Genomic DNA, 72,089 nt, shown 5'->3' with positions numbered 1-72,089 from the left:
TTTTGGGACTAACTTATTAATTCAGTGCCAAGTGCTAGTTCCTGTTTTTTTCCGTGTTTTTGACTCTTTTCAGATCTGATTTTGGAACGGAGTCCACACGGAAGAAAAACCCCGAAATGATTTTTTCCCAAACGGAAGAAGTCCACGAGGCTTTTGGGCCGAGCCAGGTGGGCTCCAGGGAGCCCACAGCCCCCACTCCCCACCAGGGGGAGGCGGCGGTGGGTAGGCTTGTGGCCTCCCTGGCCGCCCCCTGACCTAGGTCTTTGGCCTATAAATTCCCAAATATTCGGCAAAAAATCACGGGAGCCTCGAAAATACTTTTCCGCCGCCGCAAGCTTCCGTTTCCGCAAGATCTCATCTGGAGACCCTTCCCGGCACCCTGCGGAAGGGGACTTTGGAGTTGGAGGGCTTCTTCATCATCATCATCGCCCCTCCAATGACTCGTGAGTAGTTCACTTCACACCTACGGGTCCGTAGTTAGTAGCTAGATGGCTTCTTCTCTCTCTTGGATCTTCAATACAAAGTTCTCCATGATCTTCATGGAGATCTATCCGATGTAATCTTCTTTGGCGGTGTGTTTGTCGAGATCCGATGAATTGTGGACTTGTGATCAGATTATCTATGATATATATTTGAGTCTTTGCTGATTTCTTATATGCATGATTTGATATCCTTGTAAGTCTCTCCGAGTCTTGGGTTTTGTTTGGCCAACTAGATCTATGATTCTTGTAATGGGAGAAGTGCTTGGTTTTGGGTTCTTCCATGTGGTGACCTTTCCCAGTGACAGTAGGGGAAGCAAGGCACACATCAAGCAGTTACCATCAAGGGTAAAAAGATGGGGTTTTTATCATTGGTTTGAGATTATCCCTCTACATCATGTCATCTTGCTTAAGGCGTTACTCTGTTCTTATGGACTTAATACACTAGATGCATGCTCGATAGCGGTCGACGTGTGGAGTAATAGTAGTAGATGAAGAAAGTATCGGTCTACTTGTTTCGGACGGGATACACAGCAAACATCATGCATCAAGGACATAATTCTTTTTCCCAGCTTGTAGGATAAGCCTCAGATTACGATCCCAGTCTACAAAGTTGCTACCATTATCTTTCAGCTTAGCTTTCTCTAGGAACGTATTGAAATTCAGGGTTGCTACTGTGTGAGCCATTGATTTACAACATAAAATATTGCAAAGTTTACTTAGACTATGTTCAAGACAATTAGAGTTCAGCTAATCATATTACTAATAAACTCCCACTCAAATAGACATCCCTCTAGTTATTTGAGTATCGCATGATCCAAATTCACTAACTCAAGTCTGATCATCACGTGAGTTGTGTGTAGTTTTAGTGGTAAACATCTCTATGTTAATCATATCAACCATACGATTCATGCTCGACCTTTCGGTCTCTTGTGTTCCGAGGCCATGTCTGTACATGCTAGGCTCATCAAGTTTAACCCGAGTGTTCCGCGTGTGCAACTGTTTTGCACCCATTGTATGTGAACGTTGAGTCTATCACACCCGATCATCACGTGGTGTCTCGAAACGACGAACTGTCGCAACGGTGCACAGTCGGGGAGAACACAATTTTATCTTAAAATTTTAGTGAGGGATCACCTTATAATGCTACCGTCGTTCTAAGAAAGATAAGGTGCATAAAAGGATTAACATCACATGCAATTCATAGGTGACATGATATGGTCATGATCTTGTGCTTCTTGACCACCATCACCAAAGCACCGGCATGATATTCATCGTCACCGGCGCCACACCATGATCTCCATCATCGTGCCACCATCGAGGTTGTCGTGCTATCTATGCTATTACTACTAAAGCTACAACCTAGCAATATAGTAAACGCATCTGCAAGCACAAACGTTAGTTTAAAGACAACCCTATCGCTCCTACCGGTTGCCGTAGCATCGACGTGCAAGTCGATATTTAACTATTACAACATGATCATCTCATACATCCAATATATCACATCATGTCTTTGGCCATATCACATCACATGCATACCCTGCAAAAACAAGTTAGACGTCCTCTAATTTGCTGTTGCATGTTTTACATGGCTGCTATGGGTATCTAGTATGATCGCATCTTACTTACGCAAAGCCACAACAGTGATATGCAAATAGATATTTAACCTTTCTCCAAGGACCGCCTCGGTCAAATCCGATTCAACTAAGGTTGAAGAAACAGACACCCGCCAGTCATCTTTATGCAACAAGTTGCATGTTAGTCGATGAAACCGGTCTCTCATAAGCGTACGAGTAAGGTTTCTCCAGGCCGCTTCAATCCAACAATACCACTGAATCGAGAAAAGACTAAGGAGGGAAGCAAATCGAACATCAACGCCCACAAAAACTTTTGTGTTCTACTCAAGATTACATCTACGCATGAACCTAGCTCATGATGCCACTGTTGGGGAACGTTGCATGGGAAACAAAAAAATTCCTACGCACACGAAGACCTATCATGGTGATGTTCATCTACGAGAGGGAGATCAGATCCACATACCCTTGTAGATCGCTAAGCGGGAAGCGTTAAGAAACGCGGTTGATGTAGTGGAACAGCTTCGTGATTCAAATCACCGTCGTCCCACGATCTGTCCCGATCTAGCACCGAACGGACGGCACCTCCGCTTCAGCACACATACAGCTCAATGACGATCTCTGCCTTCTTGATCCAGCAAGAGAGACGGGGAAGTAGATGAGTTCTCCGGCAGTGTGACGGCGTGCCGGTGATGGTGATGAGCTATTCCTGCATGGCTCCGCCCGAGCTCCGCAGAAATCCGATCTAGAGGAAGAACTACGAAGTAGAGGTTTAGGGTTGCACGTGGCAAAGTTGTGTCTGAAAAACCCTAAAAAACCTAGTATATATAGGAGGAGGGGAGGGGCTAGCCTTGAGGCCGAAGGGAGGAGGAGGTACTCCTACTCCAATTCGGTTTGGAAGGAGGAGTCCCTTCCTTCCTTCCCACCTCCTCTTTTTTTCTTTCTCATTTGATTTTTTCCCTTGGCCGAAATAGTCCTATTGGGCTGGCCTCACCAGCACACCAAGGTCTGGTGCACCACCCATGGGCCTATTAGGTTCTCTCCCGGGTGGGTGGCCCCTCCCGGTAAAAACCCGAAACCCATTCGTCACTCCCGGTACACTACCGGTAATGCCCGAAATCTTTCCGGAAGCCAAATGAAACAATCCTATATATCAATCTTCATTTCTGGACCATTCTGGAAACCCTCGTGCCGTCCGTGATCTCATCCGGGACTCCGAACAAAACTTCAATCACCAACACCTATAACTCAACTATACCGAAACGTCACCGAACCTTAAGTGTGCAGACCCTGCGGGTTCGAGAACTATGCACACATGACCTGGGACACTCCCCGGTCAATATCAAATAGCTGTACCTGGATGTCCATATTGGATCCTACATATTCTACGAAGATATTATCAATTGAACCTCTATGCCAAGGATTCATATAATCCCATATACCATTCCCTTTGTCCTTCGGTATGTTACTTGCCCGACATTTAATCGTCGGTATCCCTATACCTATTTCAATCTCGTTACTGGCAAGTCTCTTTACTCGTTCCGTAATACAAGATCCCGTGACTAACACTTTAGTCACATTGCTTGCAAGGCTTATATGTGATGTTGTCTTACCGAGTGGGCCCCGAGATACCTCTCCGTCACACGGAGTGACAAATCCCAGTCTTGATCCATGCTAACTCAACGAACACCTTCGGAGATACCTATAGAGCACCTTTATAGTCACCCAGTAACATTGCGACGTTTGATACACACAAGGTATTCCTCCGGTGTAAGTGAGTTACATGATCTCATGGTCATAGGAATGAATACTTGACACGCAGAAAACAATAGCAACAAAATGACACGATCACATGCTACGTTTATTGTTTGGGTCTTGTCCATCCCATCATTCTCCCAATGATGTGATCCCGTCATCAAGTGACAATGCTTGCATATGGTCAGAAAACCTTAACCATCCTTGATCAACTGGCTAGTCAACTAGAGGCTTACTTGGGACATAGTTTTGTCTATATATCCACACATGCATTTATGTTTTCATTCAATACAATTATAGCATGGATAATAAACGATTATCTTGAAACAGGAAATATAATAATAACTATTTTATCATTGCCTCTAGGGCATATTTCCTACAGTAGCAGCATCAATAGGATGACATAGATATTTGTAAAGCACACACGGATCTGAAAGGTTAAGACCCGTTGACTAAAAACCTATCTCACAAGCAAGACATGATCGAACCCCACAACTGTATGGGTGTTAGATTCATTACAATCTCATAGTGATGTGAACTAGATTATTGGCTCTAGTGCAAGTGGGAGACTGTTGGAAATATGCCCTAGAAGCAATAATAAATTGGTTATTATTATATTTCCTTGTCATGATAATCGTTTATTATCCATGCTAGAATTGTATTGATTGGAAACTCAAATACATGTGTGGATACATAGACAACACACTGTCCCTAGTGAGCCTCTAGTTGACTAGCTCGTTGATCAAAGATGGTCAAGGTTTCCTAGCCATAGACAAGTGTTGTAACTTGATAACGGGATCACATCATTAGGAGAATGATGTGATGGACAATATCCAAACTATGAACGTAGCATATGATCGTGTCAGTTTATTGCTATTGTTTTCTGCAAGTCAATGTATATATTCCTATGACCATGAGATCATGCAACTCCCGGACATTGGAGGAATACCTTGTGTGTATCAAACGTTGCATCGTAACTGGGTGACTATAAAGGTTCTCTACAGGTATATCCGAAGGTGTCTGTTGGGTTGGCATGAATCGAGACTGGGATTTGTCACTCCGTATGACGGAGAGGTATCTCGGGGCCCACTCGGTAATACAACATCACAATAAGCCTTGCAAGCAATGTGATTAAGGAGTTAGTCACGGGATCTTGTATTACGGAACGAGTAAAGAGACTTTCCGGTAACGATATCAAACTAGGTATGGAGATAGCGACGATCGAATCTCGGGCAAGTAACATACTGAAGGACAAAGGGAACAGCATACGGGATTAACTGAATCCTTGACATAGAGGTTCAACCGATAAAGATATTTGTAGAATATGTAGGAGCCAATGTGGGCATCCAGGTCCCGCTATTGGTTATTAACCGTAGAGTGTGTCACGTCATGTCTGCATAGTTCTCGAACCCGCAGGGTCTGCACACTTAAGGTTCGGTGACGTTTCGGTATTATCGAGTTATGTGTGTTTGGTAACCAAAAGTTGTTCGGAGTCCCGGATGATATCTCGGACATCACAAGGAGCTTCGGAATGGTCCGGAGATAAATATTGATATATAGGAAAGTTGCATTTGGCTTCCGGAAAGTTTTCAGGCATTACCGGTAAAGTATCGGGAGTGACGAATGGGTTCCCGGGTTTTACCTGGAGGGGCCACCCACCCGAGAGAGAACCTAATAGACCTAAAGGTGGTGCACCAACCCTTAGTGGGCTGGTGCGGCCAGCCCAATAAGGCTATTTCGGCCAAGGAGCAAAAGAAGGGAAAAGAGGGGAAAAGGGAAGGAGGAGATAAGATGGAATCTTACTAGGAATAGGATTGGAGGTGGCCTCCTCCACCTCCTCTCCACTTCGGCCGAACCCTTAGGGGGTTTGTGGCTGCCTCCTCCCCTCCCTCCCTCCTATATATACTAGAGGATTTTGAGGGCAGCCCCAACCCTAATACGCCACGGCTTCCCTCTCTTTCTCTAGATCGTTTTCTCCTCTAGATTAGTTCCGCGGAGCTTGGCGAAGCCTTGCTGGATTAGTTCACCATCACCGCCACCACGCCGTCGTGCTGGAGAACTCATCTACCTCTCCAACACTCTTGCTGTATCAAGAAGGCGGTGATCGTTATCGAGTTGTGCGTGTGCTGAACGTGGAGGTGCCGTCTATTCGACACTAGATCGGGAAGGATCGTGATGATATCGCGGGATGGATCATGATGAGATCGCGGGACGAATCGTGATGAGATCGCGGGACGAATCGTGATGAGATCGCGGGACGGATCGTTATTGGATCGCGAAGGCGTACGACTACATCAACCGCGTTATATACGCTTCCGCTTAGCAATCTACAAGGGTATGTAGATGCACTCTCCCCTTTCGTAGATGGTCATAACCATGGATAGATCTTGTGTGCGTGTAGGAAAATTTTTGTTTCCCATGCGACGTTTCCCAACACGGCATGTACGACCACGGTGGGATATGGCAATGAGATGCTCTTCTGAGAGGATAGATGTCTTGGCAGCTATCGAGTGGAGGAAGTTGCCCCCCTGAACTATGCAAAGATTCCCAAAAGGTTCATATCTACATGCATGGTCTTTGAAAGCTCTATCGAACAACTTCTGGGATGCAGGGATCAGGCCCGATCTCACACTCACTATGCTTGCGCAGTTCCTTGATCTGTGGCAGCGTGTTCGCGAGGTCCACACAACGGATAATGCACGCGACCGTTTTTTGTGGGCTTGGGAGAGGAATGACATGTTCTCTCCCAGATCAGTTTATGCAGCCAAGTTCACGAGATTTGAGGTGGCACCTACGGCGACCTTCACCTGGAAGTCGAGGCCCCCCTGAAGCTTCGCTTCTTTGCATGGCTGGCCATCAAGAATAGATGCTGGACCTCCGATGTGTTGGTGCAGAGGGGGCTTCCTCACTAGGCTGTGTGCCCCTTCTGCGTCCAACATGATGAAACCATGAATCATCTAATGATCGGATGCATGTTTGCAAGGGAGATCTCAAGATGGTTTGCAGGGCTTTGGGGGCAGCCGAGACGCGCACCCATGGTGGACGAGTCCTTCCCGATTGGTGCACAAGATAGGAGGCCTTCAGACAACACCGGAAGATGGCTAGGGCGATGTGCATCCTTGTCATGTGGGAGTTGTGGACTCACCGCAATGTGATCGTCTTCCATGGTGCAACACCTTCTACACGACACGTGCTAGAACGCATACGAAGCGAGACCCGAGATTCGAAGCATGTCGGACCCTTGAGAGGAGATGTCGATGAGTTTGTAGCCGGGTTGATAGTGTGGGGTAGTAGCGAGTAGTCGTAGATGCTTGCTTTGGTGGTGTGGCAATAAAACGCATGTAAATAACTCTGTACCAAACAATGTGAAGGGAGTCTTTCATATCCTTCTTTAATATATGATACGCACACTCGTGTGTATTTGAGAGAGAAAAAATAGATGCTTAGTACGTATGCGAAGATATAATGAACAGGTGCGTCATGTCAATAAATATATTTCTATATAAATATACAAAAAATGATTTGGAAGATGAAGATACCACTCAAAAATAAAATCTTTGTGTGGTACTTCGCTGAGGAGTCATTTTTATTAAAGATAACCTTACTTAGAGGAATTGGCATGGAAGTGTGTAATGTATTTTTTGTCATCATGATGAGACCATAAGAAGCTTGTTCTTCCTATGCAGATTGGCTCCTTCTGTATGGCCAGTCATTCAATTAGCTTATGGCTTATGTTCAAGGACGAATTTAGGGGGGGGGGGGGGGTCTAGTCCTCCCCCTAACAAATTAATTCTTCTTCTATGATATCGGTTGTTGCAGCCAAAAAAATCACTCCATGTGAGCTTTGGCCCCTCCATGAATAAACTTCCCCCGCATGAATGAATGTTGGCTTCGTCCCTGCTTGTGTTCTCCACGTAATGTTGCTAATATTTTTGTCAACTGGTTACATGAGATCAATAACAAGTTTAGAATTCTTCTCAAGGTGACAACGCTTGTCGTGATTTGGTCATTTTGGCTACGTAGGAATGATAAGATTTTTAACGATAAAGTTCTTCTCTCTTCAAGTTATCTACAGGTGCACCGGTATGCTATGTTTATGGTCGTTTCTACAACGTATGAATAATCAAAACCTGTTTACCAACATGTGTACATGCTTGGAGGCTACAACGATGGATAGTTTTACCCGATATAAACAGTAGCAAGATCTTCGAATTGGCCCTACTACGTCTTAGGCGTTATACAGTCTCTTCATGATTACTTGTATTTTGATATTTTTGATTTTTTTAGAACTTGAATTGGATTATGGTTGTGTGCATCTCAGTTATGTAGAAACCGTATGTAATGCTTAAATTTTTAAATGATAAAATGTTCTTTATCGGCAAAAGTATAGAAGTGAAGAGGTGCGTTATGTGGATAAATATGTATGTGCACGTAAGCGAAGATGTACAGAATATATACAAGGTCAATACATTCCAACAGACTCTACCTTGCACTGTGCGAGATAGGAGATAAAGAGTAGATTTTGTATGCGAGTTAAAGGAATACGGTGTCGTTATTTGGCTAAAAAAGGGAATACGGTGTCATTTAGGCTTAACGAGATTTATAATATGATTTGATATCCCACTTGCTTCAACCCGAGGCAAGACAGGATGACAGGATGCATATAAGGACTACGAGGTAAGGCTGGCTGTAATAGAAAACACTATTCTTTGCTGTGTGCGAAGCGGGGGATCACACAGAGTGGGAGAGGGATCGATTACAAATGGCTGGCCTATTTAGTGAGGGTGCAGCGTTCCGGTTTTAGGATTTTCTAGAGGTTCCTAGTTGGGTTTTTCGGTTTTGGGAAACTTCTAGAAAGTTTCTGAACCGGCTTTTTCCTTTTCCATTTTTTTTGTTTCTTTTTTCTCTTTTCTATATCTGTTTCAAAAAATATTTTTGGATTGTCTAAAAATGTTATCGATTTTAAAAAATTGTTATGTATTTTCCAAAAGATGATATTGGTTTTAAAATTTGTTCTAAAGATTCAAATTTGTTCTCTGTTTTAAAATATGTTCTTAACATTCAAAAAAGGTTCGTGCTTTAAAAGTTGTTCCGCTTTCAAATTTGTTCGGGTTTTATTTCAAAATTGGTCTCCGTTTCAAAATTTCGTTCTCAAGACTAAAAAAATATTCGTGCTTGAATAAATTATTCGTGCTTCCAAATTTGCTCAGGATTTTCAAACTTGTTCTCGGTTTCAAACTTTATTCTCAAGATTCAAAAAGTGCTCGTGTTTTAAAAATTTGTTCACGCTTCCAAATTTGGTTGGGGTTTTTAAAAATTGTTCTCCGTTTCAAAATTTTGTTCTTAAGATTCAAAAAATGTGCACGCTTTAAAAAAATGTTTGCGCTTCCAAATTTGTTCAGGATTTTTAAAAAATTGTTCTCAAAATACAAAAAATATTCGTGCTTTTAAAATTTGTTCGTACTTCCAAATTTGTTTAGGGTTTTTCAAAAATTTGTTCTCAAGATTCAAAAAATGTTTGTGTTCAAAAAACAATCGCGCTTCCAAATTTGTCCATGATTTTTCAAAATTATTCTCGGTTTCACAATTTGTTCTCAAATTTTAAAAAATGTTTGTGCTTTAGAAATTTGCTCGCACTTTCAAATTTGTTCGGGGTTTTTCAAAATTGTTCTCCTTTTCCAAATTTTGTTCTAAAGAGTCAAAAAATGTTTGTGCTTTTAAAAATTGGTCGTGCTTCCAAATTTGTTCATGATTCAAAATTGCTCTCGGTTCTAAAATTTGTTCTCAAAATTCAAAAAAAGTTCGTGATTTAAAAATTTGTTCGCACTTTCAAATTTGTTTGGGGCTTTTCAAAATTTTATTCTCAAGATTCAAAAAATGTCCGTTCTTTAAAAAAATGTTCACACTTCCAAATTTGTTCACGATTTTTCAAAATAGTTCTTCAAATTTGAAAAATGATTTTGCTTCAAATACAAAAAAAGTAAAAAACGAAAGAAAAAACAAACCAAAAAAAGAAATAAATAGAAAATGAAAAAAGTAACAAAAAAGAAACAAAACTAGGCTGGCCCAGTGGGGGCGCCTGCCTTGTGCGGCGGAGGAGTCCGTGCCGCAATGAGCGGCAAGTAGGAGCTCCTGGCTGTAATGGGGTATCACGGGAGAGGTGTTTTGGCCTGAAAAATAATAGTAATATTTTCAAAAAATTCTAAAAACGATTATAGATATTTGTGTTAGTGTCTCAAGCATGTTTGACAATTTTCATGCGAAAATGGAGTAGTGATGTTTCGTTGGTGAAAAAAAACAAATTTGGATGTGACATTTTGGGGTATATCTCGCCTTGGGCCGGGCCCTAAAAATCCCACAGCAGAAAACTAAGGCCCGGGCACTACCATCGGGCCTCCTTTGAAGCCTAAGCCCGGCCCATCTGTCGAAAAGCTCGTCGGGCTTGGGGCCATGGGCTGGGCCTCTTCCTTAAAATCCTAATATGTCAAGCCCAAGTCCAGCCCGGGCCTGCTGGTGGGCTCTAAACTTAGGTCCAAGCCCGGCCCACGGGCAAGCCCATAGGGCCTAGGCCCTATATTTTGGGGTCGGTCGGGCCGGAGATGCCTAGGTATATTTTGGGGTAACAATCCATGTTTAATTTGCTTTTTTGTATAGGCAAAATGCTTTACCTTTTTAGCCTAACAATTTTGAGGTAGCATTTGGATGTGACAAAGAACACATAATATTTTTGTTAGAATTGTTTTGACATATTAAAATTCATTTTTCATGGACAGGAGCACGCGCTTCCGGGAGCCGAATTGCATTTTGATGTATCATATATTAATATCATGCATATGATACTAGTGTATGATACTACATTCATAGTGCATAATACATTCATAATGCATAGTATTATACTAGAAGGATTGGACGCGCTTTGCTGCGTTATTGAATTTGTATGGATTTTCAAATTTCGTTAATCATTCTACTTCAAAATATATGGTGTATTACTTTTTTGAAAGTCAAACCTCTTTGAATCTGATTAAATTCGTAGAGAAATATATCAGAGTTCATAATATTAAAACAGTGTTATTATTAGATTCATCAGAAAATGAATTTTCATTTTTTTTTAATATTGTGGAAGTCAACATTTTTGGCTCTCAACTTGGTCAAAAGTATAGAAATTTGAATTTTCAAAAATACTAATAATCCTTATATTTTGTGTGATTTTGATATGAGGTTCACGTTTGTTGTTTCCGGATGGTCCGGATCTGTTCATGACACACGTGTATGGAGCGATGCCATAGTTCGTTACGATCACTTTCCACAACCCCCAAAAGGTAATCTCTCTCATGTGTCCATATAGTAATATTCAACATGGTATGCTATAAATTTTTAATGTCTTATGTTGATGTCCTATTGTAGATAAATATTATCTTGTCGACTCCGGATATCCAAACAGGGTTGGTTATCTAGCACCATACAAAGGGCAACGATACCATGTATCATATTTTCAACAACACCCGCCAGTTGGGAGATATGAGACGTTCAACCATCGACATTCTTCTTTGCGAAATGTCATCGAAAGAACATTTGGTGTTCTGAAGATGAAATGGCGAATTCTCAAAGACATACCTCGGTACAAACCGGAGACCCAATAAATGATTGTCACTACATGCATGTGTCTCCACAATTGGATCCGTGATAGCAAGTTACGTGATGAGCATTTCGACAAGTTTGACAATGATGCATACGTCAAACCTCCATTGCCGTTTACACGTGCCAACGCTCTACCACCAAAAGATGATGGTACCATAAACGCAACACGTGAGTCGATTGCTGCTAGTCTTGTACCTTGAGAGTATTCTTTTTTTTAGTTTATGCACTTGCCGTCATGAACAAAACTTTAAACCCATTGTAATATTTAGCATTTTTTATGACATCCGTAAAATACACTTTTGTTAAGTATTCGATAGTTATAGTAAATTAATACACAACCTGTACAAGAAGAAATTGATTCTTAATCGTAAAATGCTTGCACAAGTAGCTGTATCAAAAAAAAAGGAATTTAACTCTTTCATGCTTACTTTAACTAGTTATTTCGGTTTTCTACTGGCTGCTTTAACTATAACCCCAGCTCTATTTATTGGCTTGAACAAGATAAGAGTGTTAACAATTCATCAAACAACTTTCGTCTAAGGACAGTACAGACATTTCAATACAACAACACTTTTCAAAATCTAAAAGTACAATCTCTGAAAAGAACTCGACGACAGATTCTGGAAGAAGCTGATTCTGGAAGAATTTTTCATAATCCTGATTCTCTAGAATACAGGGTGAAAAGAACTGGGCCTTAATATGATACGGTATCATGATATGATATGATACTCAACCTTTTTTCTGCATTTAATTCTCACCTCATCAAAATTACCTACTCCCTTCGTTCCTAAATACAAGTTTTTTAAAGAATTCAATAGTAATTACATACAAAGTGGAACCTCTAAAAAGACATATATCTTTTTAAAGAATTCAATAAATCTCATAAACCTACACCGTAAAGTATGTCTATATACATCCATATGTAATTCACTAGTGGAACCTCTAAAAAGACATATTTATAAACAGAGGAAATACTTCCTCAATTCCTAAATATAAAGTCTTTTAAGATATTTCACGACGAACTACATACAGATGTATATAGATATATTTTAAAGAAACTATATACGGATGTATATAGATATATTATAGATTCTTTTATTTGGCTTCGTATGTAATTCATAGTAAAATCTCATAAAAGACTTTGTATTTAAAAACAAAAGGAGTAGTTGGCATGCATGATGATACTTTCATTACGACCAGCGCGAAAACGCAAGTGCTTCTGCATCTTCGATCACACCAGAAGGCACAGATTGGTTCAGAAGTTCCAGCCGCTACAGACATAAATTTTGTGATGTAACATCGACGAAACACACGACATTGATTACATCAGTCATCATTCCGATAGAAGCAACAGCTGCAGGTAGACACTTAACAGAATATGCGAATAAAGCTACCCATGCTAGTACAAGTAGAACCCTCTCCAACAGAACTCTTCCCAGCCTTCACAGAGCACATTCCGGCAACCGAAACCATCGACTATAATGGATACTGCAGACAGAACACTTGCACTTCCTGTAAAATCTTAGGCGCCGAAACATGCAGGCACGTCTGAGTTCAGAGGCAGGAAAAGGGATCGTCAGAAGACAAATCTGATCCCGCTTCAATGCTCCAAGAACTTCCGATAGGATTGCCACTGATCTCGAGTCGCACTTTGCAGTTCGTATTGGCCCAGCTAGCACAGCTAAGATCCCCCAGTTTGGCAACCACCATCTGCCTCTCGGTGTAAGTTAGGTCTTGTTTAATTTGGATGATCAGCCTCTCCAGCTTTGGTGCGTTCTCCACGATGAACATGATGAAATCAAACTCGTCATCATTCCCTTGTAGCTCACAGAAAGACAGAGTTTTGAGGTGCGACCCGACACACTCAATAGGACTTGTCCCCTGCCAGAACTTGAGACTGCGATTGCTGGTGGTTTCAAGAAAAGACTGCAATTCGGGTAAGCAAACAATTCAGCTGCACATGGTGCTGATTATGCAGCAGCAATCTGATTCAATGTACTGATGATGCTCCAAATGCCAAATGAAGCAAGAGGTGGGGTTACCTCGATAATCAGTGTGTCCAAGTTAGGAAAGCATCTGAGGAAGCTGGGAAGCATCTTGACTTGATTGCGATCTCCAAAATGCAGTTGCAAAGCCAACATCTGGACGCTTGACACAGTGGTACGTGCGCTCGCCTTTGTTCCAGCCTTCAATGCATCAAAAGAGCACAAATCAATCACATAAGATTGACATTCAATTTTCTAACATTTGGTGAACGTTATTTGCTCTGTGAGCTTACCAGCTTACATGTGGTAATTATGCAGGGATCAACTGGGTACTTGCGTTTTACTCAATTAGTCTATTAAGACTTTAAGAGTAACATATTAATATATACTACCTCCGTCCCAAAATTCTTGTCTAAGATTTGTCTAGATACGAATGTATCTAACATTAAAGCGTGACTATCCATATTTAGACAAATCTAAGACAAGAATTTTGAGACGGAGGGAGTACTGTTTAAGGTGCACCGGACTTGTATAAGACCATCCATTTTGACTAATCTACTGGTTACCATCTAAAGGTGTTCCCCACTTGCCATTCAGGTGTAAAACCTAAGTACCTAACGTTAGAACTCAACAAAGCTGCATGTCTCTACTCCTAATTGCACAGTCCGTATGTGGTTTCGTTAGCACGCAGCCACCCTATCAATCTCACCCCACCGGGTTTTTTCTCGCGTTCCACTTACCGGTTTTTCCTTCCCCATCTGTTTTTTTTTTGTCTAACGAGCGACTCTCTCTCACCTCTCCACACAGAACAAGCGAGCTCTCCACATCGAATAACCTAGATGGCCGCCGGCTGCCGCCATAGGAGAAGGATGTGGTGGCAATGGCGACGTTTATGGAGGAGCAGGAGGATGAGCGTTGCTACCTGCCGCCGCGAGGTCACCATGATCCCTGTCGACTCGACACTCGGCAGGAGTGCAGGCCGCCGCCACATCGTACAAGGCGTTTCTGCAACCATTTCCTCGCCTTCTCGTTCGAGGAGGATGGCCCTCCTCTCGCGTTGTTGGCTGGCGACCGGCGCATCCAGTCACATCCATCGCCAGGAGAAGTCCCAGGCACACCCGTAACACCTCAGCGCGCCATCACCATCCGTCGGAGGAGCACCAAACACGTCCGCGACACCCCAACTCATGTGTCATCGCTCAGACTGCCCCTGGCCCTGACCTAGGCTTCGGTGTGCGAGCTCGTTGTCGTCCGTCTTGGAAGATGCATCCACGCCCTGATGGGAGGAGCACCTGGCATACCGTCAGTCTGTCACCATCATCCAGCCATCATCCCAAATCTCTCTCTCCGTCCCTGAACCACCCCAACCCCGCGACCACCCCGGTGCCATCTCTACATCCACCTCTCTGGCGTCTCCCTCTCCTTCAGCCTCAACTCCCACTGCTCTTCCCTCATGTCCCAAAAACCAGGAGACAGAGTCATGAGGATGGCGGCGGCGCGACCCAACATCCTTATCGACCTCAAATCCAGCAGGAGATGGATAAAGCAGAGCCCACACTCACTGGAGCAGAACTCCTTGGGCATTCACGGAGGGGTGGATGTAGAGGAAGTGGCAGCAGCAGGGTGGAGCGGCTTGTTGGAAAAATTATGCAGGCGCGTACCTCCTTACTGTGGCTTACTGCTTCCCCATATCCGTCTGTTTCTCTGATTTTATGGGTTGTACTGGTTTCTCTCAGTATATGTCCATTTGCAGATAAATCAATCAAAGATCAGGCTTCAGGGAAGACTCATCTATAACTGCTGGTACAATTCTAAACATTTTGCAAGTTTTGTTATCTGCTGGGCATTTCACTTAACGTATTCTAATCATTCAGTTTTATGAATTGTGAATTGTTTGCGAAATGACATCCTGTCTGTATGCAATTTCTTACATCTCTCTGGTTCTTCCCAGAAAACCAACCTAGCTCCTTATTTGTATTTTTGAGCAACTTCACATAGCCTGTTGTTCTACTTACTACACATTTTTTTGCCATCTAGCTAGAAGCTGGATTGGTCATGCATGCCAGAGACAATAGTTAGATGGTGTAATGCATTTCTTGGAATTAACAGCCCCTGACAATAAACTGATTGCAGTATGTTGGAAACTTGCCGCAATTACTGCTAGAAAGACTTGTAATTTGGGCAACATCATAGTAGCCAGCAAGCTTGCTAATTCTCTTCAAATGAACGAGCTTTGGGACCCTGAGCTTGATTATTCAGTGCGAATCATAGGCCACTACACTTCTCATATCCTACCTGTCATTTCCTACCTTGTGATGGATGACTATCTGGGTATTCTTCTAATTAACTGCCAGGCAGCATGTCGATACGTTTGATATAGTTCTACTGCAAGTAGGGGAAGATGGACTCTGGATGTCCATAAGTGAACCCTCGAATTAAAACTGGATGGATGAAGTGGCGCCAAGCTTCTAGTATTCTCTATGACAAGAGGGTGCCACAAAACCTAAAAGGCAAGTTCTATAGGACGGCGGTTCGACTCGCAATGTTGTATAGCGCTGAGTGTTGGCCGACTAAAAGACAACATGTGCAACAGCCAGGTGTGGCAAAGATGCGCATGTTGAGATGGATGTGTGGCCACACAAGGAAGGACCGAAACCGGAATGATGATATACGAGATAGAGTTGGGGTAGCACCAATTGAAGACAAGCTTGTCCGCTTTGGGAACCTTGGGGCTGGGTGGCGCTTGTGGGTGGTGGGCGACGGCGGTGGTGCGGCCCTATCCTAGCATGGATCTCCGTCGGTTGCTTGGAGATGGACTCGCGTAGGTGGAGGTCGTCGTTTGGCGTCATGGTGGCGTCGATGGCGGAGGCACCTGCCAAGGCTGGTACCTCAATCTGATCTGAAGATGGACCAGTGGAAGATGGTGGCGACGACACATGTGAGTGCGTCGGACCTGTTTGTGTCCCGGACCCGGTATGTGGCTCGGTCAGGGTCTCCGGCTTTAGATGTTAGGCTTAGGTGAGAGGTCGGGGTATTTGGTCCAGCTTGCACCCCTTCATCATATGGATAGGAGTAGCGGCAGATGTTGCAAGATGGCGGATTCAAGCATATTGTTGTACTGCTTTGTAAGGTCCTCGTGAATAATCAATAAAATGGCCGCATGCATCTCCCAGATGCAGAGGCCGGGGGTCATCCTCCTTTTCTAAAAAAAACAAAAAAAAAAGAACTAGCCATGGATAGGGGTGCATGGAAGCTTGCTATCCATGTGCCAAAACCATTAGTTAGTCGCGAGATCTTATGGGTTTCACCTCTAGCCTACCCCAGCTTGTTTGGGACTAAAGGCTTTGTTGTTGTTGTTATTGTTGTTGTTGTTTCATGAAAACTCAAAGGGAAGTTATGAATGAAGATGCTTTCTTCTTTGTGAGCTTGTTAAAATCTGTCATTTTAATATACTCCATGATGTTATGGTGCCTATATGGTCACAGTATAAGCCCATAGCAACACACACGATTTCAAACTGGTTAAGTTTTTTTATTTTTGTCATAGTACAGATGTCTATCACCACAAATTTCCATTTATTTTTCAGTGGTGCATGAGCTGTGAGTTGCCCTATTATTTTAAGAGTTCATAAGTTGGCTTGACGCAGACTCTAAATACATGATACATGGTCTTCTACAATATATATTACTGTCCATTGAAGTGTTTTATACGTTAGTATCTTATCTTAACATAAATATTTGTGTGATTAAAAGTTGCAGCTTATTCTTTGAATGATCTGAAAAATATTATTTGGATCAGGGAAGTGTGAAGCACAAGCAATCATCTCAGATATCGAATCTGAAGCATACATAAATAGCCTTAAAAAAATCCTTTAGTACTGATTTGGCTACTGCTCCTAACAAAGCATCATTCCTCCAAAATCTCCGCCAAGAGTTACAGTTTGATCCTGAACTTGCTAGCAAGATGCATACAGATACCAATCCGACACTTGTTTTTTGTATTACATCATTAATTTTTACAGCATAGTTCTATGTTAGCTCGAAATTTTGATCTTGCTCCTGCTAGCAAGATGTGTAGCATATTAGCTACAGTTTGAAGGTTATAATCCTTTTGTTTCAAGACTGAAGGTTATACATTCCTCCAGTGTAAAAGTTATTATTTTCTGTCCAAATTTCTTTCGTGAAGATGTTTTATTACATGGCTTTCAGATCCTAACACTCTGAAATCAACTATCGGCAATGTGCATCAAATGGTGTTACCGCAACCGTCCTACTCTGTTTCCTTTAGTGGGTGCAAACCTTTGTTTGTGTTTTAACTATATATGTATTTGGCTATCAAACTACTTTTCCGCCATCCAATTTTGTTCCTGCAAAAGTTGCTGCTGTTATATGTAGGTGTACAGTTTTCATGTTAACTGGAAAGTACTCCCTCCGTCCGGAAATACTTGTCACAAGAATGGATGTATCTAGATATGTTTTAGTTCTAGATACATTCATTTTTATCCATTTGTGCGACAAGTAATTCCGGACAGAGGGCGTACCAAAGTTATCTATCCTAGCTGCAGCGAACTACAATTTTTTTGTTTTATTAATATGAGAGATATAAGATGTACTCATGCTTGAGGTTATTTGGGTTAGGCTCTTGGACTGACTCACGACCACAATGAAGTTTTATTTATTTTTCTGCATTTCGCCCGTAGCAACGCACGGGCATTCTACTAGTATTATTAATTTCTGAAAGATACATTACTAGCATTGCGATATCAAATACAAACACATAAATGATCGGGTTTTGGATTCAAAGTATTGGGAACCAAAAACATTAAAATATAGTTCAACAAAACAAATATCTAGAGTTCAAATGTCTCTAAATAGTTCAAAAATATTTAGAGACATGATTCAAAGCAATAGAAAAAAAGTGATGTTAGGATATTGCGGTCACAACATGCTTTTCCGACACCCTATATATTCAAAGCCAGTGGTACAAAAAAATATATCAATGTGATAAAGCACGAGCAGATTACTGTTTTCTGCACTTTCAATGCTTCATGAGAATAGGTAAAGAGGTAGTACAAAATCCTAGACCTATGAAGAACTAGGCAACCTTCCATTGATGGAAGAAATAAGCATCCAAATGGTAAAGTGATATATGTCATGTACACTTTAGCAAGTTTTGTTTTAACTTCTACTCCCTCCGTAAACTAATATAAGAGTGTTTAGATCACTAAAATAGTGATCTAAATGCTCTTATATAGTTATATTAGTTTACAAAGGGAGTAAAAGAGAAGAGAAATCACCCGGCCATTAAGGAAATCATTAGTGAATCCTTAACACATAGAAAAAGATAATCAAGTCCTTCTAAAAATCCTATCTTTCTAAAAAGAGATGTAACATGCTATAAATAGAATGGCCACATGGTAAAACTTTACCCTTAATCAATTAACGGCTAAGATTGTATAATCATCTCTTGCCTCCTAAGAGACAAGTAGAGTACCTTAAAAGGGTTCTTGTATACTAGCAGAATCAAAACTATCCTTTGATTTTATTGTTTGGATGTATACTAAAAGTAAAAACACATTAGTTTGGTCTAGGATACAAAAAGCAGGGTCACCTCACGAAAGAAATGGATAACTGGAGATCAGTTAATCATGCAAAAATTTAACCGGAAGGAAGGGGTGCAAAAGGATCAAAACTTGAGCCAAATTATTATAAGCAATCACGCAATTGTAAATGAGGATCAGGAAGCTATTACTTGTCACTGCAAATCAGCAACAAACGGATGGGAAACTGGAAATGAGATATGGCCCATGACTCATACGCTATACTGTTCGAAGTTTCAGCCATCAATCCATATTACCGTATGGCAAAAGTATGATTACCAATGTTCTACTTCCTCCTCCGTTTCTAAATATAAGTCTTTTTAGAGATTTCACTAGGGGACTACATACGAAGCAAAATGAATGAATTTATACTCTAAAGTATGTCTATATACATCCGTATGTGGTCTTCAAGTGAAACCTCTAAAAAGACTTATATTTAGGAACGGAGGAAGTAAATCCTAAACAAGCAGTCATACATACTCACCGTGTACTCCGTCCAGTAATTGATTACCTGAGTAATTGCTCAGCAATTCGGTTTATCATGTTAATTGCTCATGTTTGCTAATCTTACTCGGTGTCGGCACATAGTATGACAGTATGACTGCTGCTGAATAAAGTGACTTTTAGAACATTGTTCTCTAAATTTGGCTCATCTATTGCTTCGTGCAAAAACCTTGTTCATGAAAAGAAATGCAATCTGAGATATGAGTGGACATATGCCATTGAGCGTACCTTGATGATGGTGCTGCCGATCTGCAGAATGTGCACTCCTGGCTCCAGGTATCCCAGCACACGCAGCTTAGGGGCATGGCCAATCTTGACTGTCGTGCTCATTTTGCCCACGCGGCCCCGCTCGCTCCAATTTCTCCAGAGGAAGAGACGCTCCAGGCTTGGAGCGTTCACCACGGCGACCTCCTCCAGGATGGACAAGCAGAACTGCGCGCACCGTAGGCTCTGGTTGGCGATACGAGCGTGCAATGAGGCCAGGCTTCCATGGAACGCGAGGATCTGCAGCACGGGGCTCACGGCGAGCAAGAACTCCAGGTCTTTGTCCTCCATGACGATGCAGCCAAGCACAAGCTCCCGAAGGTTGGGGAAGGCGGCCCCGCGCGGGAGGGCGGTGGTGTTCGGGAACACCCAGGCACCGATGCAGAGCCGGGAGAGGGAGGCACAGCTGAAGAGCGAGGAAGGGAGGGGCAGGCCGGGAAGGGGCCAGGGGCGATTGACGAAAACGAGCTCATCGACGCCCTTGGTGGCAAGGATCTGGAACCAGCGCGCGAGCATGCGGCGGTCGGCGGCGTCCATGAAGCTGCAGGTGAGGCTGACGAAGGGGAAGGGCCCAGGATGTGCCTCGAGGGCGGCGGAGACAGCGTTGGTGACGGCACGCGAGACAGCACCGGCGCGGGCGGGCCGGCACTGCGCGTCGCCCCTGGAGAGGAAGTGGGTGTCGACGAGGACGAGCGGCGCAGAGCGCCAGAGGCCGCGCCAGCGCGAGGAGAGCACGGTGGTGCGCGCGCCGTCCTTGGCGGGGAGGCGAGAGAGGACGCGACGGAGGAGATCGTCGGGTAGGCGGCTAAGTCGGTCGGCGCTTTCAGCGTCGGCGATGGCCGTGGCGTTGCAGCGCAGGGGGGTGATTGTGGAGACGAGCGGCTTGGGGAGGAAGGAGTAGAGGAATGTGAGCATCGTCTCCGTGTGGAGGTTCAGCGTCTCCGGAGCCAACCCGTGCAGCATCCTCGGAGGCACCGTCGTGTCCTCCCCGACGGGCTCGGTGGTGGGGCAGCTTCGCCCGGACATCGCGATTGTGGCGGCGGCGGCGGAGGAGGAAGGGGGGTTTTGGGGGAGGGCGACGCGAAGGTGGGGGAGTGTGTGTGTGTGGTGGAGGTTGCCAAAAATGCTACACGTACATAGATTTTGAGAAAACTCCACATTTCAACTTAGAGCAAGTCTAGTAGAACCCTCAAACCCTTAAATTCTGGAAAATAACCGTTTTTTTACAGTTTTCGTCGAAAAAACGACGTAGACTAGAACCCTTAAACCCGTAAAAACTTTTAGAGGTCGAACCTGTAAACGCCCTCGCAGCCTGTAGAAGTGAGGGTTGGGAGGGCAAACCCAATCCCAACCCGCACTCCTTTTCATCTCGAGCGCGGGAGGGAAACCGCCCGTCCCAGCCGCCGCGCCATGGATCCCCTGGCCGCCGCCTCCGCGCCGGCCCCGCCCGCCGCCGCTTCAGCCCCGCCCGCCCCCGCCCCCGCCCCGCACGCCCCGGCCACCGTGGCCGACGTGGTGGCGGCGACCCACGTCGGGGCCAAGCGGCGGCGGGCGGGCCTCGCACCGCCTCCTCCCACCCCGGCCGCTGCCGCCCCCGCCCCGGCCACCGTCCAGCCCGCGAAGAAGAGCCGGCCGAAGGTCTCCTCGCGTGGGCCGCGAGGGGCTTCCTCGAAGGCCGCCGGCGCATCCCCGAAGCGGAAGAAGGTCACGACGCGGAAGAAGCCCGCGCCCCCGGTCGTCGCCGTCGCTGAACCTCCTCCCGCCGCGCACGAGGTGTTCGAGGAAATGGCAAACCCAACCTCGTTCATGGACCTCCTTCAAGACGCGGAGGTGGACCTCGGGGCTCCGCCTCTAGAACCCTTTGGTGAGGAGGTTGGAGAAGATGAGGAGGATGTAGGGGATGATGAGGAGGAGGTGGCCGAGATAGGGGAGGAGGCATTCACCGCCGCTTCCCGCCCACACGCGCGGTCGACAAACTACACCGAAGCGGAAGATATCCTCTTGGTTCGTGCTTGGGCATCTGTGGGGATGGATGCAACCACCGGCACCGATCAAACCGGTAAAAGGTATTGGCACAGGATCGAGGACAACTATTGTAGGATCAAGCCGAAGAATTGTGGGTTCCTCTCTCGCAGTTACCGGTCGCTTCAAGGCCGGTGGGATTTGATGAAGCCCGCTTGTGCTCGTTGGAGTGCGGCCATGGACCAAGTGAGGGATGCACCACCTAGTGGAACCGTGGAGAGTGACTATGTGAGTACATATATCTTCACTATTTTCATTATGTGTGTGTACTATGTGGGTTCTTATGTGATTATGTGTGCTTGATAGGAGACAATTGCCGGCATGAGGTACAAGGAGATGGCCGCTTCCAAGGGCAAGCCATTCCCATTTAAGCATGCTTGGGCAATTCTTCAAACCTTTGACAAGTGGAAGTTGAGGGATCAAGAGACCGCACCCAAGAAGTCGGCTTGGAGGAGAGGATGATCAAGGTGAAAGAGGCAAAGGTATGGAAAGAACTCATGGTGGAAGAGAAGGAGCACATGATGATGTCCAAGAAGGACATGGATGAAGAACAATTACAATGGTGGAAGGACTACAAGGAGGACATCGCAGAGAGGAAGAAGATATTCCGTGGTGCGTCCTCTACTTTCCGTGGTGGTGGCGATGGCGGTGTGGATGACTCCAATGGAGGTGCTTGATGGACGTGCAAGTGGTCTAGGAAATGGCGCCAAGTGCAACTTTTTGGTGATGGTGCCGATGAGAGGGGGAAGATGATGATTGTGTGATGTAAAAACTATTAAACCATGCATCAATGATCTTTATTTCCGTGTTTGTTTGAAGGTTATTATGTTTGTCTTGTGAAAATTATGCAATGCCAAATGACAGTTTTAAGGGTTGGGGTTGGGGCAAAGATTAGAACCCTCAAACCCAACCCTTATAACGGAATATTCCGTTATAAGGGTTGGGTTTGAGGGTTCTAGTCTTTGCCTCTGTTTTTCAACCCTTAAAAGTATCAAAAATGGGCAATTCTCAACCCTTAAAACTGGTTTATATTTAAGGGTTTGAGGGTTCTACTAGAGATGCTCTAAGAACATCTAGACCCGTATAACTCGCGAGACTGTAAAATAACCGTCGATAGAACTCGTAAAACGACTCTGAAATGTAAAAAAAATTAACTCCTTCCGATTTGTAAAAACACGGTTTTCACGTCCACTTCTACGATGCCTTGTGTCGAGAGAAAGCAGTTGGTGGGAGCCCAACTGCCACGCAAACTTCCGCGTCCGTCATGCGCCGCCTCGGGCATCGCCCCACCCGTCCCCGGACGCCGGCCGCCCACCCCGGCCGTTGCGCCTGCCCGCGGCCGCTCGAATCCATTCATCTAGCTAGCTAGCTAGTTCATGTGCCCACTCGAATCGATTGAGCGAGCGAGAGAGCGAGCTAGCTAGCTCGTGGATTGATTCAGCTAGCTAGCTCCTGGATCGATCTGGCCACGGATGAGCTAGCTTCGTGCGCTATTTTGAACGCTGGTGGTTTCATATTTGGCTGCTTCGTACACTGTCTATGGACACGAACGAGAGAAAGAAGAAGACCTGAGAAAGAATATAAAGCGGATATTCAATTTTACAATTTAACTTTAAGGGTTTTGTTCGGTCGCAACTTAAATCGACCCTTAAAACACGTTTTTTGCGACGTTTTCAGTTCCACGGTTTAAGGGATCTGGTAGAGATGCTCTAACCCATTGGTTTGATTTAGGATCCTCGTCTTCAAAGCTCATCGCATTGCACCCTTAACTTATCATATACCCCCTTTGTTTCGAGGTATATGACGTTTTATAGTGCAAATTTTGTCACGTTATGAAATTCTCGCGCTTTCCAAAATTACCCCGCACCCCCCTCGCAGCCCACTCGCTCAGACGCTCACCTCTCGTTCCCCACTTTCCTCACGCCCAGTCGCTCGCCTCTCGTTCCCCTCTCTTCTCTCCGTCGCTCTCCTTCCCTGACTCCCCGCCAACATCTCCTTGACTTCTCATCGCCGACATCTTCACCATATATCCTCGTTGTCGCCATCTTTCTCCACCTGCACTCACATCTGGCGTCCATTCACGCTCGGCGTCCACTCACACACCGCATCTGAGGTCAAAGATTGAATTTTTTGCGTCGGCGATGAGATTTTGGGCACCGGAGGCGATGGATCTGCGTGTACCAACCCTCGATCTGGGCAACTGAGGCACTAGTTTCGCATTGGCCGACGTTAGATGCGAAGCAGCGAATCTAGAGCGGCACCCGAGCAGCGGGCTGGTGGATCCGGAGAGACTTTGTTTTCCTCATGGTGCCCTCTAGTAGGGTGTCTCTTCTCCATGCCTCCTCTCTTCTCCATTTTCAGGTGCTTGTTCCCGTGCACTTTATTTGGTTGATGCAGTTGCAGTTCGCTGATTTAGAGTAACAGTGCACTGATTTAGAGTAGATTGATCAGTTGTAGTAGCTTGCACTGATTTGGAGTAGTTGGAGTAGAAGTAGTTTGCAGTGCAGTAGCTTGAATTGATCATTTAGGGTATGATAATTGCTTAAAACTGAAGTAGCAGTATCTAGAGTAGAAGTGGCTTGAGTGGATTATCCGCTTAAGTCATTGAATTTGGTTGGTGAAGATAAATGACCTCGTTGACGCATGGGGACAGTGGAAGCGGTCATACAGCTGACCAAAGCCGACTACGACCAGGCGAGACGATACATTGAATGTACAGTGTGGGCCACGCTGTGGCCTCATTGGCATGCGCCAATGATGACGACCAGCCAGTGGGCCCCCACATCGATGGGACCCTACCGACGACGGGCCTTACAGCCGACGGGGCCGCGCAGACGGCGAGACCAACGACCGACTGAAGAGGCTCCCAGTCGGGACGCGCTCCCATTATTCTTACGTATTGTAAGCCCAGAGGTTGTGATGAGGACATGGCTACCTTGGGTAAGATCAAAAATATTTCATATTTGCATATTTGTGGGGCAATTTCTTATAATAATTATGCAGTAATTTATTTATGTTATCCGGAACGAAAATACTTCACCTATTTTTACTCCATGCCTAAATGCAGAATTGTTGAACGCTTGCACGAATCACGTGTGAAGATAAAGGAATAGGAAATGATTAAGTGTTGTTTAAGAAGCCCTCTCACATTAAAGGACATGATTATGTGATATTCAAGAAGTTACCTCGCATCACTTTTAGCCCAAGAGAAGGTAAAGTCCATGTCTCTCACGTTCTCGACTCACATTCGGACTTCACAGACAGACATACCTGTCTTAAAACTTCAACAACTTTCTCATACGGACTCCGAATTGGGTGGTTCTTTTTTTATTGGAAAGTAGATTTTACGTACCTTCCAGCCCAATTGGAATCACCTTAAAATTCATTCGGAGCATGGAGATACTGGCGAAACAAACTGACATTGCACCAAAATCCGAGTCAAACAACAAGTCCAAAGGTGTTGCATCACCTCCACTTGGGCACATAGGCCATGTACGACATAGGGTTAGTTTTAGGCTGCCTTGGGATGTCCTCCCACCTCCTTGGCCGCCACCCCTTGCTCCTAGATAAGTACATCAACCTAGTATCTTTTTGCTTGGGATTTGTTTAGTTAAAAGTTAGCCATTGCATCTTTGTGTACTTTGTTTGTGTCCAATGACCAGACCAAGACCGCTTCCGGGTCCCCACCCTTATCAATACTTTATATATATTCGCAATATTCAGATTGCTTTTTCATATTCTTACGTGTTCTTCGATTGCTTGCGGGAAGAGACCTTCGTGGTCAGGTTGATCATGTTCCGGCATGGTCAATAACCTCTTGGAGTTGGTTTAACAATTGCTAAGGCACAACGCCGTGCACGTTTGTAGTCGGATCATCAAAGTAGTATCCACGAAATCGATAGCCACCATCTCATCGAAAGATCGGGACACCCTCGCCTCTATCAAGTTAATCTTTCTATACCACCATTTAATGCCCGTTTTAGACATGCTTTATATATTGAATGGAAGTTTGAAATAAATGATATATTTTCTTCCCACAATTTTTCTGAACATAAGAAAGTTAAGGTCGCGGTTAGTTCTTTCACTGGTTATGCTTCAGTTTGGTGGAGCGGATATTGTCGGTTACACCCTCATTATATACCTACTACTTGGGATGATTTTAAACTTGCCATGAGAAACACTTTCGCTCCTGCTTATTATACTCGTGACATGATTAAAAAGTTACAACATTTAAAACAAGGTAGTGACACTGTAACAAAATATTATGATGATTTACAAACGACCTTGTTCCATTCCTCATTAGAAGAAAATGAAGAAGATTTTATGGATAGATTTTGGGGAGGATTAAACCATGATATTCAGGAGATAGTAATTCATGAAAAGTGTTATCCTATGGAACATTTGTTTCGTCTTGCTCGCAGAGCTGAACAGGAAATAAAATGACGTGTTGCCCAAAAGGAGAACGAGCGCAAGGTGCGTATTCCAAGAGTTGATATGGTTGTTCTTTCAACTAGTGGGCGTACAATGACAACCACATCAATTGTTGTGAGGGCTACATCACCTTTACCATGTGACATGTTACCATCGAGAGTGCGTACATCATCTGAGTTGATCATAAGAGGTAAATACAAAGGTACTTATCTTCCACCTCCACATGAGTATGATGAATGCATTATCAATTGCAATGTACCCTCTGATGAGCTACCCATTACTTTGGTCACACCACCTATTTTAGAGGACTATATTCATGATTTGACTTTGCCAAGTGATCAAATAACTAAAATATCAACAATGTTGATGAATTGAATTAACTGTTGATGAGAAAGAACCATGTGAGTCGTAGAATAAATAAAATTTGCATCAAATATTTTTTTTAAATAATTGTGCCAGTGTTTAGTCATTTTAATATGACCTCTAATCTTGGTGATGAATCTGTGTCAAATGACTTGTTGCATGTTTGTTTATTTAAGCATGTTGTAGCATGTAAATTTGAAACAATGAAAGTGTATTCACCAATGTTAGGATGGTTTAATGCTGAGCATTGTCAATCTTTTGATATGAATAAGGACTTCACTTATATATGCAAACGAGTTGCAATATTTTCATGCCTTCTACTTTTTGTGATGATATTTTGGCTTTATATTTCATGACATATGAAAGTTACTCATGTATACATGTGTTATATGTGAAAAAAACAAGGGAAGTAAAAATGTATGACATATACATATACAACATGTATGCTTTGTCTCTTTTCTTGGCCATATTTCAGATTAAGCAACGTCGAGGACAACTTTATTTTCAAAAAGGGGAGGAGGATGAGGACATGGCTACCCTGGATACGACCAAAAATGTTTCATATTTGCATATTTGTGAGGTGACTTATTATAATAATTATGCAATAGTTTATTTATGTTATTGAAACAAAAATACTTCACCTATTTTTACTCCATGCCTAAATGCAGAATTGTCGGACGCTTGCACGAATCGCGTGTGAAGATAAAGGAAGAGGAAATGATTAAGTGTTGTTCAAGAAGTCCTCTCACATCAAAGGAAATGAGTATGTGTTGTTCAAGAAGTTCTCTCACGTCACTTTTAGCCCAAGAGAAGATAAAGTCCAAGTCTCTCACGTTTTGGACTCAAATTTGGACTACACAGACATACCTGTCTCAAAACGCCAACAACTTTTTCATACGGACTCCAACTTGGATGATTATTTCTTTGTTGGAAAGTAGATTTTATGTACGTTCCAGCCCAATTGGAATCACCTTAAATTTCGTTCGGAGCATGGAGATATTGACAAAATAATCTGACATTGCATCAGAATCCGAGTCAAACTACAAGTCCAAAGGTGTTGCATAACCTCCACTTGGGCCCATAGGCCTTGTACGACGTGGGGTTAGTTTTAGGCTGCCTTGGGACGTCATGTCACCTCCTTGGCCGCCACCCGTTGCTCCTATATAAGTAGATCAACCTACTATCTTTTTTGCTTGGGATTTGTTTAGTTAAAAGTTAGCCACGGTAACTTCGTGTACTTCGTTTGTGTCCAACGACCAGACCAAGACCGCTTTCGGATTCCCACCCTTACCAATACTTCACATATATTCGCAATATTCAGATTGCTTTTACATATTCTTGCTTGTTCTTTGATTTCTTGCAGGAAGAGACCTTTGTGGTCATGTTGATCGTGCTCCGGCGTGGTCAATAACCTCTTGGAGTTGGTTTAGCGATTGCTAAGGCGCAACATCATGCACGTTTGTAGACGGATCGTCAAAGTCCTATCCCCAAAATCGATAACCACCATCTCATCGAAAGATCGGGACACCCTCGCCTCTATCAGGTTGGCCTATAAAACCCCCGACAGTCTGCCATGTAGAGGGGTTGAAACAGCTTTAGCTGGAGTCACCCCCATAGCTCCACACACACACACATACATGAGAGGCAAGAAGAGAGAGATAGCTCCTTCTTCCTCCTCCGAAACACAGCTCAAGGAGCATCGCTGTATTGTTTGCTCACCGCATACTAGATGAGGCAATACTAGGGGTATTACCTCCCATGGAGAGCCTCGGACCTGGGTACATCATGTGTCTTGCACCGCTTGTTCCCAATCTCGCCTTCGGAGCCCGTCGACGCACTTTGGCCCCAACCACACTCGATAAGCCACCCCATGGCATCTACCGTGACAAAACCACGACATTGCCTCATGTTCAATTCCTTTGGAGTGAAAACATACTTCAAACTCTTGTGGTTTGTGTATATCTCACGTTGCTTCCCTAGAAGTTAATGTTGCCATGTCTTCAAGGCATGAACTACAGCTGCCAACTCAAGATCATGAATAGTGTAGTCCTCTTCGTGAGGACATGGCTGTTTGGATAGATATGTGACGTCTGTCACGGGTGTGTTGGTCTCCCTCCAAGCTTAAAGGGTGATGTAGCACAATGACAACAAGTATTTCCCTCAGTTAAGAAACCAAGGTATCAATCCAGTAGGAAGATCCACAAGACTAGGTAAGCAACCCCTGCACACAAATAGCAAATCCTCGCAACCCAACGCGTAGAGGGGTTTTCAATCCCTCGTGGGTAAAGTAAGGATAAATTGATAGATGCAAATAAGAGTGATAGTAAATAGAACGCAGCAAGGTATTTTTGCGTTTTTTGATATTATAGATTTGAGAACAAAAGAGCAAATTAAGTAGAAAAGCAAATACCAAAGTAGAGATTGCAAATAGATGATGTGAAGTAGACCCGAGGGTTGTAGGTTTCACTAGTGGCTTCTCTCGAGAAAATAACAAGTGGTGGGTAGACAAAGTACTGTTGGGCAATTGATAGAAAAGCAAATAATTATGACGATGTTCATGACAATGATCATGTATATAGGCATCACGTCCAAAATAAGTAGACCCACTTCTGCCTGCATCTACTTCTATTACTCCACACATACACCGCTATCCAGCATGCATCTAGTGTATTGAGTTCATGGAGAAACGGAGTAATGCCTTAAGAACAATGACATGATGTAGACAAGATCTATTCATGTAGGAATAGACCCCATATTTTTATCTTAATGGCAACGATACATGCGTGTCATGTCTCTTTGTGTCACTGATATTGAGTACCGCAAGATCGAACCCATCACAAAGCACCTCTTCCCATTGCAAGATAAAAAGATCAAGTTGGCCAGACAAAACCAAATTTCGGAGAAGAAATACGAGGCTATAATAATCAAGCATGAATACGTTTCCATAGATCTGATCGTAAACTAACAATTCATCGGATCCCAACAAACACGCTGCAAAAGAAAGAGTTACATCATATGGATCTCCAAGAGACCGTTGTATTGAGAAACAAAACGAGAGGGAAATCCATCTAGCTACTTCCTACAGACCCGTAGGTCTGATATGAACTACTCACGCATCATGGGAGGAACACCAATGCAGATGGTGAACCCCTCCATGATCGTGTTCTTCTTTGGAAAAGGCTCTAGATTGGTTTTCGTGGCTCTGGAACTTGCGGCGGTTGAAACAATTTTTCGTCAATTCTTCTAGGGTTTTTGGAATATTGGGGTATTTATAGAGCTCACAAGCGGTGCAGAAGCTTCAGGAGGGCCCCACTAGACACCAGGTTGTGCTAGGGGCCTCTGGCACGCCGTGGTGTCTAGTGGGCCTTGGCTGCTGCTCAATCTTGGCTCCCAAGTTTCCTTCTGGTGAAAAAATATCTTCGTGAAGTTTCGTGGCAATTGGACCTCGTTTGATATGGATTTTATGCGAAGGAAAAAATAGCAAAAAACAACAACTCGCACCAGGCACTATGTCAATAGGTTAGTCCCAAAAAAGGATATAAAACTACTATAAAATGATTATTCAACATCCAAGAATGATAACATAAGAGCATAGAACAATAAAAAATTATAGATATGTTGGAGACGTATCAGCATCCCCAAGCTTAATTCATGCTCGTCCTCTAGTAGGTAAATGATAAAAACATACTTGTTGATTGTAAAATGTTATCTCTCAAGTTCATCATATTACTTTTCTTTCAGCATGGGCATATGGACTTGTAGATGATACAAAGCAATATAGTCTATAATTTGACATGAAGACTTCAATACTCAAGCATATCAACAAGCATCTAAGTCTTTCAAAATATCAACGCGAAAGAACGTTATCCCTAGCCCATTATGCTCTATCATTGATCCATTCGTGCAACATACTCAAATATTAACTACATCCAATGCTCAAGTGTGATAATAGTGTTCCTTAGTTGGGGCTTTATAAGAGAAGATGGAGACTCAAATTCAAAAAAACAAATTGCATAAAATAAATAGACAGGCCCTTCACAAAGGGAAGCAGGGATTTATAGAGGTGTCGTTGCTCAAAGTGAAAAACTTAGAGATGATTTTTTTAGGTGGCATGCTTTTCCTGTCAAGGAGAACGACTAAGGGTTTCCAATATCCTCCATGGTAAAAAAAATATAGGCGGTTCCCAAACTAAAAATACATTTTATTCCTTTTCCACCATTCTTTCACATTCCGTGGCTAGCTGTATCCACGGGTGCCTTCCATGCCAACACTGTCCAAAGGATTTATTATTTGAAAACATAAAATATATTTTTTCCTTTTTGGGACTAGGCATCTCTATCACCGCCATACTCTCATGCAATGACAAGTGAATACATACGCATCTTGAGAAAACCCTATTTAAAATGGAAGATACCGGCCACCCCTCGCTGCTTCATGAGCGGTACGGGCACACAAAACAGAATATTATTTTGAAAATTATAGTCGGCACTTGCAAATTTACTTGAAACGATGTTGAAATACCGCATATAGGTAGGTATGGTGGACTCATTTGGCACAAATTTGGTTTTAGGATTTGGATGCACGAGCATCATTGCCGCTTAGTACAAGTGAAGGCTAGCAAATAGATTGAGAAGCGCCCAACCAAGGAACAAATATCATCATAGGTGAACATTAAACATAACTAACACCGAATAATGCAACACAAGTAGGATGTAATTTCATAGCAAAATTATTGACTTCACTTGCATGCATAGGGAATCACAAACCTTAACACCAATATTCTTACTAGATTGTTACTTCATGTGCATGCATGCATCATTGCCGCTTAGTGCAAGTGAAGGCTAGCAAATAGATTGAGAAGCGCCCAACCAAGGAACAAATATCATCATAGGTGAACATTAAACATAACTAACACCGAATAATGCAACACAGGTAGGATGTAATTTCATAGCAAAATTATTGACTTCATGTGCATGCATAGGGAATCACAAACCTTAACACCAATATTCTTACTAGAGCAAAATTACTCATTAGCATAACTCGCATATTACTATCTTCATATTGCAAAACTATTGCAAATAATCAATCTTAATATCCAATGATCTTCATGAAAGTTTTTATTATATCTTGCCTGGACATTCATCACTTTGGGACTAATTTTAATTTAAAGCAAATTGCCAATGAAAATAACAAGCTCTCAAACAACTATAAGTGAAGCACGAGAGCACAAGTTTCTTTAAAATTTTCAACTCTCAAAATTATATAAGTGAAGCAAGAGAGGGTTTATTCAGAATTTTAGCAACTCTCAAAATAATCTAAGTGAAGTATGAAACCAAATTTCTTAAAAATAACACCACCACCATGCTCAAAAAGATATAAGTGAAGTACTTGAACAATTCCATGGCTCAAAAAATTTAAGTAAAGCATAAAGAGCGATTCTAACAAATCATAGCATAATTTAGCTCTCTCAGATGGGTGTGTACATCAAGGTTTATTATGACAAACTAACCAGCAACTAAAGCAAAAAACACAAACGATACAAGATGCTCCAAGCAAAACTCATGATATGTGACAAATAAAAATATAGCTCCAAGTAAAATTATCGATGGTTTCTAGAAGAAAGAGGGGATGCCTTTCGGGGCATCCCCAAGCTTAGCTGCTTGGTATTCCTTAGATATTTCCTTGGGGTGCCATGGGCATCCCCAAGCTTAGGATTTTATCACTCATTGTTCCATCATCCATCCTGATCTCACTCAAAACTTGAAAACTTCAATCACACAAAACTCAACAATATTTCATAAGATCTAGTATAAGAAAACCAAACACTACTATAGGTACTGTTGAAAACCTATTCCATTTTTTTGTATTATATTTCTTGTATTCTAATTTTACCATAGCTTATGCCCCCCGATATAAGCCATAGAACCATTAAAATAAGCACATAACACAAAGAAAGCAGAATCTGTTAAATTAGAACAATGTGTAAAGATTCGAAATTTACTTATACTTCTGTAACTCCATTTTTTTTAAAAAATAGCACAACATAGGAAATACACACTTTTGATGTAAAACATTTACACACTTTTGATGTTTGTGTGATTTTTAGGATTTTTTCTACTAGACGCAAAAGTTTTTGTTTTACAACAGCATTAAAGCAACTAATACCCCCACATGGTCCCAAAGGCTTTGCTTGGTACAAACACTAAATAAAACATAAAAAACACAATTATATAGTAGCATGATTGTGTAAACACTCAAGAACATAAAAAAAGAAAATAAATTATATCAATTGGGTTGCCTCCCAACAAGTTATTTCTTTATAGCCATTAAGATATGCTTGAGATTTTATTGATGCTCATATGAAAGATGGTAGTTGAAACACAAAGAGAGCATCATGCAGCATAAGACAACCACATTTAAGCCTAACATACTTCCTATGCATAGGAATCTCCTAAGCAAACAAATTATCAAGACAAGAAATATCTAACATATGCATGGAAGAAGAAAGAAACAATAGCAATCTCAACATGAAGAGAGATAATTTAGTAACATGAATACTTCTATAACCATATTTCCCTCTCTCATAATAATTACATGTAGGATCTGTTGGGGAACGTAGTAAATTCAAAATTTTCCTACGCCATACAAGGATATATCTATGGAGAGACCAGCAACGAGAGAGGTTGTAGAGCATCTTCATACCTTTGAAGATCGCTAAGCGGAAGCATTACTATGAACGCGGTCGATGGAATCGTACTCGCAGCGATTCAGATCGTGGTCGGTTCCGATCTATGTGCCGAATCACGACACCTCCGCGTTCAACACATGTACAGCCCGGTGACGTCTCCCACGCCTTGATCCAGCAAGGAGGAGGGAGAGGTTGAGGGAGAGCTTCGGCATCACAACGGCGTGGTGCTGGTGGAGCTACGAGGTCTCCCAGCAGGGCTTCGCCAAGCACCATGGGAGAGGAGAAAGAGGAGAAGCAGGGCTGCGCCGAGAGAGAGATTTCGTGTGTTCAAATCAGCCAAAACCTACACTATTTATAGGGGGAGAGGGAGGGGGCGCCCCCTTTAGGGTTCCCACTCCCAAAGGGTGCGGCAGCCCCATCTAGGGCTAGTGGTGGTGGCCACGGCAAGAGAGAGGGGGGTGGCGCACCCCAGATGGGCCTTAGGCCCATTTGCACTAGGGTTTCCCCCCTTTCCTCTCTTGTGGCGCCTTGGGCCTAGGTGGGAGGCACACCAGCCCACTCTGGGCTGGTTCCCTTCCACCTTTTGGCCCATGCTAGCCTTTGGGTCTGGTGGCCCCTCCCGGTGGACCCCTGAAACCCTCTCGATGGTACCGGTACATTACAGGTGTCGCCCGAAACAATTCCGGCGAACAAATCCTCACTTCCTATATATAATTCTTTACCTTCGGACTATTCCGGAGCTCCTCGTGACATCCTGGAGATCATCCAGGACTCCGAACAACCTTCGGTAACCTATTATAACAATTCCCTATAATCCTAGCGTCATCGAACCTTAAGTGTGTAGACCCTACGGGTTCGGGAGGCATGAAGACATGACCTAGACACCTCTCCGGTCAATGACCATCAGCGGGGTCTGGATACCCATGGTGGCTCCCGCATGTTCCACGATGATCTCATCGGATGAACCACGATGTCAAGGATTCAATCAATCCCATATACAATTCCCTTTGTCTACCTGTATAGAACTTGCCCGAGATTCGATCGTCGGTATCCCCATAGCTTGTTCAATCTCGTTGCCGGCAAGTCTCTTTACTCGTTCCGTAGCACATCATCTCGTGACTAACTCCTTAGTCACATTGAGCTCATTATGATGATGTTCTACCGACTGGGCCCAGAGATACCTCTCCGTCACATGGAGTGACAAATCCCGATCTCGATTCGTACCTACCCAACAAATACTTTCGGAGATACCCATAGTGCAGCTTTATAGTCACCTAGTTACGTTGTGACGTTTGATACACCCAAAGCACTCCTACGGTATCCGGGAGTTGCACAATCTCACGGTCGAAGGAAAAGATACTTGACATTAGAAAAGCTTTAGCATACGAACAACACGGTCTAGTGCTATGCTTAGGATCGGGTCTTGTCCATCACATCATTCTCCTAATGATGTGATCCCGTTATCAATGACATCCAATGTCCATGATCAGGAAACCATGATCATCTATTGATCAATGAGCTAGGCAACTAGAGGCTTTCTAGGGACACATTGTGATCTATTTATCCACACATGTATTATTGTTTCCTGTTAATACAATTATAACATGAACAATAGACGATTATCATGAACAAGGAAATATGATAATAACCATTTTATTATTGCCTCTAGGGCATATTTCCAACAGGATCATATTCAAATTCAACAATGTAGCTATCACATAAATTATTCTCTTCATGATCCACATGCATAAAAGTCTTACAATCTTCCAAGATAGTGGGATTAATATTAAATAAAGTCACGACCTCTCCAAACCCACTTTTATCGAAAACAATCACAATATGGATAATTCTCCAAAATAATGGGATCATGATTACCTAAAGTTGACACTCTTCCAAACCCACTTTCAATACTATTGCAAACATTATTATCAATATCATATTCATCACGAGGATTAATTAAATTTTCAAGATCATAAGAAGCATCACCTCAATCATGATCATTGCAATGAGTAGTGGACATGACAAACTTGTCATCCCTAAGCTTGTAGTTTTGCATGCTATTTGAACAATTGACATTAATAGAATTTATAATAACATAATTGCAATCATGCTTTTCACTCAAGGAGATATCATGAATCACTTTATAAATTTCTTCTTTAACACTTCATCACAATATTCAGATTCATGATTTTCAAGCAAAACTTCACAAAAGCAATCAAGAACACTTGAGTCACTAGAAATTGGTTCAACATAATTAGATCTTTTGAAAACATTAGCAAGTGGATGAGGATCCATATGTCTTACTCTTCGTGTTTATTTTTCTATTTTTGAGTGTTTTCATGAAGGCAATAGAAGCAAGCAAGCAAGAAAAAGGCAAACGCAAAGAAGGCAAATGAAAAGGAATTTTTTTTGTGAAGTGGGGGAGAGGAAAATGAGAGGAAAATGGCAAATAATGTAATTGCAAGGAGATGAGATTTGTGTGTAGGAACCTCATAGATCTTGATGTGATCTTCCCCGGCAACGACGCCAGAAATCTTGGCGTACCTCAAGGGTGTGTTGGTCTCCCTCCAAGCTTAAAGGGTGATTTAGCACAACGTCAGCAAGTATTTCCCTCAGTTAAGAAACCAAGGTATCAATCTAGTAGGAAGATCCACAAGACTATGTAAGCAGCCCTTGCACACAAATAGCAAATCCTCACAACCCAACGTGTAGAGGGGTTGTCAATCCCTCATGGGTAAGGTAAGGATAAATTGATAGATGCAAATAAGAGTGATAGTAAATAGAACGCAACAAGGTATTTTGGATTTTTTATTATAATATATATGTGAGAACAAAAGAGAAAATAAAGTAGAAAAGCAAATAGCAAAGTAGAGATTGCAAATAGATGATGTGAAGTAGAACGAGGGGTCGTAGGTTTCACTAGTGGCTTCTCTCGAGAAAATAATAAGCGGTGGGTAGACAATTACTCTTTGGCAATTGATAGAAAAGCAAATAATTATGACGATATTCATGACAAAGATCACGTATATAGACATCACGTCCAAAATAAGTAGACCAACTTCTGTCTGCATCTACTTCTATTACTCCACACATCGACCCCTATCTAGCATGCATCTAGCGTATTAAGTTCATGGATAAATGGAGTAATGCCTTAAGAATGATGACATGATGTAGACAAGATATATTCATGTAGGAATAGACCCCCATCTTTTTTATCCTTAATGGCAACGATACATGTGTGTCATGTTGAGGGAGTCCGGAGTAAGGGGTCCTCAGCTAGTTGGTTCGTTTCGTAGAAGGCTGATCTAATGGGCCATGTTAATTGAAGGCCGGACTGCGTGGTCATCTCATTCAAGGAGGAAAGCACCGAAGATTGGCGTGACGTCCAAGTAAGGTAGACTAGGTCGGCCCATCTGCCCCCGGCCAGAGGTCGGTTGTATGTAACCCTAGATCCCCTGGTGTCTATATAAACCAGGGTTCCTCATCCATGCAAGCGGGTTGACTCATCTAGGGTTTAGCTCATACGATCTCGAGGTAGATCAACTCTGTAATCATCACCCACATCAATATAATCAAGCAGGACATAGGGTTTTACCTCCTCAAGAGGGCCCGAATCTAGGTAAATATTGTCGCCCCTTTTCTCCTCCAATCCATCGATCCAATGTCCATAGTTCGGGACCCCCTACTCGAGATCTGCCAGTTTTGACACTGACATTGGTGCTTTCATTGAGAGTTCCACTGACTGTATGACCAGAAGGATCGATGGAACACTTAGTCATCAGCGAGGAGATATGCAACAAGGATGTTTTCATTCCCGGACATATCTTCGCATTCGGAAGCATCGTTCTCCACGCCAATCCGTCCAGCCACCTTGGCTAGGTCAGAAATTTTATCCCCGGTCAGGTAGTCAGGTTTGGGAGCCTAGAGTTCACCACTGATCCCCGAGGAGACCTTGTGTTTACAAGGCTTTTAGCTCCTTCCAAGGAACCAGTGGGTCCCGATGCTTCGGCTTCGGAAACTGTGGATCTCGCCACCGGGACGAGCTTCACCCCTAATCCTGCTTAGAGCCTGACGTGTTCAATACGCCCGAGCTCGCCTCAGCCAAATACACCCCGGAGGCGACCTTGAGCGCCACCGGGGCATTAGTGACATTGGCTAACCCCAGACTCACAAACGATATGAACTCCGCCGAAACCCCGGTACTCCACTAACTACTCGACCGGAGCCTAGCCATGGACATGATGAACAATCAAGCTACGATCCACAACCAGATCAAATTCAGACCCGACAACATGGAAATTCACGCCCCGCCCATCATGCATGTGATCAACACTGTCGAGTGCCCGGTTAAGGGCTCCCCATACCAACTACCGGAGTTAAGGAAAGTATACATCCCGATCACTGATCATATGGACTTATCCGATAATCCGGAGTATCTTTCTCGACCCGACAATATTTCGGGGCCAGTGGCTGATCCGGTACGTGACCCAGCCGGGGACATGGCCACCGAGACCTCAAACCCAAACTCACGGGAACTCAAAATCTTATCCAACCCACCACCCAACTCGAGCATAAAGCGAAAGAGTTCGGTTTATCAGACTTACGTGAAGTTACACAACGGCCAGGGGAATCAATACACCACTTCTGGGCTAGATTCCTCCTCAACAACAGGATAGAGGGCCGCGGCGTACACGAGCTTAACAACGCCTTCCTGCATCATTACCGTGATGAGGGCATCCTCAATGCCCTCTCCCATCGCCGGATTCAAACCCTCACCGAGCTATTGCTACGGCAACAAAAGACCTTCCCTGGCAACGGCGCCAGGAATCCTTCTGCTACGGGCTACGCCTATAGGGACTTCCTTGGCAAATATGAAAAGGATTCCCCCGCGGCCTTGGAGCCTTGCGTTGGTGTTCCCTTGAAGAGGAAAGGGTGATGTAGCACAGTGGCGGTAAGTATTTCCCTCAGTTTGAGAACCAAAGTATCAATCCATTAGGAGGATCGAGTCAAGTCACAAGTACCTGCACAACCACAGACAGCTTGCACCCAACACTATGAAGGGGTTGTCAATCCCTTATAGATTGTTTGCAAAGTGAGAACTGAAAGCAAAAAAGTAAACAAAGCAAAGTACAAGTAAAAGTGGAGACGATAGTTGTGAATAGACCCGGGGGCCGTAGTGTTCACTAGTGGCTTCTCTCATGAAAGCAAGTAGACGGTGGGTGAACGAATTACTGTCGAGCAATTGATAGAACCACGCAAAGTCATGATGTTATCTATGGCAATGATCATATCTATACGCATCACGTCCAAAACAAATAGACCGATACTTTGTGCATCTACTACTATTACTCCACACATCGACCGCTATCCAACATGCATCTAGTGTATTGAGTTCATAAGAACAGAGTAACGCCTTAAGCAAGATGACATGATGTAGATGGACAATCTAGAATCTATGATGAAAGCCCATCTTGTTACCCTTGATGGCAACAACATGATGCATGCCTTGCTGCCCCTTCTATCACTCGGAAAGGTCACCGCACGGTATGAACCCAAAACCAAGCACTTCTCCCATTGCAAGAATCATAGATCTAGTTGGCCAAACAAAACCCAAGACTCAGAGAGACTTACAAGGATATGAAATCATGCATATAAGAAATCAGCAAAGACTCAAATATGACTCATAGATAATCTGATCACAAATCCACGATTCATTGGATCTCGACAAACACACCGCCAAAGAGGATTACATCGGATAGATCTCCATGAAAATCATGGAGAACTTTGTATTGAAGATCCAAGAGAGAGAAGAAGCCATCTAGCTACTATCTACTGACTCGTAGGTCTGAAGTGGACTACTCACGAGTCATTGGAGAGGCGATGATGTTGATGTAGAAGCCCTCCAACTCCAAAGTCCCCTCCGGCAGGGCACCGGGAAGGGTCTCCAGATGAGATCTCGCCGAAACGGAAGCTTGCGGCGGCGGAAAAGTGGTTTCATGGATGCCTTGATTTTTTTTAGGATTTTAGGGAATATATAGGCGAAAGAGCTAGGGCAGGGGAGCGCCAGGGAGGCCACAAGCCTGGTCGCCGCGGGCCCCCTGGCCACGGCATCAGGGCTTGTGGGCTCCGTGTGGGCCTCCTGCCTTGGCCCTCAAGTCCCCCGATCTTCTTTTGTTCCGGAAAAATTTATTTCGGGGATCTTATTCCGTTTGGACTCCGTTCCAAAATCAGATCTGAAAAGAGTCAAAAACACAGAAAAAAACTGGCACTTGGCACTGAATTAATAAGTTAGTCCCAAAAAAGATATAAAAGGTATATAAAACATCCAAAGTTGACAAGATAACAACATGAAACCATCAAAAATTATAGATACGTTTGAGACGTATCAAGCATCCCCAAGCTTAACTCCTGCTCGTCCTCGAGTAGGGAAGTGATAAAGAATGAATTTTTGATGCTTTCATGCTACCTAGCATAGATGTCCTTTGTAACTCCTCTTATGTGACGTGAATGTTCAGATCCATTAGATTCAAAAAAATAGTTTGCTATTGACATGGAGACAATAATACTTCAAGGAAACTAGCAAGGTAATCATGAACTTTTAAAATAACAAGGCCAAAAGAAAGTTATCCCTACAAAATCATATAGTGTGGCTATGCTCTATCATCCTTGCACAACGAATTTAAATTATGCACAACCCTGGTATTGGACAAGTAATTGTTTTCACACCTTTAATTTCTCAAACCTTTTCAACTCTCACGCAATACATGAGCGTGAGCCATGGTTTTAGCATTATAAGTGGAATGGAGTGTGGTGGAGGTTGCAAGGCAAACAAGGAGAAGATGGTCACATTGACTAGGCATATCAACGAGCTATGGAGATGCTCATCAATAGATATCAACATGAATGACTAGGGATTGCCATACAATTGATGCACTAGAGCTAAGAGCATGTGAAAGCTATTAAAGAAAACTAGTGGGTGTGCAGCCAACTTGCTTGCTCACGAAGACCTAAGGCAATTTTGAGGAAGCCTATCATTGGAATATACAAGCCAAGTTTTATAATGAAAATTTCCCACTAGCTATATGGTGGTGACAAAACGAGAGACTCTCAATCATGAAGATCATGGTGCTTAATAAGCACAAGTGTGGAAAGATAGAGCATTGTCCCTTCTCTCTTTTTCTCTTTTTTTGGGTGGGATCTTTGGCCTCTTTTTTTTGGTGGGCATCTTTGGCCTCTTTTTGTAAATGGGCTTCGCTGGCCTCTTTTATTTCCTCACATGGGACAATGCTCCATCAATGATGATCATCACACTTACAACTCAAAACTTAGAGCAATGACGACTCTATATGGAATGCCTTCGGTATTGTACCGTGACAATGATCTAGCATGGCATAGACATCAATGGAAACATCATGCTAGCTATCTTATGATCATGCAATGGCAATGTAGAAGTGGTGGAACATGTCATGGTGGTAGTTGCATGGCAATATATCTCGGAATGGCTTTCAAAAAGCCATAGTAGGTAGGTATGGTGGCTGTTTTGAGGGAGGCTAATGGTGGATTTTGTGCACCGGGGAAAGTTGCACGACACTAAAGAAGATAGTGATGGTGGAAGGTGAAATTGCATCTAAACCATGGACTCAACATTATTTATGAAGAACTCATATACTTGTTGCAAAAGTTCTAGTAGTAATTGAAACAAAGCATTCAACGCATACTCCTAGGGGAAGGGTTGGTAGGTATAAACCATCGCGCGATCCCGACCGCTACACAAAGGATGACAATCAATAAACTAATCATGCTCAGACTTCATCACATAACGGTTCACCATACGTGCATGCTACGGGAATCACTAACTTCAACACAAGTATTTCTAGATCCACAACACCTTACTAGTATAACTTCAATATTACCACAACCACAACTTAAAACTTATTGAGATGAATCAAACTTCTCTAACTATTCAATGAACATGAAGGTGGAAGTTTTCATATCCCTTTGGATAACTACCCCTTTTGAGACTACTTTCATAGCATAAGCCAACTACCACGCCATGCGCTTCCGTGCTCTAAAAGATAGAAGTGAAACACAAAGAGCAAAATCAACTAGCTCAAAAGATATAAGTGAAACACATGTGAGCTGAATTGTCTAACCAAATGATATAAGTGAAGCTCGACAAAATCACGGTGAGTGCATGTCTCTCTCTCTATGTGTGCAGCAAGGAATATTGTGACAAAAAAAAGACTCCTACGATACAAGAAGCTCCAAGCAAAACACATAACATGTGGTGAATAAAAATATAGCCCCAAGTAACGTTACCGATGGATTGAAGACGAAAGAGGGGATGCCTTCCCTAGGCATCCCCAAGCTTAGGCTTTTACGGCATCCTTGAATCAACTTGGGGTGCCTTGGTCATCCCCAAGCTTGATATCTTGCCACTCTTTATCCTTTTGTCCATAAGAACTTCACCCAAAACTTGAAAACCTCAGAACACGAAACTTAAACAGAAACTCGTGTTAACATAAGAAAGCAAACCACCAGTTCCTTAGGTACCGTAGAAAACTTAAATTATACTTATGTTGATGTTGGGTTACTGTATTTCCAATCTTCCATGGCTAATACCCCCCGATACTATCCATAGTTTCATCAAAATAAGCAACGAAGTCAACAAAAACAGGATCTGTTAACAGCAGACCAGTCTGTAGCAATCTGTATACTTCGTATACTTCTGGTACTTCAAAAATTCTGAAATATAGAAAGTCTGAAGAATTTGTGTAGAAATCAGCAGAAAAAAGAATCAACTCAAAAGATCTTACAGAAAAAAAAGAAAATTATTTTCGTGAGCAGAAAGTTTCTGTCTTTTCCAGCATGACCAAATGATCATCCCCAAGACTAATCATAACGGTTTGGCTTGGCACAAACGCAAAAGAAACACAAAAAACATAATCATAACAGAATTATGAAATTGTGGAAAACACAAAATGGAAAGAAAAAGGATAGATTCATTGGGTTGCCTCCCAACAAGCGCTATTGTTTAACGCCCTTAGCTAGGCATAAGGTGATGGAATCACGTATAGTCATCTTTGGTGCTCAAACCATAAGTAGCCCTCATCATAGATTCATAAGGCAATCTTATTTTCTTTCTAGGAAAATGCTCCATGCCCTTCTTTAGAGGAAATTGAAATCTAATATTCCCTTCCTTCATATCGATGATAGCACCAATAGTCCTTGGGAAAGGTCTACCAAGAATAATGGGACATGAAGGATTGCAATCTATGTCAAGTACAATGAAATCCAGGGGTACATAGTTCTTATTTGCAACAATAAAAACATCATTGATCCTTCCCATGGGTTTCTTGACAGTAGAATCTGCAAGATGCAAATTAAGAGAACACTCTTCAATCCCATGAAAACCAAGAATATCACATAAAGACTTTGGAATCGCGGAAACACTAGCACCCAAATCACACAAAGCATTGCATTCATAGTTTTTGATTTTGATTTTGATAGTAGGTTCCCACTCATCATGAAGTTTTCTAGGTATAGATACTTCTAATTTGAGTTTCTCTTCAAGATATTTCATCATAGCATCTATGATATGAGCGGTAAAGGCTTTGCTTTGGCTATAAGCATGTGGAGAGTTTGCAATGGATTGCATCAAGGAAATGTATTCAAACAAGGAGCAACTATCATAATTGAATTCCTTGAAATCCAAAGTGGGAGTTTCATTACTACCAAATATTTGGATTTCTTCTACTCCACTCTCCACACCTTTATCATCAAGATAGGTGGACTCCGAATCATTGGGGCGTTTTCAGCCAAAGTGGATTCATATCCAGCCCCTTCATCAATAGGTTTGACATGTGAAAACAAAGATTCAAGAGGAGTCACACCAAGCACTTTAAGATCTTCGTGATATGCGTCACTAGAATGCACCCTTTTAAACCATTCATGCTTAGCGCGAATTTGGGCGGTTCTTTCTTTGCTCTCATTCATGGAGACACACATAGCTTTTAAAGTTTCATACAAGTTGACCTTGGGAGGATCACACCTAACTTTCAAAGCATCAATATCACAAGACATCCTATCAACTCTCTGAGCCAAATCGTCTATTTTGAGTAGTTTTTCCTCTATGGACGCATTGAAAATCTTTTGAGAGTTGATGAACTCTTTGATATTACTCTCTAAATCAGAGGATAATTTGTTATGATTTCCATAAGTGTTGTTGTAGGAATTGCCATAGTTGTTAGAGGAGTTACTAGGAAAAGGCCTAGGAACATAGTTTCCTCTAAAGGCATTGTTGTTGTCGAAATTGTTCCTACCAACAAAATTAACGTCCAAACTAGCGTTGCTACTCTCAATCAAGGAAGATAGTGGCATGTCATTAGGATCTAAAGGAGCATTTCTACTAGCAACCAAATTCATCAACTCGTCCATCTTAGCACTAAGCGAGTTAATTTCTTCTATAGCGTGTACCTTTTTGCTAGCAGGTGACCTTTCAGTGTGCCACTGAGAGTAGTTGGTCATGATATTGTCTAGGAGTTTTGTAGCTTCTCCTAACGTGATTTCCATGAAAGTTCCACCTGAGGCGGAGTCCAAGATATTGCGAGAAGCAAAATTCAAACCAGCGTAAAAGATTTGTATAAGCATCCACAAACTCAAGCCATGAGCAGGACAATTTCTAATCATTAACTTCATCCTCTCACAAGATTGTGCAACGTGTTCATGATCAAGTTGCTTGAAATTCATGATATCATTACATAGAGAGATAATCTTAGCCGGCGGAAAATACTTGGATATATAAGCATCTTTGCACTTATTCCAAGAATCGATACTATTTTTAGGCAAAGAAGAAAACCAAGTTTTTTGCACGATCTCGCAAAGAGAACGGAAAAAGCTTCAACTTAACAACATCATTATCCACATCTTTCTTCTTTTGCATATCGCAAAGTTCAATGAAAGTATTGAGATGAGATGCGGCATCTTCACTAGGAAGGCCAGAGAATTGCTCTTTCATAACAAGATTCAGCAAGGCAGCATTGATTTCATATGATTCTGCACTAATGGTGGGGGCAATCGGAGTACTAATAAAATCATTATTATTAGTATTCAAGAAGTCGCAAAGTTTGGTGTTTTCAGCCATGCTGACTTCAACAAACAAACAAGAACACAAGCAAGCAAGAAAACTGGCAAAGGAAAACGGCAAAAGGCAAAAGGCAAAAGAAAACGGCAAGGGAGAAAGGCAAATGGAAACGGCATATGTGAAGTGGGGGAGAGGAAAACGAGAGGCAACTGGCAAAAAAGGTAAATGCAAGAGATGAGTTTGTGACACCTACTTGGATGGATCTTGACTTGATCTCTCCCCGGCAACGGCGTCAGAAATACTTCTGCTACGGCAACAAAAGACGTTCCCTAGCAACGGCGCCACGAATCCTTCTACTACGGGCTACGCCTATAGGGACTTCCTTGGAAAATATGCAAAGGATTCCCCCGCGGCCTTGGAGCCTTGCGTTGGTGTTCCCCTGAAGAGGAAAGGGTGATGTAGCACTGCGACGGTAAGTATTTCCCTCAGTTTGAGAACCAAGGTATCAATCCAGTAGGAGGATCGAGTCAAGTCACAAGTACCTGCACAAACACAAAGAGCTTGCACCCAACGCTATGAAGGGGTTGTCAATCCCTTATAGATTGTTTGCACAGTGAGAACTGAAAGCAAAAAGTAAACAAAGCAAAGTAAAAGTAAAAGTGGAGACGATAGTTGTGAATAGACTGAGGGGCCGTAATGTTCACTAGTGGCTTCTCTCATGAAAGCAAGTAGACGGTGGGTGAACGAATTACTGTCGAGCAATTGATAGAACCGCGCAAAGTCATGACGTTATCTATGGCAATGATCATATCTATAGGCATCACATCCAAAACAAGTAGACCGATACTTTCTGCATCTACTACTATTACTCCACACGTCGACCGCTATCCAGCATGCATCTAGTGTATTGAGTTCATAAGAACAGAGTAATGCCTTAAGCAAGATGACATGATGTAGATGGATAATCTGAAATCTATGATGAAAGCCCATCTTGTTACCCTTGATGGCAACAACACGATGCGTGCCTTGCTGCCCCTCCTATCACCGTGAAAGGTCACCACACGGTATGAACCCAAAACCAAGCACTTCTCCCATTGCAAGAATCATAGATCTAGTTGGCCAAACAAAACCGAAGACTCGGAGAGACTTACAAGGATATCAAATCATGCATATAAGAAATCAGCAAAGACTCAAATATAATTATAGATAATCTGATCACAAATCCACAATTCATCAGATCTCGACAAACACACCGCCAAAGAGGATTACATCGGATAGATCTCCATGAAGATCATGGAGAACTTTGTATTGAAGATCTAAGAGAGAGAAGAAGGCATCTAGCTACTAACTACGGACCCGTAGGTCTGAAGTGGACTACTCACGAGTCATTGGAGAGGCGATGATGTTGATGTAGAAGCCCTCCAACTCCAAAGTCCCCTTCGACAAGGCACCGGAAAGGGTCTTCTGATGATATCTCGCGGAAACGGAAGCTTGCGGCGGCGGAAAAGTTGTTTCGTGGACGCCTTGATTTTTTCTGGGATTTTAGGGAATATATAGGCGAAAGAGCTAGGGCAGGGGAGCGCGAGGGAGGCCACAAGCCTAGTCGCTGCGGTCCCCCTTGGCCGCGGCGTCAGGGCTTGTGGGCTCCCTGTGGGCCTCCTGCCTTGGCCCTCAAATCCCTCGATCTTCTTCTGTTCTGGAAAAATTTATTTCGGGGATTTTATTCCGTTTGGACTCTGTTCCAAAATCAGATCTGAAAAGAGTAAAAACACAGAAAAAACAGGAACTGGCACTTGGCACTGAATTAATAAGTTAGTCCCAAAAAGATATAAAAGGTATATAAAACATCCAAAGTTGACAAGATAACAACATGAAACCATAAAAAATTATAGATACGTTTGAGACGTATCAGCTATCAAGCCTGGTGCTCAAATACCGCACCATGGAAAGCACTTGGCAAGTACAACAAATGCGCAATGATCCCAACCTTACCGAGCTAACCAGAAAAATCCGAACAAGACGCACACCCCCACTCATGGGGCCGATTACCTCCGGGAACCCAACGAAGAGAACACGGACAAGGGATAGGTCGGTCCTCGACATACTACTGGTCAAGCCATGTCCCATACACTCTGCCCAACCTGAATCAAGTTCCACTCATAGCCTTCGAGCATGTTGGGTCGTCAGGCAAGTTGCAAAAAGCAGAGAAAGCATCTTCAAGGAAACACCCGCGGAGGGCCGATCAAGAGTGCTGCCAGATAACAACACAGAGATCTTAACGATCTACGAAACATTTACCTCAAAGAATCAGAGAAAGAGAGCCTTTCGGGAGCTCCATCAAATCCACCATGTAGTGGCAGCAAACCCATGGTCGAACACACCCATTTCTTTCGACCAGGGTGACGAGCCGATGACTAGCACATGATGGACACCTGCCGCCCTAGTCCTGAACCCCATCATCAACGGCTTCAGACTCAACAAGGTGTTAATGGACGGGGGCAGCGGCCTCAACTTCCTCCATGAGGACACTCTTAAAAATGCAGTTCGACCAATCTTGAATCGAGCAAAGCACAACCACCTTCCGAGGTATTGTCCCCGGTAGAGAGGCCCGCTGCCCAGGATGAGTAACTCTCGACGTAGTATTCGGTACACCCGAGAACAACCGATCCGAAGAGCTCCTCTTTCATATCGTCCCGATTTACAATGATTACCATGCCCTGTTGGGACGCGAAGCCTTCATAAGATTCCAGGCCATACCACACTATGGGTACATGAAGCTCAAAATGTCGGGGCCAAACAGCATGATCACGGTGATCAGTGACCCCAATAGAGCCCTCCGAACTGAAAAACCCGGCATCCCTAGCCCTGGAGGTACTAGCTGAGACCCTCACTGCAGCGAAACTCATGACGCTACGTGTTGTAGTGGACAAAGACGACACGATCCTCGGCAAGCGGCCCAAGTCCACATCCTTCAAACCTGCAGACGAAATCATTAAGTTCCAGGTACATCCAATGGATCCTAACAAGACCGCGTCCATCGGAGCCCAACTGGAGCGCAATCGATGAAGCATTACATGCCTTCTTGCGCAAAAATTGGGACATATTTGCGTGGCACCCCTCAGACATGCCAGGAATCCCTGAGGGGCTGGCGGAACACAACCTGAACATAATTGTAGGCTTCAAGCCTATCAAACAGGCCCTCGTCGATTTTCCGAACCAAAGAGTCAAGCTATGGGTGAAGAACTTGCCAAGCTACTGGAAGTCGGGTTCATGAGAGACATTAAACATCCTGTCTGGTTGGAAAACCTGGTCATGGTACCAAAGAAGGACAAATCTTGGCAGCTATGTATCGATTTCAAGGACCTAAACAAGGCTTGCTCTAAGGATCCTTTTCTGTTACCTCGAATAGACCAAATTATTGATGCAATAGCCAGACACGACTCCGTGTGCTTCCTCGATGCTTACTCCGGATACCATCAGATCTAAATGAATGAATCTGGTAAGGCCGCAACCACATTTATAACACCCTACGGGCCATTCTGCTTCAACACAATGTCGTTCGGTTTAAAAAACACGGGCGCTACTTACGAGTGCATGATCTAAACATGCTTGAGGACACAAATCGGCAAAACTGTGGAGGCTTACATGGACGATGTGACCATTAAGACCAAACACTCCAGCCAGCTGGTAGACGACCTCAGGGAAACCTTTGCCAACCTACGGGCATATGATATACGACTTAAGCCAGATAAATGTGTCTTCGGAGTCCCAACCGGCAAACTCCTTGGATTCATCGTGTCGCAAAGAGGAATTGAGGCCAATCCGGCCAAAATATGAGCATTTTCACAACTCGTTGTCCCAACAGAGCTACAACACGTCCAAAAGTTAGCATGCTGCATGGTGGCCTTAAGCCGGTTTATCTCTCGCCTCGGCGATAAGTCCCTCCCACTTTATAGGTTGCTGAAGAAAACTAAGAACTTCAAATGGACTGATGAATCCACGACGGCTTTGGAGGAAATCAAAGCAATACTGGCTAGCAACCCCATCCTAGCAGCACCCTACATAGGGGAGCCTATGTTGCTATACATCTCAGCCACCAATCAAGTGGTCAGCGCGATCCTCGTCGTGGAACGATAAGTTGAGGGTTAACAAATACGGATACAAAGGTCGGTCTATTACGTATCTGAGGTGCGCACCCGATGCAAAACAAGATACCTGCATTACCAAAAGATCGCTTACATAGTGTTTACGGCATCGTACAAAGCAGGCACTATTTCCAGGAATGTGCGGTCACTGTGACTTCGGAAGTACCACTGAGCGGCATCATCAACAACAAGGAAGCCACTAATAACCCACAAGTATAGGGGATCAATTGTAGCCTTTCTCGATAAGTAAGAGTGTCGAACCCAAGGAGGAGCTAAAGGTAGGACAAATATTCCCTCAAGTTCTATCGAACACCAATACAACTCTACACACACTTTACGTTCGCTTTACCTAGAACAAGTATGAAACTAGAAGTACTTTGTAGGAGTGATAGGATGGGTTTGCAAGAAAATAAAGAACACGTAAATAAAAAACTAGGGGCTGGTTAGATAAAGAAACAATTACGTTAGTTTAACGAGTGTGGAAAAGTGGTGGTAGGAGTTGCGGGATTGTCCCTAAGCAATTAACTACGTTACTAGACCGATAACAAGTTTTATGTGGGTGAGGCCGCTGCTAGCATGTCATCCCTTACTTGGAATTCAATGCACTTATGATTGGAACTATTAGCAAGCATCCGCAACTACTAACGTTCATTATGGTAAAACCCAACCATAGCAATAAGATATATTGGTCCCCCTTCAATCCCATATGCATCAATTTCTATGCTATGCTGAAGCTTCTATCACCCTTGCCCTCCAATACATAGTCCTATCAACATACTACTAACCCTATGGTGTGATCCACGCGCGCGCTCATATGATGGGCACCAATGGACAACAACATGACCACAAGCAAATTAAACCAATCATAACAATTCATCAATCACCGAGAGAACAACGAAAATCTATTCAGACATCATAGGATGGCAACACATCATTGGATAATAATATGAAGCGTAAAGCACCATGTTCAAGTAAAGGGTATAGCGGGTTGCGGGAGAGTGGACCGCTGAATATAGATGGGGAAAGGTGATGGAGGTGTTGGTGAAGATGACGGAGGTGTTGGTGTAGATCGCCGTCACACGATGATGTCCCGGGCGGCATTTCAGCGCCGCCGGGAGAGAGGGGGAGAGAGCCCCCCTTCTTCTTATTCTTCCTTGACCTCCTCCCTAGATGGGAGAAGGGTTTCCCCTCTGGTACATGGTCTCCATGGAGGCGGAGGGGCGGGAGCCCCTCCGAGATTGGATCTCTCTCTGTGTCCTTCTGTTTCTGCGCTCCCAGATTCTGGCTTTCACCGTTTCTTAAATTCCCGGAGATCCGTAACTCCGATTGGGCTGTAATTTTAACATGATTTTATTACAGATATTATCTTTCTTACGGAGTTAGAAGGGCCCCAACCGCCTTAGGGATTGGTCACAAGCCTGCCAGGCGCGGCCCCACCCCGAGGTCGCGGCTAGGGGGCTTGTGACCCCCTCGGGCATCGTTTCGCGATGATTCTTCTTCCCAAAAATCATAAATATTCCAAAAACAATCCCCGTAAGTTTTTTATTGCGTTTGGACTTCGTTTGGTATGGATAATCTGCGAAACGAGAAACATGCAACAAACATGAACTGACATTGGGCACTGGATCAATATGTTAGTCCCAAAAATAGTATAAAAAGTTGCCAAAAGTATATGAAAGTTATAGAATATTGGCATGAAACAATCAAAAATTATAGATACGACGGAGACGTATCAGCCACCGACTGAAATGCCAAATGGGCCATCGAGTTCGTGCCATTTGAGATCACCTACAAGCCACAACGAGCTATTAAATCTCATGTGCTGGCCAACTTCATCGCTGAATGGACTAAGGCCGAACTCCCCTAAGAGTATAACACTTATGCTCATTGGACCATGTACTTTGGCAGGTCCAAAACTGTCGCCGGTCTGACTGCTGGAGTGATCCTCACATCCCCTACCATTGATAATGTTCGGTACGTGCTACAGATCATGTATGCCAACTCGAATAACACAACAGAGTACGAGGCACTACTACATGGTCTTCGGATGGCGGTCTCAATGGGCATACACCGGCTCGAGGTATGAGTAGACTCTAACCTCGCCATCTCACAAATCAACGGTGAATTTTATGGAAAAAATCTGAAGATCGCAGCTTATAGAAATGTTGTTCTCAAGATATTAGCACAATTAGAGGGGTTGGAGTTCCACCACGTCTCAAGAGATAACAACCAACCGCAGACATTCTCGCCCGCCTAGGTGCAAAGCGCGACCCCGTCCCCAGCAAAATATTCGTAGAAAGGCTTTTTAAGCCATACGTGGTATGGCAGGACAAAGTTGGTAGCACGCGAGCCGATGGTGTAGAGCAAATTATACCACTATAGCCGAGCAAGATGATCAAATCATCGGCATAACTTCAATTGAAGAAACGCCCTCGGCCCACGAGGTCATGGCAGTAATCGCGCAATGGACCGAACCCTTCCTTGCTTATCTCCTGCATAAGGAACTCCCCTATGACCTGACCGAGGCGCGACGCATTGTCCACCGATCAAAGGCTTGCAAGGTCCACGAGGGCGAGCTATATAAAAAGAGCACCACGGGAGTCCTCCAGGCTCCAGCGGTGCATATTCGAGGAAGAAGGGAGGCAACTTCTAGCCGAAGTACACGCCATATGGGCGGTCACCATGCAGCAGCACGAGCCCTGGTCAGTTATAACCCACAAGTATAGGGGATCAATTGTAGCCTTCCTCGATAAGTAAGAGTGTCGAACCCAACAAGGAGCTAAAGGCAGAACAAATATTCTCTCAAGTTCTATCGACCGCCGATACAACTCTACGCGCACTTGGCGTTTGCTTTACCTAAAACAAGCATGAAACTATTTTGCAAGAATGAAACTACGAGGACTTTGCAAGAATAAAACTATGAATAAATTGCAAGGTAATAAAAGTGGATAGCTTTTGTCAACAAGAAATCATTTGTCCCTAGGCAATCGATAACAAGTATAGGTAATCATTCTTGCAATTTTATATGAGGGAGAGGCATGAGGTAACATACTTTCTCTGCTTGGATCATATGCACTTATGATTGGAACTCTAGCAAGCATCCTCAACTACTAAAGATCATTAAGGTTGTGAAACCCAACCATAGCATTAAGTATCAAGTCCTATTTACTCCCATACGCCATAACCCACTTATCCGCGTTTAGGTTGCTGTCACCCCCGCAACACCGACAATAAACAAACCATGAACATATTGCAACACCCTACAGCGGGGGGGGGGGGGCTCACGTTTGCGCGACACGGAGGGCACCATAGGACAACACCATAAATAAAATATACAATCAACCAACCAAGATCTCGATTAACCCATGGGACAAAACAGATCTACTCAAACATCATAGGATAGCCAAATATCATTGGGAAATAATATATGGAGTTGAGCACCATGTTTAAGTAGAGATTACAGTAGGGAGAAGGGGTGTTACACCACTGCATAGAGGGGGAGAAAGTTGGTGTTGACGGTAGCAAGGTTGTTTATGTAGATCGCCGTCACGATCCTAGCCCCGGCGGCACTCCGGCGCCACCGGGAGAGAGGGGGAGAGAGCCCCCCTTATTCTCCTTCCTTGGCCTCCCCCTAGATGGGAGGAGAGTTCCCCCTCTGGTCCATGGCATCCATGGTGGCGGAGCGACGGGATCCCTTCCGAGATTGGATCTCCCTCTCTATTCTCTTCTATTTCGCGCTTCCCAGATCTAGCCCTTCACGGTTTCCTAAATTCCTGGAGATCCGTAACTCCGATTACGCTGAAATTTTTACACAATTTTTTTCCATAAATTATCTTTCTTGCACTAGAAGAATGTATCCAACCGATGTTCGAGGAGCGCACAAGACACCAGGGCGCGCTTGAGGCCTATGGCGCGTCCTAGTGGGTTGTGGGCTTTGTGGTCCCCTGTTTGCGTTGATTCCACCTTCCAAAAATCACATAAATTTCGAAATAATTATCCGTAATTTTTTATCATGTTTGGACTTCGTTTGATATGGATTTTATGTGATACAAAAAACATGTAAAAAACAGGAACTGGCACTGGGCACTAGATCAATAGGTTAGTCGCATAAATCATATACAAAGTTGTCAAAAGTATGTGAAAGTTGTATAATATTGGCATGAAACAATCAAAAATTTATAGATGCGACGGAGACGTATCAGCATCCCCAAGCTTAATTCATGCTCGTCCTCGAGTAGGTAAATGAAAAAAAAGATGTGGAATGCTACCTAGCATAAACTTGATCATATATCTAATCATGACATGAATATTAAGACATAAGTGATTCAAAGCAATAGTCTATAATTTCACATAAATACATCAATACTCAGGCATCCCAATAAACAATCATGTCTTTCAAAATATCAACGCTAAAGAAAGCTATCCCTACAAAGTCATATAATCTTGTTATGTTGTGTCTTCTTAACACAAAGTATAAATCATGTACTATCCGAGTGTCAGCCAAGCAATTGGTTCATACTTTTTAACACACTTAAGATTTTTCAACCCTCATGCAATACATGAGCGCAAGCCATGGATATAACACTACGGGTGGAATAGAGTATGATGATAGGGGTAAATATAGAGAAGACAAAAAAGTAAGAAAGTCTCACATCGACGCGGCTAACCAACGGGCTATGGAGATGCCCATCAATTGATATCAATGTGAGGAGTAGGGATTGGCATGCAACGAATGCACTAAGAGCTATAAGTGTATGAAATCTCCATATGAAAACTAAGTGGGTGTGCATCTGATCCTATAATGAAAAATTCCCACCGGTATATGAAAGTGACAACATAGGAGACTCTCCATATGAAAAACATGGTGCTACTTTGAAGCACAAGTGTGGAACTAGCATGCCCCTTCTCTTTTTTTTCTTCTTTTTATTTATTTTTCTCTCATTGTCCGGAGTCTCATCCTGACTTGTGGGGGAATCATAGTCTCCATCATGCTTTCCTCACTGGGACATGCTCTAATAATGAATAATGATGATCATCACACTTCTATTTACTTATAACTCAAAAGAAATAAAAATTACAAACCCGATACCTAGAACAAAATATGACTCTACATGAATGCCTTTGGTAGTGTACGAGGATGTGCAATGATCTAGCGTAACATGTATAAAAAATGATGCATGGTGGCTGAGCCACAACTACTATGTCAGCTATATGATCATGCAAAGCAATATGAAAATGAATTCTCAAGTCAAACGGAGGCGGTGGAAATTGCATGGCGATATATCTCGGAATGGCTATGGAAAGGCCATAATAGGTAGGTATGGTGGCTATTTTGAGGAAGATATAATAAGGCTTATGTGTGACAGAGCATATCATATCAAGGGGTTTGGATGCACCAGCGAGGTTTGAACCACGTCTCGAGGTGAGAAAGGGCAATGCATGGTACCGTAGAGGCTAGCAAATTGCGGAAAGGTAAGAGTGCGTACAATCCATGGACTCACATTAGTCATAAAGAACTCATATACTTGTTGCAAAATTTTATTAGCCCTAGAAGCAAAGTACTACTACGCATGACCCTAGGGGTAGGTTGGTAGGAGTTAACCATCGTGCACCCCCGGCCTTCACACAAAGATAGACAATGAAGGATAAATTGTGCTCCAACTTCCCGGCATAACGAGAGACTATACGTGAATGGTTCGGGAATCACAAACCTTAATACCAATATTCTTACTAACCACAACCGTTTACTAGTACCTCCCACATATTCCAATGCAATATCGCAAAACTATTGCAAGGAATCAAACATATCATATTCAGTGATCCATAAGTTTTATGTAGGATTTTATGACTAACCATGTAAATGACCAATTCCTGTTGACTCTCTAAATAGATATAAGTGAAGCATGAGATTTTAATTCTTTCGACAAAATATCATGCTCTAATAAGTATAAGTGAAGCAATAGAGCATTATACAAACAACGGTTTTCTATGTGAAGAGAAAGAGGCAATCCAAACTTCAAATGATATAAGTGAGGCACATGAAGCATTCTATAAAGCCATACTCAAAAGATATAAGTGAAGTGCAATGAGAATTCTATATATCAACCATGCAATATCTCATAGCAGCATGGTGCATAAAAGAAAAAATGAAAACTAAATGCAAAAGACACTCCAAGGTTTGCACATATCACATGAACGAAGCAAAGACGAAAACATATCGATACTTGTTAAACAAAGATGGGATGCCTTCTGGGGCATCCCCAAGCTTAGAATCTTGAGTCTCCTTGAATATTTACGTGGGGTGCCTTGGGCATCCCCAAGCTTGAGCTCTTGCCTCTCCTTCTTCTCCTCATATCAAGACTTCCTCGATCTTTGATCACTTCATCCACACAAAACACAACAGAAAGCTCGGTAAAATCCATTAGTATAATAAAGCAAATCACTACTCTAAGTACTGTTGCAAACCAATTAATATTCTGTTTTTTTTCATTTTAGCTACTGTAATATAACTTTTCCATGGCTCATACCACCGATAAAAATCGATAGTTTCATCAAAGCAAGCAAAACAATGCATCAAAAACAGAATTTGTCTTAAACAGGACAGTCTGTAGCAATCTTTACATCTACCATACTTATGGTACTCCATAAATTCTGAAACATTAGGAAGAAATGAAAATTTTGTATAGAAATACTGTGCAAAAGAATTCAGAACCTTTTTACATTCCAGTAAAAAATGAAAATTCACGCTCTACAGCCAAAGTTTATGTTTCTGCACCGCACATACCAACAAGCAATCTACCCATCCTAAAGGCAAATCTTGGCACATTATTTTTATAATACAATGGATTTGTACAAGGGGATAATTATTTTTCTGAGAATATTCATGAAAAATTCTACATTGTTTTCATGAGCATGAACACAAGTGTTCAAGGTCGACCCTCACTTCACCAATGCATCACCTTTCAATCGCTTCTATTTTTATGAAGTTTTAAGTTCCCCTCTATATTTTTTTTGTTTTTAAACTTTATAGAAGCACCCAACAAAATTAAATGACGCTCTAAAACTTCCTGGTTGTCTCCCTGGCAGCGCTTTCTTTAAAGACATTAAGCTAGGCATAAAGTGCTTAAGTAATGGATCCACCCGGTTCCCAAGGTATATGAAAGCCAATTTTAATTAGCAATGATTTGGCATTTAGTAGTGAGCACAAAGAAACATATAACGAGCAATGAACAAGTCTAACTCTCTTCCTATGCATCGGCATTTCATACAAGAACAATTCATGCACATCAAGTAAAGGCCAATACATAGCATAAGCAGTTTCTTGCAATTTTATCGTGTTGGAAACATAGAGAGGCGGAGATGTAGTTCCTCTCTCATAATAATTTCAAGTAGGAGCAGCAAGAACATGTATATTATATTCATCAAAATCATCATGCGTAGTGGTAAAAGGAAACCCATCAATATAATCATTAACAAGTGCAAACTTCTCCGATATAGTGTAGTTTCGAGAATTCAAAAAGACAATAGGACTATCATGTGTGGGTGCAATAGCAACAATTTCCTTCTTAATATAAGGAACAATAGCTAGTTCATCTCCAATAGCATAATTCATATTGGCATCTTGGCCACAAGCATAGCAAGCATCATCAAAAAGGGATATTTCAAACGAATCAACTGGATCATAGCAATTATCATAGCATTCATCCTTCGGTAAGAACGAAGGGACGTTAAATAATGTATGAGTTGAAGAGTTACTATCATTAGAAGGTGGGAACGGGTGATCAATCCAGTCTTCCTCCTTTTGTTCTTCGCTCTCATCATCATATTTTTCATCCAATGAGCTCACAGTTTCATCAATTCCTTCTTCCATAGACTCCTGCAAAATATTAGTCTCTTCTTGGACAGCGGAGACTTTCTCAATAAACGCATCAATATCAGAATTGTATTTATAATTATCATAGCAATATTTCAGGACAACAAAATTTTCAGGTCTATAAACCGAATCATCAAAATCTTCAAACTTTTCATACAAAGATTCAATTTCATAAGCACCCTTAAAAGCAACAAATTCTTCTATTCGTTAAAAATCATAGTAATCATATATACCATTAGCATAAGAAGCCAAGGTTTCATTATAATTAAATTTGCATGAAAAGGGAAGGTGTGGAGCATTCATCCTAGAGCAACAAGTAAAATCATATCTCTTGCATAAATTCCAAGCATACCAATGCAACATATCAATTTGATCCCATAACAGTTTCCCTTTTTGTGTCAAGCGATAATCCTGAAAGTATTCACATTGATCCAATGTGTCTCCCATTATCATGTTGAATGGGGTTTTCTCAGGATTATCGAAGTAGTGCATAATATTTTTCACATAATGAGCATCGAGGGTTTTAGGAGGTTCCCCATCTCCATGAGTAGCAAGTACCACTAATTTTTTTGGTGTTTCATGTTCCATATCCATAACTAAAGATAGAGAACAACTTAGAACGGGAAATAAAAACTACTTAGTGATAAAGCAAACAAGCACACACGAGAATATTCACCCCACGCTATTGCTCCCCGGCAACGGCGCCATAAAAAGGTCTTGATAACCCACAAGTATAGGGGATCATTTTAGCCTTTCACGATAAGTAAGAGTGTCGAACCCAACGAGGAGCTAAAGGAAGAACAAATATGTCCTCAAGTTCTATCGACCGCCAATACAACTCTACGCATGCTTGATGTTTGCTTTACCTAAAACAAGTATGAAACTATTTTGCAAGAATATAACTATGAGTACTTTGCGAGAATAAAACTATGAATAAATTGCAAGGTAATAAAAGTGGATAGCTTTTGGCAACAAGAAAGTCATTTGTCCCTAGGCAATCGATAACAAGTACCGGTAATCATTCTTGTAATTTTATATGAGGGAGAGACATGAGCTAACATACTTTCTCTGCTTGGATCATATGCACTTATGATTGGAACTCTAGCAAGCATCCGCAACTACTAAAGATAATTAAGGTCATGAAACCCAACCATAGCATTAAGTATCAAGTCCTCTTTACTCCCATACGCCATAACCCACTTATCCGCGTTTAGTCTGTTGTCACCCCCGCAACACCGACAATAAGCAAATCATGAACATATTGCAACACCCTACAGCGGGGGGCCCTCACGTTTGCGCAACACGGAGGGCACCGTAGGACAGCACCATAAATAAAATATACAATCATACCAACCAAGATCACGATTAACCCATAGGACAAAACGGATCTACTCAAACATCATAGGATAGCCAAATATCATTGGGAAATAATATATGGAGTTGAGCACCATGTTTAAGTAGAGATTACAACAGGGAGATGGGGTGTGATGACCCACAAGTATATGGGTCTATCGTTGTCCTTTCGATAAGTAAGAGTGTCGATCCCAACGAGGAGCAGAAGGATCTGACAAGTGGTTTTCAGCAAGGAAGTATCTGCAAGCACTGAAATTATCGGTAACAAGTGGTTGTGCGGTGAGATGATTCGTAGCAAGCAACAAGTAACAAAAGTAGCAACGGTGCAGCAAAGTGGCCCAATCCCTTTTGTAGCAAGGGACAAGCTTGGACAAAGTCTTATAGGAGGAAAAACGCTCCCGAGGACACACGGGAATTTCTGTCATGCTAGTTTTCATCATGTTCATATGATTCGCGTTCGTTACTTTGATAGTTTGATATGTGGGTGGACCGGCGCTTGGGTACTGCCCTTACTTGTACAAGCATCCCACTTATGATTAACCCCTCTCGCAAGCATCCGCAACTACGAAAGAAGAATTAAGACAAAGTCTAACCATAGCATTAAACTAGTGCATCCAAATCAGCCCCTTACGAAGCAACGCATAAGCTAGGGTTTAAGCTTCTGTCACTCTAGCAACCCATCATCTACTTACTACTTCCCAATGCCTTCCTCTAGGCCCAAATAATGGTGAAGTGTTATGTTGTCGACGTTCACATAACACCACTAGAGGAATAACAACATACAACACATCAAAATATCGAACGAATACCAAATTCACATGACTACTATTAGCATGACTTATCCCATGTCCCTAGGAACAAAAGTAACTACTCAGAAAGCATAATCATATTCATGACCAGAGAGGTAATGAGTAGCATCAAGGATCTGAACATAAACTCTTCCACCAAGTAATCCGACTAGCATCAACTACAAAGAGTAATTAACACTACTAGCAACCTTACAAGTACCAATCGGAGTCGCGAGACAAAGATTGGTTACAAGAGATGAACTAGGGTTTGGAGATGAGATGGTGCTGATGAAGATGTTGATGGTGATGAGTCCCCTCCGATGAGAGGAGTGTTGGTGATGACGATGGCGATGATTTCCCCCTCCGGGAGGGAAGTTTCCCCGACAGGATCGTCCTGCCGGAGCTCTAGATTGGTTCTGCTCAAGTTCCGCCTCGTGGCGGCGGCGAATCCTCGAAAAAGCCTCCTCCTGATTTTTTTCGGAACAAAACCCTTCATAGAGCAGAATAGGGGGGCAGTGGGCTAGCAGGGAGCCCACAAGCCCCCTAGGCGCGGCTAGGGGGTGGCCGCGCCTACCAGGCTTGTGGCCCCGTGGTTGCGCTCCTGTGGCACTTCTTCGGCCCAGTATTTTTTATATATTCCCAAAAAATCCATGTTGATTTTCATGGCTTTTGGAGTTGTGTAGAATAGGCATCTCAAACTTGCTCCTTTTTCAGGCCAGAATTCCAGCTGTCGGCATTCTTCCTCTTCATGTAAACCTTGCAAAATAAGAGAGAAAAGGCATAAGTATTGTACCATGAAGTGAAATAACAGCCCAAAAAGCAATAAATATCAACATGAAAGCATGATGCAAAATGGACGTATCAACTCCCGCAAGCTTAGACCTCGCTTGGCCTCAAGCGAAAGCCGAACTCAATAAGTATGCCCACATGTTTAGGGAGAGAGGTGTCGACAAAAGAAGATACGAACATGCAGGCATCATGATTATTGTCAGAACAGCAATATCATCATATCATCTCTTATGCTAAAGTGACAATTCCTTCACAATGTAAAGTATGGATCAAGAACCTTACCGAGATTTAGCAACCGATAGCCTTTAGTCATTGAAGCAATTGCAATTTATCACAACATCGGAAAGAGTCAAATAAGAGCTTGTAAAGCAAACCCACATACTCAATCATCTTTTCGTTCTCTACAATTGCTACAACTCACGTGGTACTCATGAGATCAAAGTTTCAGCTGAACATAGAGAAAGATAGGGGCTTATAGTTTTGCCTCCCAACTGCTTACCTCAAGGGTAATGTCAACAATAATAATTCATGAATACTTACTTACAAGTTTACATATGAATATAGATCTTTACCTAGCATATGGTGTTAGCCAAGATAAAGGCGAAACAAGGAATTGGTGAAGATCACCATGACTCTTTCAAGGGCAAAAAGTAAAGGTACAAGATAGGCCCTTCACAGAGGGAAGCAGGGGTTGTCATGCACTTTTGAGGTTTGGATGTGTGTCCTCTTAGTGTGGAGGAACGTCACTTTATATTGCCTCATGTGATAAAGAACTTTATTATGCAGTCTGTCGCTTTTATGTCTTCCTCATCACAGGTTCGTATAAAGCTTATTTTCCACACACTAATAGATCATACATATTAGGGAGCAATTTTTACTGCTTGCACCCGATGACAACTTACTTGAGGGATCTTATTCAATCCATAGGTAGGTATGGTGGACTCTCATGGCAAAACTGAGTTGAAGGTTTATGGATGCACAAGTAGTATCTCTACTTGGTACGGGAATTTTGGCTAATATGAGGTGGAAGCAATCATCACATGCTAAGGGATCTCTAACCATATAACATTGTTCGGAACCAAGCAAACACAATTCATTATGTTGTATTCCTTGTCCAACATCTACTTCTAAGCATGCAATAGTTTAGTGAGTGTTCACAATCAAAGATGGTGTCAAAGATGATATATTTATATGTGAACCTCTCCTTCCTTATCACTTCCTATTAATTTCAACAATGACCAAGGTCTACGTTTGTCTACCCTCAACAAGTTTCAATCAACATTCTTTTTATATGTGAAGCCATCACTTCCCATAAGATCATTACATGATCTTTCATGCTTTTGTTGTTTTCTCACTCTTTTGATCATGGAAAGAGGGAAAGCCCTCAACTAAGACACTCTTTATTATATGGCTCATGAGCTCGAATACATCGGGGGGTGACACAAAGCAAAACTCAAGACTAAAACACTAAGACTTTTAATCTACTAGAGAAAGAGAAAACTAAAAAGGAACAAACTAAAACAAAGGTAAAGGCAAAAGATGTGATGGTGATACGATACCGGGGCAACTCCCCCAAGCTTGGCACAAGCCAAGGGGATTGCCCATACCCATGCTTAGTTTTCTTCCTTTGGAGGTGATGGTGGTGGAGTTGTTGCAACCTTTGATTCCAAGAGGGCCATCAATCTTTGATTTATACCTTGGAGATTTGTGATATGTTTCTCCAGCAAAACAACTTCACGAGTGAGATAAGTATTGCGAGCACGAGTTGTTTCACAAAACCTCAAGAGTTCAATCAAGGATGGAGACAGTAGGTGGAAGTAGGGTTGGAGGAAATCCACTTCTTGAACTTCTTCCTTGTTGAACGCAGATTGTGCTTCGTCCCACGCCCGATTCTGCTTCTTAGTTTTGCCCTTGGTTTCTTTAGGTAGCCTTTCCCTGGCCTCCATGACCTCCATTCTCTTCAGATCAGCATTTACTTCTCCATAGACTTGAGGGAGATTGTTCTCCCCCACAGATTCCTGAGAAGACATCTTGCCCTAAATCTGTGATAGAAAACAGGCTCGAAACGAAAACAGAGGAAATCTGCGTGATACGAGGGTCAGACCTTACGGGAGAATATATAATGATTTTTTCCAGACCAGAAGGAGTACTCCGCACAAAAACGGAGTCCGGGAGGTACACGAAGTGGCCACAAGCCCCCCAAGCGCGACCAGGGGGTGGGCCCGCGCCTGGCAGGCTTGTCGCCTCCTCGCGCGCTTTCCGGACTACTTCCAATTTTTCTATTTTTTCAAATATTCCAAAATGGAGAAAAATTCTTACCGGAAAAGTTTTGGAGTCTGTTTTCTTACCGAATCATATACCTCTTCGTTTTCGGAGTCTGAAACAAGCTGATAAATATCCCTTAGGTATTCTTCCGGAGTTATGGTATTGATGATATTGCTTTCAGCATTTATGGGAGTACCTGAGATATAATGCTTGATTCTGTGCCCATTTACAACTCTCGGACAATTACCTTCCGTGTTGTTGATCTTGATATCACCGGAACGATATACTTCCTCAACAATATAGGGACCTTCCCATTTAGAGAGAAGCTTGCATGCAAAAAATCTTAAACGAGAATTATATAGCACGACATAATCACCTACATTGAACTCACACTTTTGTATCCTCTTATCATGCCACCTCTTAACCTTTTCTTTGAACAACTTGGCATTTTCATATGCCTGAGCTCTCGATTCATCAAGCGAGCTAATGTCAAATAACCTCTTATCACCAGCAAGTTTGAAATCAAAGTTGAGCTCTTTGATTGCCCAATAAGCTTTATGCTCTAGCTCAAGAGGTAAATGACATGCTTTACCATACACCATTTTGTACGGAGACATGCCCATGGGATTCTTATAGGCAGTTCTATAAGCCCACAGTGCATCATCGAGCTTCTTAGACCAATTCTTTCTAGACCTATTGACAGTCTTTTGCAGAATTAGTTTAATCTCTCTATTGCTTAGCTCTACTTGACCACTGGACTGAGGGTGATAGGGAGATGCAATTCTATGGTTGACATCGTACTTAGCAAGCGTTTTACGGAAAGCACCATGAATGAAATGTGAACCACCGTCGGTCATTAGATATCTAGGGACTCCAAATCTAGGGAAGACAACTTCTTTAAGCATCCTAATAGATGTGTTGTGATCAACACTACTAGTGGAGATAGCTTCTACCCACTTAGTGACATAATCAACATCAACTAAGATGTGAGTATACCCGTTGGATTTTGGAAAAGGTCCCATATAATCAAAGCCCCAAAAATCAAATGGTTCAATGACAAGTGAATAGTTCATAGGCATTTCCTGACGTTTACTGATATTACCTATTCTCTGACATTCGTCACAAGACAAGACAAACTAACGAGCATCCTTGAAGAGAGCGGGCCAATAGAATCCTGATTGCAATACCTTGTGTGCAGTTCTATCTCCCGCATGGTGTCCTCTGTAGGCCTCGGAGTGACACTTCTGTAGTATCTGTCCCTGTTCATGTTCAGGTACACACCGTCTAATAACACCATCTACTCCTTCCTTATAAAGGTGAGGATCATCCCAAAAGTAATGTCTCAAGTCAAAGAAGAATTTCTTCTTTTGCTGGTATGCGAAACTAGGTGGTATATATTTGGCAACGATATAGTTTGCATAATCAGCATACCACGGTGCACTACATGAAGTATTGATGCATTCAATTGCTCATCGGGAAAGCTATCATCAATAGGATGTGGGTCATCAAGAACGTTCTCTAACCTAGACAAGTTATCTGCTACTTGGTTATCAGCACCCTTTCTGTCGACAACGTGCAAATCGAATTCTTGTAGCAAGAGAACCCATCTGATAAGTCTAGGTTTAGCGTCCTTCTTCTCCATGAGGTACTTAATAGCAGCATGATCAGTGTGAATAGTGACTTTGGAATCAACTATGTAAGACCTGAACTTTTCACATGCAAACATGATTGCTAAAAATTCCTTTTCCGTAGTAGCATAGTTTCTTTGGGCACTGTCTAGAGTTTTACTAGCATAGTGAATAACATTCAACTTCTTATCAACTCTTTGCCCTAGGACAGCACCAACAACAAAATCACTAGCATCACACATGATTTCAAAAGGTAAGTTCCAATCAGGTGGTTGAACAATAGGTGTAGTTATCAAAGCCCTCTTAAGTATTTCGAAGGCTTCCTCACAATCATCGTCAAAAACAAAAGGAATATCCTTTTGCAAGAGATTGGTAAGGGGCCTAGAAATCTTAGAGAAGTCTTTAATGAACCTTCTATAGAAACCATCATGACCAAGGAAACTTCTTATACCTTTGATATCTGTGGGGTATGGAATTTTCTCGATCGCATCAACCTTAGCCTTATCGACTTCAATACCTCTTTCAAAAGTTTTATGTCCTAAGACGATGCCTTCATTAACCATAAAGTGGCACTTCTCCCAATTCAAGACAAGATTGGTGTCTTTACATCTCTGCAAGACTCCATCAAGGTTGCTGAGGCAATCGTCAAAGGAAGACCCGTAAACAGAGAAGTCATCCATGAAAACCACAACAATATTTTCACAAAAGTCAGAGAATATAGCCATCATACATCTTTGAAAGGTGGCAGGTGCATTACATAAGCCCAAAGGCATACGTCTATAAGCAAAGGTACCGAAAGGGCAGGTGAAAGTGGTTTTCTCCTGATCAGATTCTGTAGCTGGTATTTGGGAGAAACCAGAATAACTGTCTAGAAAGCATAAGTGTGTGTGTTTAGACAGTCTTTCTAGCATTTGATCGATAAAAGGCAAAGGGTAATGATCTTTCCTAGTGGCTTTATTCAATTTCCTAAAATCGATCATCATCCTATAGCCAGTAATAATCCTTTGTGGGATCAATTCATCCTTATCATTAGGGACAACGGTAATGCCTCCCTTCTTAGGGACGCAATGCACCGGACTCACCCAATCACTATGAGCAACAGGATAGATGATACCCGCTTCCAGGAGCTTTAGTATTTCTTTTCTCACTACTTCTTTCATCTTAGGATTTAATCTCCTTTGATGATCAACAACTTGTTTGGAATCAAGATCAGTTTTAATCTTGTGCTGGCATAGAGTGGGACTAATGCCCTTAAGATCATCGAGAGTATATCCAATAGCTGCATGGTGCTTTCTTAGAGTTTTTAGTAACTTCTTTTCTTCATGCTCTGAGAGGCTAGCACTAATAATAACATGATATATCTCTTTTTCATCAAGATAAGCATACTTAAGAGTATTAGGCAACTGTTTAAGCTCGAACACAGGATCACCTTTTGGTGGGGGTGGATCCCCAAGCAGTTCAACATGCAAATTATTCTTAAGGATAGGATATTGTTCTAAGACAGCCCTATCTATCTCATCCCTTTCATCCATATGCATATCATTTTCATGCTCAAGCAAGTATTGCTCTAAGGGATCAGTAGGAGGCACAACAATAGAAGCCAAGGCAATAGTTTCATCCTTACTGGGCAACTCTTTTTCATGAGGTTGTCTACCAAACTTGGAGAAATTGAACTCATGTGACACACCTTCAAAGACAACAATGACAGTTTGCTTTTCATAGTCAATATGAGCATTGACAGTATTGAGGAAGGGCCTGCCAAATATGATGGCACAAAATCTATCTTGTGCGGTAGCAAGAACGAGGAAATTAGCAGGATACTTTGTTTTACCGCACAAGACTTCAACATCCCTAACAATTCTCACATGGCATATAGTATCTCTATTGGCATGTTGAATAGTGACATCAATAGGTTCTATCTCAACAGGTGCAATCTCGTCTTTAATTTCATCATATAAGTTGTAGCGACCCGACTCAAAACGAGTCAAGCCTCTGTGTTTCTGTGCCATCCCTGGATCAGTATGCTAGCACACACAGTACATCAATGTATATATCAAAGTGCAATCACATGTAAATAGCGTAAAACTGATATATACCTTAAATATCTCAGCGGAAGCAGTCAAGGGAGTGGAGTCCCAATAAACACCAACAGCAAGTTGAGTGTAGACCGTAACCCTGAATCGTACTCTTACTCATCGAAGAAAAATATCTGCAACATAAGACGTTGCAGCCATGTAGGTCAACATATTGAATATGCCGACAAGTCACATAAGAGAGGGGTGAAAAGTAATCATCTATACTATATGCATATATGGCAGGTGGGGCTATAAGTTTTTAGCGAAAAGCAAGTTTTCTCCTACATCAAGAGAGGGCTAAAAGCAAAATGTTACTACGTTGTTTGTTGTTAACGAGATGGTTCCGCCAACCAATTCTCGTACCCGAGTTGTCAATAATTACCCTCATCAAATATATTTAATGGTGTTGAGAAATCCAGATAACTTTAGTTCCTTTGGCTCAAGTTGTCCATGACCGTGGACACGGCTAATCGATTAGGTTTGAGTACTCTGCAGAATTTTGCACACGTTCCCCACAAGATTTGATCGCCTCCGTGTATGTCCTCGCATTTCAGGGTGTTTGAAGACCGGATGATCAAAACATGGTCTTTCAACGGGTCCCTCTGAATCCCTGTCGGTGCCCATCCATTCCTACCGTTCGTCTACATCTGCTAGCACCGCCTGTCCAGAGTCGCCGCGTTGTCCAACCAAGCCAGAGCCCATAATGACTTGTGGCTGTGCAGGTAAGCCTTGGGTCTTGAAAATATCCGTCCGTCTCTTTGAGCCTGGGTGAAGCTTTCCGCAGGATGTCATGGCCTCTCCAGCATCCCGGGTCATCCACTCGGTTCTCCAGGGAGCCGATCAACCGTCCTTCACCTAGAGTTGCATTGCGTCCGAGGTCTTGAAAATCTTGTCTTAACCGGTCTTGATTATTTAATCAACCTTGCATCACTCGTGTTATGCACTCAACCGAAATCCCGTCTACTCAAGCATAGCAATATGAAATTTGTCGTCCCGGGGCCAAGTATCGGGGTTGTTGTGTGCCTACCACATGATACTACAACCTTTACTAAAATTTCCAAGTACCTACGCAACATGCAATTGGGCATAGGATGGTAGAACTACGATGCATAAAACATAGGTGATAGTATGATCAAAATGACTTGCCTGGTGATGTTGACGAAGAAGAATTTTCGTTCTCGCGAAATACGTGATAGAACTATTCGTCACTCTCCGATGAAATCTATATAATCAAACATAGTATTCACATAAGCGTTCACACTAGCAATCATTCTAGCAATCAATTAACAAACAGCAATAAAAGTTGATGCAATAAAAAATCAATAAGAGAGAGCGGATAAAAATCCAAAGGAAACTTCAAAGAAGCTAGGAAGCCTTCTACTACATCAAACACTATATAGTCTTTGTTCTAACTGAAAATAAAACACTAAAATAGAAAAAATAACAGAAAACAAAATATAAAATAACTAAGATAACAGAAGTAAAATTTACAAAACAATATTATTTTATAAGTATTTTCAAAATAGGAAATCAAACTAGCAATGCAATCAATTCGCAAGTTAGTATAGAACTAGAATTGATTCCATGCAAACAAATAAGAATAAATAAAATAAAATTTTGTTGTTGTTGAAAAGTTACTGACAAATATCAGAAAACAAAATATAACTTGTCACAATTACAAAAAAAAACAAATTAAGAACAATACAAAAGAAATAGCAAGAAAACAAAAAAGGCTAAAACAGAATCTGTTTTGCTTAAAACCCTAAGTAAAAATATTTAAAAAACATTGAAACTTAAACTACTGAAAGATATGAACAATAGTAAGCAGCAGCAAAAAGAATCAAATTAAAATCTATTTTTAAACTCCCGGAATAAGCAAAACAAGCTTTAATTCAAATCTGATCTAACTCGATTTTTATAAATCCAAGAATAGACAAATTATATATCTACAGAAACTGCATAAAATTTGTGATCCAACGCAAAAAGAATCACCTAATTCGGAGTTATAGACTAATAGATATGAATTTTGTAAGATTGCAACTTTCTAAAAAAACTGCAATACGGGATTTCGTGAATCTCACCGGAGTTAGTCGCCGGAGTTGGAGAAGACGACGGGAAGGTGGCTCCGATGGCCGGCCGAGGCAGCGGAGGGGTCCAGGCGGGGGAGGAGGGCTCCGGCCGAAGGTTGGTGGTGCCGGCGGGGCGTGGGGCGACGGGAGGAGGCAACAGGACCTCCGGCGAGTTCCTGTTGAAGATGAACTCCGGCGAGGCGGGGGCTGCGGCTAGAGGCGTGGAGAGGTATGGTTCTTGGGGAAAATGGATAGAGGAGGGTGTGGGGGTTCTTATAGGGGCGACGGGAGGTGCTGGGAGGGAAAGAGCTTCGCGAATCCCGGAGGTGGGGATCTCCTCTCCATGGATGGCAAGTTTCGTGTACGTGAGGGAGAGATGGAGGTAGGAGATGATCTCTGTTGGGCCAAAATAGGGAAAGGTTTTAATGGGCCAGGAGGTATTCCTAATAAAAGTGATTTCCTTCCTATTTTCAAAACTAGGAAACTAAAACGTTAAAAAGGAAATCAAATCAATTCGGAATAAAGAGTTTTTATATACTAAAATTATCAGAAAAATAAAATATAGATGATGGGCATTTTTCCACGGCAAAAATAAAAACTTCAGAAAAAATTGTTTTCACAAAATTGCCTAAAAGGTTTATTTTCTTTTGCAATTAATTTTCAAATGATCCTCTAAGTTTGAGGGTTCAATTAACTTTCAAAATGCCCGTGGGTTCGAGGGTCATGTTCCTCCTCTCTAGAATGTATTTCCCGGCATTTTGTTGCGCGAAGAAAACGAATGGAAATGCAAGAGAATTCAATGCAAATATCTCCGTTCAAATTCTTTGTAGTTGAAGAAGTCATGTCATCTTCTCTCGTTGCTTTTAAAAGCTTTAATTTGAATTCACCGGAGAAGGGGAAAGTCATTTTATTCCCTCTCATTCGAAAGTTTCGAAAAGTTTCAAATTTCACACAAGTTTCAATCACTCAGCAAACAAACAAACAATCAATCTAATAATTATATTAACATTCCAAAATTTATAATTTTGGGATGTTACATAAGGATTGAGGTATTGCACTAACACCAGCACCCACGTCACATAAACCATGATAACAATGATCTCCTATCTTAATAGAAACAACATGCGTGCCAACAACAGGCCTATGTTTATCTCTAGCATGAGGTTAGCAATTCTAGCAGCATCTTCACATAAGTGAATATTATGTCCCTCAACATCATCGGACATGAGATCTTTGATAATAGCAATGCTAGGTTCAACTCTAATTTGCTCAGGGGGTGTAGGTGTTCTAATGTAGCCTCTACGTATCACAGCTGAAGCTTTAGAATGATCCTTTATCCTAACAGGGAAAGGTGGTTTCTCAATGTAAGCACTGGGAACAATAGGATCATTAAAGGCAATGACTTCCTCTTCAACTGGATTGGGTTTAACTACATTGACTTCTAAGGGAGGATGATATTTAAACCACTTCTCTTTGGGGAGATCAATATGAGAACCAAATGATTCACATAATGAAGCTACTATCTGAGAGTCAAGTCCATACTTAGCGCTAAAATCACAAAAAGTATTTGTTTCAACAAAGTATTTAACACAATCAAACTTGAAATTCATACCTGACTCCTTACCTTCATCCAGCTCCCAATCTTCAGAGTTGCATTTAATTCTTTCCAATAAATTCCATTTGAAGTCAATATATCTCTTCATAAAAGAACCGGTACAAGAAGTGTCAAGCATGGTGCGATCATCATGAGAAAGCCGAGCATAGAAGTTCTGAATGATAATTTCTCTCGAGATCTCATGGTTGGGACATGAATATAACATTGATTTAAGCCTCCCCCAAGCTTGAGCGATGCTTTCTCTGTCACAAGGCCAAAAATTATAAATATAATTCCGATCACGATGTACTAAATGCATAGGATGAAACTTGTGATGAAATTCCAATTTCAACCGATTGTAGTTCCATGATCGAGTATCATCACATAGCCTATACCATGTCAGCGCCTTATCCCTCAAAGATAAGGGAAAGACCTTCTTCTTGACCTCATCCTCGGGCAAACCTACAAGCTTAAATAAACCACAAACTTCATCTACATAGAATAGATGCAAGTCTGGATGTGATGTTCCATCTCCTGTAAAAGGATTAGCCAGCAGTTTCTCAAGCATACCCAAAGGAAATTCAAAGCAAATATTTTCAGTAGGTGAAGCAGGTTGAGGAGCAACTCTTTGTGCTTCCGTTCGAGGTGAAGATACCCCGAACAAGCCCCTCAAAGGATTAGTTTCCATAGTGACAAGTGATAATAAATTTCAGCACACTATATGAATGTTTCCTTACCAAGTTCCACTTACCAAAGGCGCTTCACAACCGGGCAACAACGCCAGAAAAGAGTCTTGATGACCCATAAGTATAGGGGATCTATCGTAGTCCTTTTGATAAGTAAGAGTGTCGAACCCAACGAGGAGCAGAAGGATCTGACAAGTGGTTTTCAGCAAGGAAGTATCTGCAAGCACTGAAATTATCGGTAACAAGTGGTTGTGCGATGAGATGATTCATAGCAAGCAACAAATAACAAAAGTAGAAACGGTGCAGCAAAGTGGCCCAATCCTTTTTGTAGCAAGGGACAATCCTGGACAAAGTCTTATAGGAGGAAAAACGCTCCCGAGGACACACGGGAATTTCTGTCATGCTAGTTTTCATCATGTTCATATGATTCACGTTCGTTACTTTGATAGTTTGATATGTGGGTAGACCGGCGCTTGGGTAATGACCTTACTTGGACAAGCATACCACTTATGATTAACCCCTCTCGCAAGCATCCGCGACTATGAAAGAAGAATTAAGACAAAGTCTAACCATAGCATTAAACTAGTGGATCCAAATCAACCCTTTACGAAGCAACGCATAAACTAGGGTTTAAGCTTCTGTCACTCTAGCAACCCATCAGCTACTTACTACTTCCCAATGCCTTCCTCTAGGCCCAAATAATGGTGAAGTGTTATGTAGTCTACGTTCACATAACACCACTAGAGGAATAACAACATACAACACATCAAAATATCGAACGAATACCAAATTCACATGACCACTATTAGCATGACTTATCCCATGTCCTCAGGAACAAAAGTAACTACTCACAAAGCATAATCATATTCATGACTAGAGAGGTAATCAGTAGCATCAAGGATCTGAACATAAACTCTTCTACCAAGTAATACAACTAGCATCAACTACAAAGAGTAATTAACACTACTAGCAACCTTACAAGTACCAATCGGAGTCGCGAGACGGAGATTGGTTACAAGATATGAACTAGGGTTTGGAGATGAGATGGTGCTGATGAAGATGTTGATGGTGATGAGTCCCCTCCGATGAGAGGAGTGTTGGTGATGACGATGGCGACGATTTCCACCTTCGGGAGGGAAGTTTCCCCGACAGGATCGTCCCGCCGGAGCTCTAGATTGGTTCTGCTCAAGTTCCGCCTCATGGCAGCGGCGAATCCTCGAAAAATCCTCCTCCTTATTTTTTTTTTGGAACAAAACCCTTCATATAGCAGAAGACGGGGGCCAGTGGGCCAACAGGGAGCCCACAAGCCCCCTAGGCGCGGCCAGGGGGGTGGCCGCGCCTACCAGGCTTGTGCCCCCTGGTTGCGCTCCTCTGGCACTTCTTCGGCTGAGTATTTTTTATATATTACCAAAAAAATCCACTTTTATTTTCACGGCTTTTGGTGTTGCGCAGAATAGGCATCTCAAACTTGCTTCTTTTTCAGGCCAGAATTCCAGCTGCCGACATTTTTCCTCTTCATGTAAACCTTGCAAAATAAGAGAGAAAAGGCATAAGTATTGTACCGTGAAGTGAAATAACAGCCCAAAAAGCAATAAATATCAACATGAAAGCATGATGCAAAATGGACGTATCAGGGTGTTACACCGCTGCATAGAGGGGGAGAAAGTTGGTGTTGACGGTAGCAAGTTTGTTGATGTAGATCGCCGTCACGATCCTAGCCCCGGCGGCACTCCGGCGCCACCGGGAGAGAGGGGGAGAGAGCCCACCTCCTTCTTCTCCTTCCTTGGCCTCCCCCTAGATGGGTGGAGAGTTCCCCCTGTGGTCCATGGCCTCCATGGTGGCGGAGGGGCGGGAGCCCCTCCGAGATTTGATCTCCATCTCTGTTCTCTTCTATTTCGCGCTTCCCAGATCTATCCCTTCACGGTTTCTTAAATTCCTGGAGATTCGTATCTCCGATTGCGCTGGAATTTTTACATGATTTTTTTTTCATAAATTATCTTTCTTGCGCGAGAAGAAGGGCTCCAACCGACGTTCGAGGAGGCGAGAAGACACCAGGGCACGCATGGGGCCTGTGGTGCGCACTGGTGGGTTGTGGGCTTTGTGGACCCCCGTTTGCGTTGACTCCACCTCCCAAAATTCACATAAATTACAAAATAATTCTCAAATTTTTATCACGTTTGGACTTCGTTTGATATGGATTTTCCGCGATACAAAAAAATGTAAAAAACAGGAACTGGCATTGGGCACTAGATCAATAGGTTAGTCGCATAAATCATATAAAAAATTGCCAAAAGTATGTGAACGTTGTATAATATTGGCATGAAATAATCAAAAATTATAGATACGACGGAGACGTATCATTCAACAAGGCTTTCCGGGCTGGTTTCTTCTGGCCGGCAGCCCGAGAGGACGCCCACACGCTCGTTTAGTGTTGTGCGT

The 72,089-nt window shown here is 42.5% G+C and overlaps 2 protein-coding genes across 2 annotated transcripts; one reads left to right on the top strand and one right to left on the bottom strand.

The window, feature by feature from the left end:
- Window positions 1-12,696: 12,696 nt before the first annotated feature.
- LOC123402493 (putative FBD-associated F-box protein At1g05080) lies at window positions 12,697-20,907 on the bottom strand. The gene is made up of 3 exons (XM_045096416.1): window positions 19,763-20,907; window positions 13,489-13,632; window positions 12,697-13,372 (listed from the first exon to the last, which is right to left on the bottom strand). Exons 1-3 carry the CDS (start codon window positions 20,822-20,824, stop codon window positions 13,001-13,003), a joined length of 1,578 nt encoding a protein of 525 aa, XP_044952351.1. The 5' UTR covers window positions 20,825-20,907; the 3' UTR covers window positions 12,697-13,000.
- A 653-nt stretch (window positions 20,908-21,560) lies between these two features.
- On the top strand, window positions 21,561-50,787 carry LOC123405181. Its single transcript, XM_045098975.1, has 4 exons — window positions 21,561-22,048; window positions 22,127-22,260; window positions 50,439-50,610; window positions 50,677-50,787. The coding sequence occupies exons 1-4, from the start codon at window positions 21,584-21,586 to the stop codon at window positions 50,785-50,787; spliced, it is 882 nt and encodes a 293-aa protein (XP_044954910.1). The 5' UTR covers window positions 21,561-21,583.
- The last annotated feature ends 21,302 nt before the right edge of the window (window positions 50,788-72,089 follow it).

Source organism: Hordeum vulgare, chromosome 6H, assembly GCF_904849725.1.
Source record: "Hordeum vulgare subsp. vulgare chromosome 6H, MorexV3_pseudomolecules_assembly, whole genome shotgun sequence".
Classification (NCBI taxonomy): Eukaryota; Viridiplantae; Streptophyta; class Magnoliopsida; order Poales; family Poaceae; genus Hordeum; species Hordeum vulgare.
This window is presented reverse-complemented; position numbering and strand designations above follow the sequence as displayed.

Excerpts from the sequence above, each read along its gene's own strand:
- LOC123402493 (XM_045096416.1), bottom strand. The coding sequence starts at position 20,824 with ATGTCCGGGCGAAGCTGCCCCACCACCGAGCCCGTCGGGGAGGACACG. Across the intron at positions 13,633-19,762 it reads TCGGCAGCACCATCATCAAG|GCTGGAACAAAGGCGAGCGC; the intron begins GTACGCTCAATG and ends GATGCATTGAAG. Across the intron at positions 13,373-13,488 it reads TGGACACACTGATTATCGAG|TCTTTTCTTGAAACCACCAG; the intron begins GTAACCCCACCT and ends CCCGAATTGCAG.
- LOC123405181 (XM_045098975.1), top strand. The coding sequence starts at position 21,584 with ATGGCAAACCCAACCTCGTTCATGGACCTCCTTCAAGACGCGGAGGTG. Across the intron at positions 22,261-50,438 it reads CAAGAGACCGCACCCAAGAA|GTCCAAAACTGTCGCCGGTC; the intron begins GTCGGCTTGGAG and ends GTACTTTGGCAG. Across the intron at positions 50,611-50,676 it reads TGGGCATACACCGGCTCGAG|ATCGCAGCTTATAGAAATGT; the intron begins GTATGAGTAGAC and ends AAAAATCTGAAG.